The sequence below is a fragment of the Microtus pennsylvanicus genome, chromosome 6 (genome assembly GCF_037038515.1).
Source record: "Microtus pennsylvanicus isolate mMicPen1 chromosome 6, mMicPen1.hap1, whole genome shotgun sequence".
In the NCBI taxonomy this organism is placed as follows: Eukaryota; Metazoa; Chordata; class Mammalia; order Rodentia; family Cricetidae; genus Microtus; species Microtus pennsylvanicus.
The window spans coordinates 80,431,789-80,492,736 of record NC_134584.1 but is presented as its reverse complement, the minus strand read 5'-3'; the positions used below and the strand labels follow the sequence as shown (position 1 = coordinate 80,492,736).

The window sequence follows — 60,948 nt, the reverse complement described above, 5'->3', positions numbered from 1 at the left end:
TGCAAGAAAGTAAATAGGTTTCAAGTATTTCAGTATACCTGAAAACCTTATTTGTTTCCAATTTGTTCAGTCTTTCAAAAAAGACTGAACTGGGGTGAGGGGAGGGAGAGGATGGGCTAGGAGGGATGGACAAAAAAATAAAGAGGTCCATTAGCCTATGAATGTCGAGGTGTTCTGCACCCTGCTTCAATGCGCTAAAAGAGATGGTGGAACTCTAGCTGTAACACCATTTACCCTGGAAGTACAACTCCACTACTTACTAGCTCCATGACAGGGCCGAAGCTCTGCGATGCATAAAGTAAGAAAAATAGCACCTGTCCAATAGGTGTAAATCCCATTTCAGCTGTCCCTACTGTAACTATGTTCCAGCATGAAAAATACATGGAAATAATGTAATTTTCAAGAGTTTACTAAGACTTATCCTCAGAATTACATGTGATATATTGGGTTACCCAAAGACCAAAGAATCCCAAGCAGAATCGACAGACAGAATTTTAATATATGCACACGGTTGTATATATAATGCAGCATCACACCATGTAGGGCATTGACTTGGTTTATACATTCAGATCGTTTGAAACACTTCTTAAGGCTACGAAACAGAACATAGAAAAATAAACAGCAATATATTCAACACTTACAAAAGTGGTATGATAAAGAATATAAAGTACTATTCCTTTCAACACTTCAAAAGATATGTATAGATATGTATATATGTTTTTACAAGTAACATCACAAATGATCACATCTTCACATGCTTATAAGTATTATTGTACTCAGTGTAAGGCTAGGATCATTTTTCCATACATAAAATTTTTTCTAACTTTGTAACAATGCAATTTTTAAACCATTCAAGTAAATTCAACCCCAAAGCTGCTGCTTCTCAGCATTAAGACATGCACCCACCCTCTTACAGGATTTTTCTAAAACTTGTAATCTTAGGGAAAGTGGAAACTTTAAAAGAAAAAAAAAACCAATTAGTGGGGAAGCCAATGGCTAAGTAGGAAAATCTTAGCTCTTTCAAACTGACATACTCAAGTGAGCCATTATGAAGATTTTAAAAAAAATAAGACATAAAATAGGAAGCAAAATACAGTAAACAGAAATATAGCTTTCTCTTCAGCTACACTAAAATGGATCTTGCAAGTACCCTAAGTGAAAGACAAATTTCACCTCATCTAAAATTGAAGGTAAAATGAGGCAAAATAAATATTGCTAGTTTCCAGGATGGCTGAGTATTTTCTAAACCAGAAATGTTTAGAAATGAACTGTATTGCACCGAGTCAATCACAAGCAAGTTTGCAGTTCACAGGCATTTTAGTTCACCCTTGGGCCAAAGAAAATGCTACGCTCAAAGAATGGTTTGCAGCACATAAACTGTCTCAGCACTGTGCATTGTGGAAAACCTACTCCTGTCAGGTTGTAGCAGCTATGAAACAAACTTAGCGGAAACAACATGAAGGCTGCCAAGGAGTACACAGGGCAAGAATGGAGGATGTGCCTTGAGAGGAAGTAACTTGAGGAGACACAGTACTGGAAGGAAGAGGCGGGGTCTAGTACAACTAAAGCACCTAAACAAAACAGATGAGCTTTGGTCAGGGGAAGCATTTCTTCAATAGATCCCATCATAAGGTTTCATCGTTTCCCAATTACAATACAAAGAACTTTTAGTTGTCATTTCCCCCTTCCCTTGTGTAGAATACAGTATGTTCCAAAATACAGTATGACAGGTCAGTTCATGTGACGAAAAAAGGCTTGCTTGGCACTAGTCTGACCTTAGGATAAGGCAAAATCCCCTGGATGAATTACACCTAAACACATACCTAAAGAAAGAAAACTGACCTTCATACAAGATTGATCATTTTAAAACTACTGAAGTCAGAGGTCACAAAGAAAGTACCACAGGCTAGAGTTCTTTCACTGCTCATTCATCACATCCCAGAGGTCAGGTAAGCAAACAAGCTCATCAGCTTCCCTCAGGAGCTACTAACCACTGTTCTTCACTAAGGTGAGACAGAGCCACTGTAAGAAACCAAGCATTACTCTTTCCTGTCCAATTTTTAACCATTTGCCCAGTCAGAAAAACACAGGACATTGGAAACAGCTACTTCTTTTGGACTCCTGAGACCAAGCATGTATCAAACTTCTAAATCTACTTTATTATATCAAAAGGTGATTTTCATCTTGAAACTACGCAATAAAGCCAATTCTACATAAAAGCACGGACTAAGAAGCTCCTCTACAGTCCTTACCATAGTCCAGCCAGATACTGAAGCACCGCAACACAGAACCTTCACAACCATTCTAGCTTAGAAGACAACAAATTCCTTTAAAACAGGTTCTCAATTTTTTTCAGCACATCCCAGGCTATAAAATTTTTACCTAGCACCATCATTAATAAAATGTTATCTTTCAAAGTGCTCTCTAAAGTCCTATGTTACAAAATTTCTAAATGCTAATCACTACTCAAATCAGCAGTTACACAGACATGAGGGTATTTGGAACAACACAGAGGTAAACACCATCATTACAGTACAGTGGAGCTTCATTGAGCCTAGCTGACAGCCAAACATTCCCACAAGCATCAGAGGACCCATAAAACTGTCTGCTTCCATTTGTCATATTCAAGTTAACTGTATTCGCTTTTAAGTAATCTGCCCCCCAAAACAAAAGCCACATCTATTTCTGGTTAGGTATATTACACAGAACATGCAAAGAAAATCACCACCATACTACTAATTGCATAGCATTCAAGCTGCCTGATCACAAGGTAATTGCAACATTTAAAAAAAAAAGGTAGATTTTCACATTGATATATACGAATAAGAAATACAAAGTACAGTTAGTTTCACAAAGTAACACAGATAAGTGAATACTGTGTTAACTTGTCCGAGTCCAATCTCTAAATGAGAACAGAACACAACATGCAAAGGAGCCTCTAGTGAATACTGCAGACCAAAAAAGCAGATCAGACACAGCACTGATGGGGAAGAGCTACGAAAAGCAAAGCTAAGCCACCTCTAGCAGCATCCTCTAGAAAAACTAGAAGTCACAATCACGTTCTTTTTATACAGTAATTCCAGCTATGACAAGTTGAACATGCAACTGTAAAGTGATAAAAATAACCAATGAGCAGGGAGGAAAACACTATATAGAGAAGCCTATCAAGTTAAAAATTTCAACATTTCTCACAAAATATTTAGAATCTGTCAGTGCATTAGTGTTAAAGTGGCATTAAAAACCTCTGCAGTTTTAACAGATGCAGATTATTCTCAAAATGCATAGCATCTACATTCCTTTCGGGTAGGCACCATGATATTTACAGCAGTGCTAAGTTCTGGATGGAAACAGCGTCTCACAGGACTTCCTACTATTTCTTAAACATCTACTGTATGCAATCTCAAGGTCAACAAATACTCACCAAAATTCAAAAATATACCCTATGGATATTAAAAGAACTATATACAACAATTCTGAGACACAGGTTAATAGGCTGCCTCGTGTGTAATAGTAGAGAGAAGACGTTATTCAAGTTTGACAGATACTGAGATGAAAGGCCTTTGGGTTGGAAGCATATTAAAAGACAACAGTGTTTGAGGCTGAGAACTGTTGGAGCCCAGTTTATGACTAAGGCATTGCATAATAAAATATACATTTCTATTTGGTGCAATGTTACGTTTTGGAATCTATAGTGTGTTGAATGCTTTACTTTCTTGTCACTTCAGTAAACGCTAAAAGCACACATTTCCAATGTTTTAAAATCAAACTTACACCAGAGGAAAAGAAACAAACACTATGTCTATGTTTTATATTGAGTTGTTTATAAAAAAATACTTGAAGTCATATTTACTTTTTATGGGGGCAGTAACCCAATAAACAGATTCTGAGTAAGAAAAAACACAATGCCAAAAATTCATCTACCCCTTGAACTCATGTCCAAAGTTTCATCCTATTATGGAATAGGAATTAAGGGTAAATGGGGAAGGGAGGAGATAGTTCCAATTTGGGTTTTTATTTTAATGTTTTTAAAGCCTTCAGAAATACTCCACCTACGAAAAGGCTTCAGCTCTACAATACGAGCAACAACTAGCCATTAAGTGTGCTGTCCCCTGTGGCCATCTCCCATCCCTGATCTCCTCCTATCTCCCCTATATGGGCGTCCTCTAACATTTCGATGGTACTGAAAACCTTCATCCCGGCTTCTGTTAGGCTGCCCTTTCCAGGACTCCTCGCCTCTCACATGTTGATATCCACCTCTACCAGAAGAACCCCAATCACTTTTGTATTTCCTGCTTCCATAAGTTTGATTATAGAACTGCTTGGGTCTGCCACTTCTCAATATATTAGACACTTCATTCTCATCTTCTGAACTCTCTTCTTTTGGTCTTTGCAATCTATCCACAGAGTTGGCCCCAGGGCCAGCTACATCAGCAGCAGCCTTAGGATCTTTCACTTTCTCTGGTTTTTCTTTCACACTCTGAATGGTCCTCTTAGGCTCAAGTTCAGCAGGCATGGTTTCTCTCTCTCTGTTTAGAATCTGAGTGGGAGGATGAGCCTTTCCCTCTGTTCCAGGAGAACCTGAAGCCAAAACAATGTCTGCCTTTCGTGTCTGGGATGACTGTTCCACTCGGCCTTCATGCTTGCTGCTCACACTTGCTTCAACTCTGGGTTCCGGAAACTCACCCACTGCCGGGACAGAGTCACATTCTTTAGACAGATCTAGATTCTCCAAGGGCAAATCCAGTTCCCCTTTCTCATCAGAGGGCAAGACAATATTCTGCCTCATGACAGGATTTTCCACAAATCCCTGAAATGGATACCCATACCAAACATGAGGAAAGAAAGGAGGTGCAATAGGAACGGGACCTAAGAACGGGTTAGGTCCAAAGGACGGTTGTGGGTACATGTTCTTGCCACTTAGTGATTCTTCATATTCAGCATGAAGAAGTTGCCCGGGATTCTCAGACTCAAGTTCAGGTTGGTAAGACAATTGTCCATGACCTTCAGACACCTGAGACGGAGGGATAACCAGAGGTGAAGAGAATGCAGGAGGTCCAATCTCTGCCTGTGGCATCTGTCCATTAACACTGGCCTCGGGATGCATAGAGTAGTGGGCATCAGGACAAGGACAGTCACTTTCACTCTGAGCAGGAGGGGCTTCCTGGAACCAAGTATTCTGAGGATACACAGGAACAGGGACCTTTGGGTACATCCTACAGGCTGCCATGTAGGCCTGGTGCAGAGGATACAGGTAAGAATGTGGGGCCCACATAGGACAACTATATGCCTGAAAGACAAAAACAGTAAAATAAACAAATACTAGAGGTTAAAAAGCTGTCTTTCTGAAAGTATTTAGCTCAAGCCAAGTCTCTCATGCTTATAAAGATTATATACTCTAAGCACCAATACAAGATGATCGAAGTGATACACAACATGAAAAGAACTGGAATCACGTCACTTCATGACCCTGACTGATTCCTGGGGTTAATAGGAAGCATTAAGACAGCCACCAGGAGTTTAGTTAGGCCTACTCACATCTTAACTCTAACCTGCCAGGAAAATGCTAGAACAGGACATGTTCTCCAACAGGACTAATAATTCTAGAAGCCCTCAAATTAATCCAATAACCAAGAATTAACAAATCAGACCTATTAGCAGAGGATAAAAAAAGCTGGCTACTGGATTGGAGCACTTGATAGCTTATGTTTACAGAACCGCAGTAATGAAGTCAAGTCAAAGACAGCAAAACACTGACTGACATGGACAGTGAAGCTCTGTAGTCTCTTTCTAAGGAAAGCGATCCCCCCCAACCACCACCACCGCCAAGGCAAGTTCTGCTGTGATAGTGAGAGAAGTCCCCACCTTACAGAAAGACCAATGCTTTCTATATATATGTCATCACTTCCTCCAACCGTCCCAATGGTGGCTTCGGAGACACTAACTGGTTTGCAAAGGATGATACACCTAAACTGGCTAAAAGTACTACTTCAAACTAAGAGCTTTCAACTAACTCCCCATCAAGGACGTGCCCTTGAGCAGTCCCTTCAAGGCCAAACCGTCACGAATTAAAAGAACAAGCAAGTAAAAACTACAACCCGTTCCAAAGACAAACATAAAAGGTAGCATGTAGTAAACCTTAGATTATCAATCAATTAAGAATTAAATACTTTAAATTTTACTGTTGATAGTGATAAGAAGAAAATTAACTTTAAGGATAAAATATAAATACCTTTACACCAAGATTGAAGAAGAATCGAAGAATGTTCTTATCTGAAAATAAAAAATTTTTTTTTACTAAAACTACATAGTCAAAGCTTTTCTTTCCTTCATTATCAATCATTATAGCTCTAGTGACAAACTCTCCTGGCAGAGTGCCTGTAGAGTAAAACACAAAAATGGAAACAGCCAAAATCCAGACTGTTCCAAGGGTAACTCTGGATTCACTACACTTTTCTCTGCACTAAGATTTAGTCCCTGAATAGCTTAAATTTAGTCTACCTGACTAAAATTCAATCTGGGAGAAAACTCAGATGAACACTGTATTTTTCATATACTATAGGTGGTTTCAAAAAATTATGAAAACACTGGAAAAATAGTAAGATTTCTATAAAGCAAGACAGCTATTATTAGTGCATACTTATTACCCAGAGCCCAGGAGAGAAAGGGCAGAAAACAAGCCCCAGGCAGCCTGGGCTGCACAGTGACACACGACCTACAAAAGAAATTAAAGCCCAGAAATGATTTCAAAGCTGTAGAATTGTTTCTGGAACGGAAAAAGAAAAGGAAAAAGGTACAGGACAGGCTTCATTAAGCACAAAAACTCATTTTCTACTAAGACCAAGCTAACTAGAATAGGCCTGAACAATCACATGGTCCTGATTTAATAGCCAAATCTCTGCTCTTTGCTGAGTGAATCCCTTCTATGGCTTGGTAAAAACCAGAGCTCTGACTTCTACTTCTATCTTTCCACTCCTCACTAAATCTGTTGTGCTCAGGAAAAAACGCATGTTCAAAGTGGAGGCCTCACCTTTAGGCAGGTCCTCGCCGGTCTGGCACAGTGAGTAAGGTGGTGCAATGGCTCGGTCTCCCTTCTCACTACAAGGAAACCCAGGATAGAGTGGGTCTTGATAAAGGCTCATCGTCTGAGGCAAAGGCATCAAGGGCTGGTTAACTGCCTGAATTGACACAGGAACTGGAGAAGGTGTTAAATGCGCTTGTGACACAGCAGCATCGGGTCCAGTTGTCTGTGTCACTGACAAAATGGGAATCTGAGCAGGGACACCTAAGAAAGATGAGAACAAAATAAACCCACTTTCCTTTGGAATAAAGCTTGCATTAATTTCATACTACACAACTTGCGCACCCTGTAAAAAGCATGCAGTGAACAACCCACAGTACATTAGGACCAATCCAGGAACTATGTTGAGCCAGTGTCTTCCAACTACAGTTCCCCAAAACTCCATTTAAGGTAAAGGTCTGTGTAAAGAGTCCTAAAGGAGATGTAACAGTATGGCCTACACAGCAAACACAGACTGTGGCCAACAACAGAGGAACTGGCTCAGATATCACAAACCCAAGATTATAAAAAGCATATCCTAACGATCACGCATCACGCAGTGCGGTTGGTCCTCCAAAATCACGTCAGGAGCCCTAACAGGACCCACATTCACACTTCTGCTGTAGTCAAGTTCTCACTTAACAACTTGAAGCCTCTCATTTGAGAGGAATTTTTTTTAGCTGGCTGGAAATTTTTAAAAAATTCTCCACTAACCTGTTGGTCCGAAAGTTGTAGGTTCACTTGGCCAGGCTGGCACAGTGGCTGGTAAAGAAGGCACCGCAGGAGTGAGATGGACTTCTGGAGAGACTAAAAGGGGAGCTGGATTTGACAAAGATATGTGTTCTGCTGGCTTCTTCAAGAATGGGAGGGAAAAAAAGGAAAAAAAGATCATTTTTCTCTGACACAAATTTTAGTAACAAATTTATCTTGAGTGAAGTATAAAACACCCTACTATAACACTAAGCATTTAACTGTTCAGGTCAGTATCAGAGTTCACTCGCTGACAAATACCATGTGAACTCATTTCATGTTAACAGATTCCTAGTGCAAGTCACAGGAAGAAACAACAAAAGCTTTTAAGGCAAGTGAACAAAATCATAGAAATTCCCTTTAAAGTCGTAAGCTTCCTTTTAAAGAAAGATTCTTACACAAAAAATTTTTAAAAATATACTTAAGTACATTCATTTTATGAACACAAAGTATGTTGATACAACAGTAAGTATCTACTCTTACATAAGACCAAGAACCAAAATGTATGCAGAAACTGAAGTGTGTTTATTTGCTTGGCAAACTACTGGTATTTTTTAAATGTATATGGAGTAATTCATTGATAATGATGTAGATAACTTCTAGAAATATTAACAATAGAAATTTTATCTTCTTAATTTTCAAGCAGAACAAGCTCAAAATTAACAAGAGGTGCCAAACACAAAACTCAAATCAAGACACAAAATCAATGCCAGAGATTGGCTATAGAATGTAATTCCATAAACTTTTATAACATTTTAGACTAAACAGAATGGCCAAAAAAAAATTTAAGCACCTATATTTATCAGAAATGAATCCTTCCATTTACAATGTAGATGTTTTCACATACAGAGAAAAGAAGTCCAGAAAGAAAGGAGCTCTGCTTGCCTAGTGCAGTAATGCTGTGGATAATGCTTTTGTACTCTGTAAAGATTGTCACTTGTATTGGTTTAATAAAATGCTGATTGGCCAGTGTCAGGCAGGAAATATAGATGGGACAACAAAACTAAGAGAATTCTGGGAAAAAGAGAGTCAGTCTCCAGCCAGATGGAGAGGAGGCGAGATAAAAATGTCTCAATGAGAAAAGGTACCAAGCCACTATGGCTAAACATAGACAAGAATTATGGGTTAAGTTGTAAGAGCTAGTTAGTAATAAGCCTGAGCTAATAGGCCAAGCAGTTTATAATTATTATAATCCTCTGTGTGCTTCTTTGGGACTGAAGGGCTGGGGGACGAGGTGGGACAGAAACTTATATCTACACAGTAACTTACTTGTTCTACAGGAGATGGGCAGTCTACTTTCTTTGTCTTAGATGGTGATGAAACTCTTGTACATTTATCATCACTGACCTTTGGGAGTAAGAAAAAGTTACACTGTAATTAAAAAGAACTCCATTCTGGGTAACTGTGGTTGCCTTTCTAATTTGATCAGAGAACCTGATCTGGGAACCCACTCCCACTTAATTTTGTCTGCACATTGGTTTAATGTCACATTACTGGAGAGTTTTTATATGGGACTTCTAAGAACATAAGTGACTCCTTTACAACATCACTATATAGAGAATAAACACAGGCTGAGTGTGGTGGTGCATGTGTTTAATCCCAGCACTTGGGAGGAAAGGGCAAGAGGACACCTGTGAGTTCAAGGCCAGTCTAATCTACATAGGGAGTTCCAGGACAGACTGGGGCCACACAGAGAAATCCTGTCATGAAAAACAACAACAATAATAATAAACACTGTTTTGCAAGTTAAGATAGACTAACATTAAAACTTTTAAGGCCAGCCAGGTATGGTGGTGCCCTCCCAGCATCCAGAGGCAGAGGCAGGCACATCTCTGAGTTCAAGGATAGCCTGGTCTACAAAGCAAGTTCCAGGGCAGCTAAAAAATAAATAAAAATAAAAAAAAAGAAGAAAAATTTTTGGTGGGGATGGCTCAGCAGCTAAAGTAAGTGCCACCAAGCCTGGAGCCTTGAGCTCAATTCCTAAAACTAACAAAGGCTAACATAGCAGGAAGTAAGTGACTCCTGCAAATTGCCCTCTGCTCTCCACACATACAGCATGGTGTACAGACACGCATGCACGCACATTAAATAGATAAATGTTTTAAAAATATTTAAAAACCTTACCTCCAGTGTGCTTGACTCGATTTTTTTATCCACATGAGTATGGCCACGTAGGGAATCTGTAACAGATTAAGAATAAGAAAAATAAGGAGCATCAACCATCATTCAGATTTAAATAGAGAAAAACAAACACTGTCTTAGGTCAAATCGATGATTCTAATGTCAGATATAGCTTGACAATTTTAGTCTTTTCCCAGTAGTGATCCTTCTTATGCACAGTAGGTAATCCTCCAGCTGACGTCTGGAACTGTGAAAGGCAACACAGTTTCTTATACTATCATTTTTTTCCTGTATTTATAAAGACAGCCCAAACTAATATTGAAGTAAAACAAAACTACAAACAACTATTCTGTAACAGGTTATGTGAGTATAACCTCTTGCAAAGGCCTCTTCATTTAAAGTATTCTGACTTTTTTTGGCATACTCAAAATGATAACATCACTACTATGCATGACGGAAGCATTGCTGGAACACAAGCACTGCTACACCCAGTCAAAGTGGTATTCATGACAGCTACAAAGAAATGTGTGTGCCAGCAGCATACACAGTATGGTAACACTAGCCCTTCACACGTGAACAGGAAGAACCAGTGTATCAAAAGATACAGCACTCAATTTGACTCTTATAAATTTCTGGAATCCTTCGTTCATTTAGGATTTCCAGACCACAGTTTACTTATATACCTAAAACTGCAAAATAAACAAAACCACAAATAAGGCAGGAATTACTGTATGAAACTTGGCAAAAGTGTCTTCAGTAATGAAGTAGTATACCTTTGTCCTTCCGTTCTTCTGCATCTGTTCTCCGCATGCTTCCTTTTCTATCCCTTGCATGTGAAGACTTCCTCTGGACACATGAGTTGCTATTCTGAGGGGACTGACTGACTGATGGGCTCTTTAAAATAAAGTCACACTTTGCATTACAAACATGAATACAAGTTCTACAAATAACATTTATACTTCTAACCAAAAATCTCAAAATTCATAGCCATATATTCTTAATACTTTAGAATCTAGTTGATAGGTAGTTATGGATATCATCTAGCGTCCATATTCAAATATATGCTCTAAACTAGGTCTTTTACTGAACTAAAGTATCAGGTAATCAGATTTATCAACCTAAATTAATAATTCATGTATCATTTTAAGAATCACACTGATTAAATTGTCCTCTTGCACTTAATATTCTTTGCACAAAAATAATTTCTCTACCAACCTTCCCAGGGTCCCTTGGGAAGGGAAATATAACAATCAATTAGCAAGTATCACTGAAGTGATAAAGAGCAAATCCTCTGAGGCCTGAATGGCCCAACCATATCATTGGTAAAACAAAGAGAAAAGAGTTAATTTGTTGGTTTGGGGTTTGTTTGTTTGTTTTTTTTAACCCCATTTTTACAAAACAGGGTTTCTCTGAGTAGCCCTAGCTGTCCTGGAACTCACTTTGCAGACCAGGCTGGCCTCGAACTCACAGAGATATGCCTGCCTCTACCTCCCAAGTGCTGGCCATAACTGCCCAGCTAAAGTTGAATTTTAAAGATAAATTATCATTGAAGGTGCTAGATCCCTGTCATAACACTCCTAATCACACAGCAGGAAGGAGGCTTAGTGTTCTATTCCAGTAAACAAACCTAATCCACTATTAAATCCAACATCACACCAATCTAAATGTGAAGTATAGAAGGTTGAAAATAAAAATTTAACAATGAAATTTTATAATCTATGACCACATAACAAGAGCACTTTTTTCTCATTCACGAAGGACAGAACTTGATTAAGTAATTAAAATTAGCCTTACAGAATAGCTATGTAAAAACAACAAATAAGACATAAAAGGAATGTCTTTAGTACACAGAGAGCACCTATCATGCAGGCCCCTCTGACTTGGTAGGTTTTGCAACCCTCCCTAAGCTCCAGACTGAACTGGTCCATATAAGCTCTTTTAAACGGAGCTTCTTCCTCACTGAAGACAGAAGAATGAACTTGTGCAGCTTGGTTCTTGTCCCTGAACAGTGGAGCCTTCAACAGCATTCTTCCTTGTTTGTTCCATTCACTATTACCATTTTATATCATTTACCAAGACTTACAGACCACAAGCACAGTTCCTATGATAATCAATTAAGCCCTCCTATAATGTCAACGAAACCCTCACCTACACTGTAGGAAATTAAAGCTTACTAGGTTGAGAAGAGCCAACCTGTAGTCTGTCTGGTGCTGATCACGTCTAGACAATGAGGGGTGACCATGCAGTGTCAACGGATTGGAGCACCTGGGTGCTGGGAGGGTATGTAAGATTCTCCCGTTGTTAAATAAACGAGTCTGCTATATGCCTTCTACCTGACTTTGTCTAAGACGTTGACACTGCCTTCTCACTCCCCTACTCTAAGTAAGACGTATATATGGCAACTCTATATGGCAATGGCTTTCCTTTCTGATGGCCCCAAAGCTAAGGAAACTGAAGGCAGAGTCATCGCTTTCATCAGAAGTATCTAGCTCAGCCCACAGACTGAAAACGGAACAAAACAAATCCATGTGCTTCTTGCTTACACTAATATGGTACTAATGCACATGTCAATGAAGTTTATCTTGACTATTCAGAAAACCTTGTAAGAGAGGTCAACTGCATTCTAAGCCTTCTCCTGCAGGCTCTGCTTGCAAATACTACATCCTTGGTCTGAAAGGAAATACTCCTCACTATCAGGTGAACAGGTGAATCACCTACTTTTTCAACAGTATCTTTAGTCCCAGGGTTAACTACATAAAGGCTTTACTTGTACTGCCCGTCCCTCCTGTCTTTTTATCTTGACACAGAATTTCACCAAGATGGCCTTGAATTCAGGGATTCTTGCTTCTCAATTAGCCGGGATTATAAGCACATAACCACCATACCAAGGCTCCCATAACATTTAAAATACTTTCAGTTAAAAAAAAATTAAGTTCATCATCATTTTGATACTACAAACTGTGTATCAGGAAAGACTTCTTAAAGTTAACCTTTAAAATTTCTACATACGTACAGAAAGGGCAGGAAAAGCCTGTTCATCCCGGTTCTGAATCTCATACAATAAACGAGACTCTTCAATAGCTTGTTTTTCTCTGCGTTCTTCTGGGGAGAGGCCAAAATAGTTAGATTCACGACTCACGTGATCAAAATCCTCAGCTCTTTCACGATCAGGTTTTCTGTCAAATAAAACATTTTTTTTTTTCAGGAAAAAATAAGAGGCAAATATGCAGAATACAAAAATGCAATGATCTTTTCTGCTGTACAAATATTCAACTAAACAACCACACAACACTTTGAAACTTAGGACAGCTAGCAACAAAATCAGCACTTAAAGCTACTTTACAAAGTTAGATAAAAACTGACAGTGGTGCACAATAAATTGGAAGTTATTTTACTCACTTATTTAACTCACTTCCTTCTACATGATACAGAAGTAACTGAATTTTTTTCCCGAGTGCAGAAATATAAACACTGTACATATTCCAATACTATCATAAAAATTTACTCTGAAAAGATAAAGCTGAAAATGGCTTAAGGTTTGTCACCAAGCCTGGAAATCGGAGTTCAATACCCAGAATTCATATGAATAAAGGAGAACAATAACACCTACAAATTTTCTTCTGACATCAGCGAGTACAATGTAGCCCATATGCACCCAAACAATGAACGTTAATTAATTAAAATGTGAAGGAAAAATAGGTTTAAGAGAGGAAGAGAACGCATTCTGATTTCCTGTTCTAAAGGCAATAACCAGATGAGACACAAAGACATCCTAATTACTGGCTACAGCACCAAGAAAAGCAGAGAACTGACAGCAATGATAGGTGTCAGACTGGGATACTGTCTGCCACTGAAACCTCAAGGGAACTTAACTTTGGTAACAGAGAACGATCATAAGAGATGCAATAATGCATTTACTAACAACTCTAATATTCATATATGGCTTGCAGCAATTAAAAGTAGTATGAAGGGCTGAACATGGCTCAGCAGTTAAGATGGATGTCTTGCAAAGAAACTAGGTTTTGTTTCCTAATACCAACACAGCAGCTGACAACCAACTTAACTCCAGTTCTAGAAGATCTTATGTCCTCTCTTCTGATCTTTTCAGGTACTAAGTGTGCACAGACAGACACTGCACTTACTTATACATGTGCTTATACATAAAAACAAACATTTCTAAAAGAACAGTATGGATACTATTTCTATCGTTTCTATCACTTGTATAAACAAGAAATCATTCATAAAATTCAAAACTTAAAAAAAAAATTGAGATTGTGGATACTTTCCCTGCTGATGCCTGGTCAAATTACACATCTATTCAATGGAGCACTTGCAACAGTAACAAAATAAGGAATTTTATTATATCCTTTTATTTCAGGCCTTTTAGATCCAAACACCACCCAGATTACTTTGTATTTATGATTACTAAAACTTCACATTTTAAATTTGTAATTCTGTACAACGTAACAAGAAAGTTGAAAATAATGTTAAATGGTCTTGGGAGGGATTTAAACGGGAAAATGGGGACAAAGTGGAATCAAGAAAGATTTTTAGATAATACAGTAGCCAAGAAATTCCAAGAGAACATGCATGTTTCTAAATTCCCGTGAAGGCAGAAGTGCAATCAGCAGGACTTATTCTCAAGTTCTCACCTACAGTTGTCTCTAGTACCACAGACTATCACGTAGTGAGAACTGAAGTTTTCCAGCAAGTTCCTCCTCCATGGTTATACTGTGATACTATCCACCTTTTTGTTTTGTTTACAGTATCAGCTGGATAAGTACTTTCCTGCTTGCATGGGCTACTGGATTCTCTGTGGCTATTTCTTAAATATTTCTGGTTGTCCTGTTCCCTGATAGAATTACAATTGCTCAGAATTAAAACTGCCCTGAATTTTGAGGATTTCAAATCGTACGGAAATAGGGTTAGGTTTAAATTTTCAGAAATTAATGGCAACTGTTAATAAACTAGGTTGTTTTATATTATATACTTCTTTTACCCTTGGTCTAACATAAATGATCACTCTGTCAGGGGGAGAAGTTAGTAGAGGTTCACAAGAGCCTATCCTTTACTGAAGGTATATTTTACAGATTCCAAACTAAATAAACCAACGAGCATGCTTTAAAAACGTGTTAACTTCAGAATGAAAACCAGAATGTGTTAAATTGGGGAAGAGGTTTTGCTTTTGTTTTCACAGGAGAGAAGCTATAGATACCCTCAATATTCAATTCTAGCAAGAGAGATCTTTTGATTAGAAAAGGTGATAGACAATTCATCAACTGATGTTGCTATTCAACCTGATAAAAGGGAAAACTCAAATTAGGTGTTTTTGTCTTTCTAGGAAAATATAAACATCCAACTGAGGGACCTAAAAACCTTTGAACAAATAAAGCATTGAAAAAGTAAGGGAAAACCATCTGGGGGGAAAAATACCAAAAATAGGAGTAATCTGGCCTAATGTTACTTCCTACAGGATAAAATTTCATAAACCTTTCAAAATGTCTATTTTTGCTGGTCTCTACATAACAAATGGTCTTTAAGTAGTTCTGACTCAATTAAAAACTAAAGCTGGCTTTTGGAGTTGGGCTGTGGCTCTCTTCTTTTGAGGCCCAAGCATGTTTATTAAAAGAAAGTTCAAAGTCCCTGTCTTATATCAAGCGATACCTGGTATGGGACAGAAAAAAATATTATATTGTCACTAATCTCATATCCCTCAAATCATTATGATTCCTTAAAACTTTTTTAGATATAAGTATTATCTAAAAATTTAACTTCCTGTTTTAAATTAACAATATTATAAAGTACTAACTTAACTAATGCTAACCTTAGGTTTCATGTAGCTTCCTGTACATGATTTCAGGCTTGAGTCAGAAGCTGATATTTAGGAACTGAGCCTAGATATCACGGATGTATTTAACAGATCATGGTCCTCCTTTAACCACCATAAGATTTACAACTCATGACAGTATGAAGTGAATGATAAACACTTCTAACAATCTCTGAAGTCTCTAAAAGAATGATAGGGCCCCACAATAACGATTCTCCCCAGTTTGTGATAAGCCACTAAGCCCATAAACACCACCCAAAGATCAACTTTGGACTACAAATTGCTCAGGATAATTCTAAGCGTCCCCTAAAGATGCCAGTCACCCTCCAGACAAAAGGAAGTAATTTTGAAAACATGACACCCACATTCCCAAGACACGGGGTAGATGGTTTTTGGTCTTTCACTGGGTTATGGATATTTGTCATCACATAAGTGGGGTTAGTTACCAGTTGTCATTGGGTATGATCAAAAGGGGGGAAGACAGACAAGATAGGATAAAAAGGTACATTACTGAATCTACTTTGAAACTTAAAAAAAAAAAATCAACTAGTAGTTTTAAATAATTTACATTGCTATAGATTTTTGTATACTTATACAAATTTAAGGTTATTTTTGTTACACTGTATGTATGTTTCTACTTCTGTTTAAAATAGTTTTGTATATAGTTACAAATTTGACGTCATTGTCCTTATACTGTTTCTATTTTTTGCTTAAGGTATTACCTATACACCTTCTTGCCTCCTGTGGATCATTATTCTTCTGGCCTCAGTGGTTGAGAGGTCCCACAGAGCTAACATAAACATTTGCCACACTTTAAACAAAATATTCAAAAATAAAGGCTTATTCCTCTATAGTGTTATTTTGTACCATTTGGGAATTCTATCGATAATACTTTTAAGTTTTATGAGATAAGATTTTTCTGTATAGCCCTGGCTGTGCTGGAGGTCGCTTTGTAGACCAGGCTGGCCTTGAACTCAGAGATCTACCTGCCTCTGCTTCCTGTGTGCTAGCATTAAAAGTGTGCACAACCACCACCTGGCAATACTTTTCAATACTACATTATAAACAAATACCAACAAGAAAATGTAACCAAAAAAAATGACTATAATAAAACACATACAATGCCTCTCATGACTTCTACTTCTCTTGAATTCGGGAAGGTTACCTTATGATCTGTGAGGGTGTCCTACTTAGATTCTTATGCTCACTGGAGGATTTTTGAGACTGGGACCCTGAAGAATGACTAGAGAATGCATGCTGTCTTACACCTGAAGAAGGATGCTGTAGTCGAGGAGGTAGTGCTGATGGGGCTTTTATTGGCTTGCTTAGACTCTTTGGCCCTCTGTAATCCGTATCTGTGGAAAACACAAAACGATCTCACAATTTCCCAGGCGTAAATTAACAACTCCAAGTACTATCATCATAATCTTACAAAACTTTGTTATGAATTTACCTGAATTAGACTTTTTCATCTTCTTTCCTGACACTGTGTTCCAGCTTTCTGGGGGAGGTGGCTTGAGGTTCTTCGGTGTATGTCTTCAAAGTAAATGAAATCTTCATTAGTAATAATATTGCATATGAACACGGCTGGAGAGAGGGCTCAGTGGTTAAGAGCACTGGCTGCTCTTCTAGAACCAGGGTCCAACTCTCAGCACCCTGGCTCATAAAGGTCCTAACTCCAATGCGAGAGGACCCAATACCCTCTCCTAGCCTCCTCAAGCAGCAAACATGCATGCACTGCACTTAACATGCCGACAAAACACTACATCTTTAAGAATCAACATTAAAACACATATCCTGCATTGATATTAGAGATTTTCTATCTTCAATATTTCCCAATTTTAGCCAGGCATACTAGCACATGCCTGGTCTACAGTGAGCTAAAACAGTCAGGTTTATGTAGAACCAGTCCCAAAAAAATAAATATTTATATCTATTTTAGAGAGAGGAAAAAAAGAGAAAGGGTAAATTAGCAGATGCTACATATCCTTAATCCAAGCCTTCCTGGAGGCAGATGCAGGTCTATTTCTGTGAGGCCAACCTGAACTATACACAGCTTTCAAGACAGGCAGTGCAACAAAGTGAGATGTTACAAACAAACAAAACAAAACAAGGTTCATTAAAATTACTAAGTAAGGGCTAGCTGAGGTGACCTTTAATCCCAGCAATATGGAAGCAGAGGCAGGCAGATCCCTGAGTTTGAAGGTAGCCTGGTCTGCAGAGTAAGCTCCATAAAAGCCAGGGTAACAGAGAAACCCTGTCTCAAAAAAGCCAAAAGAAATTAAATATAGGAAAGTAGTGATATTTATATTGGAGTTTGCTGTACTATATACTTTACAGTCATATATATTTAAATTTGTTTTTTTTTAATAAAGGTTAAGGTGTAGTTTATTACCTTTTCCTATAGTAAAGGGAGCAGTAATTCAAACAATTTTTTTTTGGGGGGGGATATTACTGACACTCTTTAAAAAAAGGTTAAAAAAAGGTTTCACTATGCAGCCCTAGTTCACATCAAGTTTATCTACCACTTTGGCCCAGGAAATCTGCTTGACTCTACTTCCTGAGTGCTGGGTTAATGGCATACACCTCCACACCCAGCCACTGACAAACTACTGACTGTATATAATCCTGCACCTAAGAAAATAAAAAGGAATATGGTGCCTGTTCTATAACTCCATACTTTATAAACTCACCAACTTATGGTGTTCTTTAAATTTCTTTCTCAATTGATTTTGATGAAGAATATATTTTAAAACTGTAGCCATTAAAATTAACTAGCATTTCAGAAATGTACCAATGAGCAAAACATTAGATTTAAACTCGAACTACTGTGTGTGTTTGTATGCTGCCTATGTGTATGCTATATGTGTGCATGTTTCTATCAGGTTTTTCAAGGTACACCTCCAATAAACCTGAAGTTCATTTTACATGGCTAGCTGAGCACCAGAGATTCACCTACTTCTGATGTCCAATACTGGTGTTACAGGCATACACAGCTATGTCTGGCTTTTATTCAGAAGTTAGAGATTAAAATTGAGTTCCTGGTTTTGTTGCTGTTTATTCTCTTTTGTTTGGTTAGTTCTATTTTTAGTTTTGCGTTTTGCTTTTGTTTTTATTTTTATTTTTTTGAGATGGGGTATGTATACCCCTGGCTTCCCTAGACCTCTATGTAGACCAGACTGGCCTTGAACAAGCTGCATACCTAGCTTCCTCTGCAAGGAAACCAGTATTCATATTTGCAGTAGGCTAAATCAAAGAGTTTTAGCAAACACCTCGGCTGAAAAATACATACTTTTTTCCCGGTTCTTCTGATAAAACTGGTCCATTCTCAGAGTGAATGCCATGACTGTCTGCATTAGAAAATTTTCCATTATGATCCAATCTAACCTGTTGAACACCAAAAAGAAAAATCAGACACCCGATTCTTTTTAATACATACATCAGTAGCTCATTTTTAAATGAGTTATCAAGTCACCTACATATCATTTCAACTGCTTATGATTTCAAATAAATTGAATTCAAATAAAATGGATAAAGACCCAGCACTCGGGAGGCAGTGGCAGTAGGATCTCTGTGAACTTGAGGCCAGCTTGGCCTACAGAGTTCCAGACCAGCCAGGACTATATAGTGAAACACTGTCTCAAAAACAAGGACAACAAAAATTTTACAAACAAATTTCAACATTAGGATGATTCTACTTGTGTTTAGCATAAATGAACTGTAAAATCCAAATAATGAACAGTCAATTTTAGTTGATGGTTTCTTTAGAAAATAAGATAAAGTCACTTTCTCTTTTAGTAGAAATCACTTACATGGCATTTATCTCCAACTTCATATTGTAATCCAGCAGCAATGGAATAATCACGTTTCTGTTGAGCTGTTAGTTTAAAAAAAAAAATCAATAAAATACCAACTTTATCTTCTTATTTTCAAGTGCTACAAGGCAATTTTACACAACATTCAGTTTAACTTACCTTGTTTGGACTTCAGCCAAATTTCATACTCCACATTTCTATAGACTGCTGGGTTGAGCGACTTAAGAACCTTTCTGGACAGAGGAAGGTCAGCCACATTCCCATTGTTCTCTGGGTTCTAAATAAACAATGTCAGACTTCCAATCAACACAGAAATGCATTTAAAACATTGTTTCAAATATGCACAAAAGTAAAACAACAAAAAAAAACTTAAGAAAAAAGTAGGAAGCAGCAAATAAGTTCCTTCTTTTCTTTCCTTTTTTCTTCGTTGTTTAAAGGTAAAGCTTATTAGCACACTCCAGCACCAGGAACCACTGTGTGAAGTCATGGAGCCTCACGGAGAAAAGGATTAGGAAGGTGATCATCAAACAGAAGAGGCCAGAAGGGCATAGGAGGAGAGCTGTTGCTTGCGAGACAGTACAGCCAATCAAGCTACCAAACGCTGTTCCAATCCAAGTCCCTGGCCCAGTCACACCAACTGAGGCAGTGTCAGCACCAATAGCATGGTGGGCCGTGTCAATGCTGGAAAACAACACTGGTCCTGAATTCCCATCTGGCCACTTTGAGAGGGGAGCGGCTGCAGGAAAGCTGTCCAGACACAGGCCTGATTAGACCCTGGTCCAGAAGCAAACCAGAACAAGCAATGTCTTGGTGGTCTGCATTTTTCAATCTCCCAGCTTTAGCCCTTGGTCTCAGTGCTGAGCTCCCCCAAATAAGTTTCTTACTAACATAGCAACGCCAACTAAGGAAAATGACCATAAAATTTGGGGCTTCTTATATACTAAAGATTAAGTTAAAAAAATACCTCACTGCCTGAAGGCTTAAATCCATTCACATCAGTAGCAGCAGTACTCTTACTCCTATAAAGGAACAAAACACCAATTAGGAACCAAAGTTATATTTGCATACAATCAACCTTTCTTTTGTTTTGTTTTGAAACAAAGTTTCTCTGTTTAACAACTCTGGTTGTCCTGGAACTCACTTTGTACACCAGGCTGGACTCAACTCAGAGATCCCTGTCTCCTGAGTACTAAGATTTATAGGCATACATACTGTTATACTGTTAATGTAATCAACTTTTTTTTTTTTGAGACAGGGTTTCTCTGTGTAGCTCTAGCTATCCTAGAACTCTGTAGACCAGGCTGGCCTCAAACTCACAGGTGTGTACCACCACCTGACGTGTAATCAACTTTTAACCTCAAATAAAACACTGCAGTCAACTACATATCAAAATGTGAGGCTCCAGTAAGTTCTTAAGTTTTAGTATATGCAAATATATATTACACATATATAAAGTGGGTGTGTGTGCATATATAAAAATCAGATTTATTACTATTAATTCTTACTGGCTTAATAAAAAAAAATAGGGGTGGCAGGATACAGTATTTGAGTGAGTAGAATAACAATCTACAAAAGATTCAACATAAAACTTTCATAAGTATTAAAAACTTTTACAAAACTGTTATAACCAAATTATACCATTTAATAAAAATTTGTAACAGATGTCTAAAGAGTCATAACCATTTTCTAAAAAATACTTCCTGATCCTCAGTACAACCAAGGAACCATCATCAGCCCACTTTTCATTCATTTTCTCTACAAGTATGAAAGCCTACTATGTGCTGCTTACTACAAAACTGTGCCTATACAATCCAGGTACAAGTAAACACAAACTAGGTAAGCAGTCAGTACATAAGAGCTACTAAGTACTACAGCAAACGAAAGGCAGTGAGCACAGCAATGTAAGATAAAATACAAAGTGGGGGAGGAAGGTCTTGCTGAAATAGATGCCTTTGAATAAAGACAGGTAACAAGACAGTATATCATATCTAGTACTCCATTCAAAGGAAGAGCCCCAGCTGACAAGAGGCTGAAGAGGAAAAGGGCCTAAGTAGCCCCTACAGTATCAACTTTGCTGTCCTACTTCTCAAGAAATCAACCTCTAGGTTTCAAAATAACCTCCAAATATTCACAAAAGGGAGCAAGAGCCTGACGTCTAGACCAGAAATCACTCATCATTCCAAGTACACCTCAAGATCCAACAATACAAAGGTGAAAATAAACCTAGAGCATATTACACCTCTTTCCTCCTAGTTACCTGATGGAGGAGGGTCATCTTTCTATCTGTTGTTTCATTGGTTAAATAAAGAAACTGCCTTGGCCCTTTAATAGGACATAAAATTAGGTAGGCGGAGTAAACAGAACAAAATGCTGGGAGAAAGAAGCTGAGTCAAGGATTCTCCTACCGGACACAGATGCAGGTTAAGATCTTCCCTGGTAAGACACCTCGTGGTGTTACAGGGATATTAGAAATGGGTTAGATCGATATGTAAGAGCTAGCCAATAAGAGGCTGGAACTAATGGGCCAGGCAGTGTTTAAAAGAATACAGTTTCCGTGTAATTATTTCGTGTATAAAGCTAGCTGGGTGGCGGGAAGCAGCCCGCTGCTCCTATTACAACAGTTACCTCACTAAATGGATCTATACTTGACAAGATTATACATTATTCATCCTCTCAAAACCAATGTGACAAAAAAGGTATCCCCCCACTTCTAGTACAGGAACTCACATTCAGGGCCTCTCACAAGCTAGGCAAGCACTCAATCTCTAGATATATATATGTGCCATATGTAAGTATGTATATATACATGTATATAGCTAAAGCAATTTTAATGTGCATATATATTATATATATTGTATAGTGAATATATAGTTATACACACATACAGCAAAAGAACTTTAATATAATGAAAAGGTAAGCTAATTTCAAGGACAATATAAAAGGGAAGCCAAGCACAAAAAAAAACCCATACATCCTACCACATACCTGCTCCCCTTCCCAGATGTCTAGAGTCACATCCTGGATTTGCTTCTGTAACACTACAAACATCTACAGCATTCAAGAGACAAGTTTAAAGGTCTCCCACTCCAAGTATAGGTAGCAAGTTAAAACAATCTATCTAGCCGGGCGGTGGTGGCGCACGCCTTTAATCCCAGCACTAGGGAGGCAGAGGCAGGCGGATCTCTGTAAGTTCGAGGCCAGCCTGGTCTACAAGAGCTAGTTCCAGGACAGGAACCAAAAAGCTACAGAGAAACCCTGTCTCAAAAATCAAAAAAAAAAAATCTATCTAGCTATCTCCTAATTTCTCTAACACATCTGGATCAAGTTATGTGTCTGGAAAGGAGGGGCAATTTCTATTTGTACGCAATTAATCAGCATATGTTAGGACAAAACTGACAACAAACACTGTTCAAGTATAAATAATGGTCAAATCTTCAGTCCAAATCATAAAGTTTTAATTCAACAAATCCCTAGAAGCCAAGCATGATGACATACACCTGTAATGCAAGCACTTGGAGGTGAAGAGAGGACAATCAGGAGCTTAAGTCATTCTTAGCTACACAGCTCAAGGATACCTAGAGCCTGCCTCAGAAACAAAACAAAGGCCAGAGAGATGGTCCAGTGGGTTTAGGATCCTACAATGCTCTTGCAGAGGACCCAAGTTCAGTTCCCAGAACCTAGTCAAGAGGTTCACAAGGACCCAAAACTCTAGCAGCAAGGAATCTAATGCCTTGGCCTCTACAAATATCTGCGCTCACTCACCATAAACGCGCACACAGATACACAATTTACATACTTTTCAGAAAAGAAAACAAACAAAAACAAAAACAAAAACAAACATGGATCCACTAGAGAATGCAGCTCACTGGTATAGGCTTTGCCTAGATATGACTCTGAATTCACTCCCTAACACAGAAAAGGAAAAACTCTAGGGTCCAAATCAAAAGACATACATCCATTTTAAGGCATGTTTGAAAGAACCAGGGATCCCGCTAAACTCAAGGTGTACCTCTAGTGTCACATGTACAGCCATGTTCTCATGCTTCAGCAAGAATGTTACAGGACTTTCATAAAAGATAAACTTAACATTTATAAGACTTAACATCATAAGTTAATACACAATACATAATGAAACTATCTTACATTACATGCTCTCGTGTAACTCACAAACTGTCCTCTAGCAGAAAACACTGAAATACCCTCATTTTAAGCTACTGAGCTTAAAATTTTTAAAGAATTTAAATATGCACCTCATGTACCTAGCTAGCGAAAAACAGACATGTCGATGTCCAAAACTGTGTCTAGATGTTCAGGGCTGAGAATCCTAATCTGTCTAAGCCGCCTCAGTGACTATAAAAGGTGTTTGTTTATCTGTAACCTTGAGGGATTATCTCACATAACACCACACTGAAACACTCCTCATTCTAAAAAGAGGTGGCAGAAGTAATGGAAGAAAACTATAAAAAGTCATAAAGATCAAAAACATTTTTCCATCACAGGACATGTAAACAATAGTTAACTTTACAAATGTACAATGCACACACACAACACACAGGTGGATCAAATCTACTCCAAATATGTGTATAAATTACATACATACAAACTGTCATTAAATAAAACAACCTTCTAAGATGACCCTATGTAGAAACTAGGTCAAAGTGACGGCAGCAATAAAGAAACATCCCTGCAGGTGGTATTTTATGAGCACACCTCAGCACAGGGAATTTCCTTAGGTGACACTGGAAAGGAGCGGTAAGATTGAAATGATTCGCCCGGCAATGGTGGCGCACGCCTTTAATCCCAGCACTCGGGAGGCAGAGGCAGGCGGATCTCTGTGAGTTCGAGACCAGCCTGGTCTACAGAGCTAGTTTCAGGACAGGCTCCAAAGCCACAGAGAAACCCTGTCTCAAAAAAAATAAAAAAATAAAAAAGATTGAAATGATTCTTACTTGCAACTGTCATCCTCAGAATCTGATATTTCACTATTGCTTTCATCAACCACTTCAGACGTTTCTAGTCCCATCATGATTTTACTAACATCAGTTTTAAATACCTTCTCATACAGCAATTCATAAAGGAGAGCTGCAATAGAAAGAGGCATAGTATGCAACATTATACGCATGTTTTGAAAACAGGGAAAGTGTGACACAGTACCACTCAGGCTTCCAAAATTCTTAGTAAAATTCTATAAAACCTTAGAGTTAATAGCACCACTTAATCTGAAAGATACCTAGAAAGCAACAGGAAATTTTGTCTGTGCATATTATGTTTGAAACCTTTCTTTAGAGTACATATTTAAAATACAATTAAAAAGTATCAGATCTATGATGCGAATATGACAGGAAAGTGAGCAATGACTTGGTTCCACACACTCAAGCCCGCTGTGTCTCTGTTTACTCCCAGCACATGAAGCACTACCATTTTCAGTCTACCGCCTAGGGATGTCTCGCAAAAGGCCTAACCCAAAGGTTTCAGATAGGAAAGATTAAGCAAAATTAAGTTTGTAGATATGCAAAACATTAGAGTACACTAGCTGACAAGTCAGAAGATTGGAATATTAGATAAAGTACTCATCAGGTTCTGTAAAACATGAGGGAGAAGGCTCCCTGTAATCTGGCTTCATATTTTAACTTTGTACACAATGAACTAAAAAACAAAAAAAAAAAACAACTTAGAAAATATATTCTTAGGGACTTGGAAGATGGCTCAGTTGGTAAATACTTGGTTTATAAGCATTAAGAGCATGGTTTGGATCCCCAGCACGCACAGGCAGCTGGTCATTCCTTGTTATCTACTGTTACTGAATGGAATGAGCTGGAAAGTTAAAGAACATTCTGGAATTTTGATCACTAAGATCAATAAAAAGACATAATTTAAAAACTTGAAAAAAAAAAACCCAGGTGTGGTACCGTGCGCTTATTATCCTAGGGCCAAGGAGGTGGAGACAGGAGCTGCTCTAGTGGTTGCCAGTCAGCCAGACTAGACAAAAAGGTAAGCTCCAACCAGATTCGGTGAGAGATCTGGTCTCAAAATTTAAGCTGAAGAGGACATCCAATGTTGACCTCAAGCCATATCACTCACTGTCCACCCCCACATTTTAGACACACGCACACGTAAGACAAAATGGGGGGGGGCTGACCTTTGGCTCTCACATGCATATATACACCCACACTTACAAACATTGTAATAGGCACACTCATACAAAAAAAAAAATATTCTCAGTCATCCCTGAAGGAGAGAATATTGATTAATTTTGTCAAATTTAAAAAGTTGTAATAACAGGAAAAAAGTTTACCAAAAATTTAAAAAATATTCAAAACCATGTGAACTGTGATACTCATTTACTTATTACAGTGCACTTCCTGAAACTAAGTTCATGCTCACCATCTAAGTGGAGCCCCACAAACCATCTCACAGACCATCTATCTTCCAGATTAAGAGGTGATAAAGTCTCAGAATCACCCACATTCAGTACAGGGAAGGCACTCTAAAAAGGCTTCCTCTTTCGCAACACTGAAATGTCCTGACTTTAGCCAGGAAAGTGGGAGATGCAGCCCAAAAGATAGCTAATAAATATTCCCACCTCAAATATAAAACTTGTACTTTCAAAATGTTCACACTCATACTTTTAACTGGATACTTAAAGTAGAAAAAAAGTCGGGTGTGGTAGTGCATACCTAATTCCAGTAACTGGGAGACAGAGACAGGTGGTTAGTCAAGGCTACATAGCAAGACCCTGCCTCAGAGAACAAAAAGGAAAAATAAGAGATAGACTACATACAAAACTACTGCTCATGAAGAAAAGTCACTAAAGCAGGGAAGGTGGCCATTTCTCTTCTCCTAAAATAGTATTCTCACATGTGTGGGAGGGAAATTTCGTCAACCAGGAAATATTTAGGAAAACCTGTAGAAACTGAGTATCAATGGGGAACCAAATGTGACTCTCATCGACTGGATAAAGGCTAGCGTGCTAGTAAGCATCCTACAAAGCACAGGAAAACACCCCAAAAGAAGAATCTGGCTGAAAATCTCTACAGTGCCAAGGGTAGGAGATCCTCCCTTCAAATAAAATACAATCAAATGCCTCATTTGTTCACTCACCTGAATTTTTAAGCTATATAATAACTTGAAAAATCAATACAAATCCTAACTAAGGCTGTGTAGCTTAAGCTATAATTTCTATATGTTTGAACACAAGAGGATACTTACACTGACACACAGCAGAACTATCTTTATATGTTATAGGATAGACAATATCATAATGATTTCCATTCGAAAAACACAGTAACACCTGAGGAAAAGAAAATAAGCAACATTTCAGTCAATCACACATTCAACATTCACAAAAAAAAAAAAACTGTTTCCAAAGCCTCTGAATCACTCATTTTCAAAACCATATTTCAGAAACAACAAAGCTCCAATGTTGTCACACTACAATTCACCCTATCACGGTGAAAAGCCAGACTGCACTTACATCAAAAGTTTCAAGGCCAGTTTCCACTTTACAGTGAGTTTGAGGCCAGCCTGGGATACTTGAGACTCTGTCTTAAAAACAACAAACAAGTGCTATGATTATAGTTGTGCATCACTACATGTTTGAAACATGCCACAGACCAAAACACTGCAGATGGAACACTGAGATCAAGTCCCTTCTCTCCCCATCCTTAAACACTGCAGATGGAACACTGAGATCAAGTCCCTTCTCTCCCCATCCTTAAACACTGCAGATGGAACACTGAGATCAAGTCCCTTCTCTCCCCATCCTTAAACGATGGCATTTCATCACTTCCTCTCCCCCTCTTAAACACAATTAAGACACAGTATCCTTCACCTGGACCTGCATGATTCCACTAAACTAATATTCTCTTACAGTAAATCAGCTGGTTTCTTTTCTTTCTAGGCTTCATAAAACTTTTCCACTGTTCCTACCCTATGACCACACAATGCAGCGATACTGCTGCTACCAAAATGACCTTTCCAGTGGGAAACAGGCAAAAGCAGTCCTATGTCCACAAGTTGTCGGACTACTTAATATCAGGATGAAACAGAAATAACCTTGGTCACATAAACATCCATTTTTAAAAAATATGACTTGACTAACTTTAAAAAAACAGTATCATAACTTTCATATAGAAATATTTCAAGTCATTTAAAATTACAGCTTAGGAGGTCAAGATACCAATTAAGCAGCTTTTATTTAAATATTTTTTAAATATTTCAAAAGTCTTACCTTTTCAGGAAAATTATTTTCAGTTACTTGTGAAGGTGAAACATTTGGCTCCTGATATATAACAAAATCTTTCCTAAAAATAAAACTCAGATATTACTTTTCAAAAAATGTATTTCATTGACTTATTAATTTATCTGTGCATCGGGCAATATTCTAGGCACTGAAGACAGAGCAGGGGGAAAAAAGAAAATGAAATAACCTCACTATAAAATATCAAAAGTAGTGCTTCCAAAAACTGAAATCTCAAATTAATTCATACGTAAGCTATACAGCATAAATAACTGCAAAGATTAATTATAAAAGGAAATCTGGCACCCATATAAACTCGAGTCCTGTTCCTGAAGCCATTCATTCTACTGGCCCTGAGAGGAAGCCTTTTCTCTATAAAGTTGATAAACAATAGTTTTTAGAACACAGTAAGACATTTTTTTTTCTGTGCCTTTTATCAACAACCCCTCGAGAATTAAAACTTTTAAACACTGGTATCTGATGCAATTAAATAAACGGACAAAAAGCCTTAGAGAAGATCTTCCAGAACTAAGGTATAAAACAGCTTGAATTAAAAATTTTGGTTGAATGCACTATACTAATTTTCCAATTATTTTATTTTTACTATTTTATTTGAGAGTCCTACAGTTTACCTGTACATAAGAGAAAGGGCACTTATTTCCACTTGTCCTACCCATTCCTGTATCAAGGGAAGAAAAATTGGCATATAAGTATCTCACATTTTACAATATATATTATACACATTCACCATAAACAAGGCCCTCCCTCACCCCCAGGATTTCTCTATGCAGCCCAGGCTGGCCTTGGACTCACTCTTGAGACTAGGATGGCTTCCAACTCAAAGAAATTTATCTGTCTCTGCCTCTGCCTCTGGAGTGCTGAGATTAAAGGCATGTGCCACCACCACAGCTTCAGGAAGGAACTTTATGTTTCAATAGCTCTTCCAAATTCAAGACAAAATAGGTGTCACATACTAAAACAGACGTCTTGAACTACACCTTAGCCTAATTAATAATAAGGCCTCTCAAATAGTCCCAATGTGATATCCTCTAGAAGACTGTTTAGCTCACAAATACTACACTCTTCACTTATGCAATATGGGCCACATCACATCTAAAAATGTACATGTTGGGCTGGAGAGATGGCTCAGCAACTAGGAGCACTCGCTGCTCTTACAGAAGACCCAGACTGCAGTCCCCCGCACTCACACACACTAGCTTACAATATTGGTAATTCTAAATTCCAGAGGACTCATCATCTTCTAATGTCCACAAACACAATGTATGTGCAGTGCACATACATATGTGACATTAAAACATCATAAACATAAAACAAATCTTTTTAAAAGTAAAATAGCTAGACGTGGTCACAGTGGTGGTATACACTTTTAATTCTAGCACTAGAAAGGCAGAGGCAGGAGAATCTCTGGCCAGCCTGGTTTATAGGACAAGTTCCAGAATGGCCAAGGCTGTTACACAGAAAAACCCTGTTGGTGGGTGAGAGGGGCACTAGTAAATAATGTCTTCTTATGGTTAACCTTCCAAATAAGTTCTATTAAATGACCATCAACAAAATACCCTCATCTCCCTTAACCAAAGATCAGTCATCAGATATTTCTATTAATAAATATTAAAAAATAAATTTCTATTTCTTAAAAGAAAATGAGCAGTGGGTAGTGCACACCATTAATCCCAGCACCCAGGAGGCAGAGGCAGGAGGATCTCTGTGAGTTTGAGGCCAGACTGGTCTGCAGAGTGAGTTCCAGACAGCCAATGCTACATAAAGAAACCCTGTCTCAGAAAAAAATAACAAAATAAAAGGTTATTCCTTTTATAAACCTAAAAATGTCAAAACCTAAAAAGATTGATAATTTCCAGGAACCAGGTGGAAAGATTAAGCACAAAAAAATAAGGAAATTAATTTTTGGGGTTTTTTGTTTGTTTTGTTTTTCTAGACAGGGTTTCTCTGTGTAGCCCTCGCTGTCTTGGAGATCACTCTGTAGACCAAGAGTGACTGACTGACTGAAACCGCAATACTTGTGCTGGTGATCTGTGGAAAAACTAAGCTGTGGATAAATGGTAAATCCATACGGCACATTACATATAAGAGACAAAGTCAACTTGGCTTCAACAAAGTTCACAGAAACATTCTTAAAAAATTTGAAGTTTTTTTTTCAAAGTATTCTCCCAGAGAACTAGAGTAAGCAATGGAATTTACCAATCAACTGTAGTAGTTTCCCTTAAATATACACCCTGTATTAAAAGAGACATGGAAAAACAAGACAATCTATAAAAATATGTTGCCAGTAATGAAAAAAACTGTTTCAAAAGTATCTAAGGCATTGAGGTAACAGGGAAGTGTTTCTTCAGGACTAAACCTAGCTAGACAACCCATCCCAGGTGTTCAAGCCCCTTCCATACAGGTAGAGCCTACCCCCAACCAAATAAAACTGTTAGTTTATACAGCCTCATTTCTTCTGTCTTTCAGGGTTTTACAGATATTAGCCTGAAGATCTTATGAAACACTACAGTTTTCTAATTAAATTAATAAATGTCCTTTATAATTCTTGGTATTTTCTCTAAAGCCAGCAAAAATCACCTCTAGTTGCTGTCATTTAGACTACTACTGACATGACTCTGTTTATGTATCCATTTTACAATCAATTAATATATACTGGTCATCAGTTGGGCAACTAAATTAGGTTAATTACAAAAATAACAAAGCAATAAAAATATTTATCAATCTCTGTCTTCTAAGAGACTTGTAATGGGGGAGGAGATCCACATCCAGGAAAATGAGTCTGCTCATGTTTCTGAATTAATCAAAAACAGCCTGGGTTATGTATGTATTCAGTGAAAAGGCCTACTGAGGTATTTGTCTCAAAGATTAGACATTATAATTATTCTTTTTACACATAATCATCCATTTTTCTATATATAAAATACTTTTTTTTCTGCTTTTGTTTTGGAAGGGGTCACTATGTCATCCTGGCTATCCTGGAACTCTGTGGGTCTAGAGAGGCAGTCCAGTGATAACAGCACTCCAAGATCAGGGTTTAGTTCCCAATACCCACATGGCAGCTCACAATCATTTGTAGTTCCAGTTGCAAGGGATCCAATTTCCTCTTCAGACCTAAGCAGGCACCAGGCATACAGCAACACACTTTAAAAAAAATTCTTGGCGGATGGCAGCAGCACACGCCTTTATATATTATATATATCACATATATAATAATATATTTTTAAAAAAGACAATGAAAAAATTGTTTAAATGAGTCTTTATGACAAACACTAAGTCCTTACAACCACATGGGAACTAAAAGGCTGACCTCACAGATGCAGAAGAATGGTGGTTAGAGGCCAGGAAGCAGGAAAGGAGGATGATTAGCATGGGTAAAAGGAGCAGATTCTAGTACCTAACACACAAGTGCACTCTAACTGCCTATATCTAACTGTGCATTTCAAAATACTAATGAAGACAACTATAGACATTCCCAACACCAAATGCTGACAGAAGTGACAGATATGCTGACAGACCATATGATGACAAATCTGATTTGATTATTACACTTTATATACACCTACAAAAAGGTATAAACCATACCCCAAAAATATGGACAATTATTACAAGTCAAAAATGTTTTAGGGATTTTTAAAAATAAGAAATGGATGTCCAGTCTCATCCACTACTTGTTATTTTCAACCAGACATGGTGGTAGCATATCTATAATCCTAACACTCTGAAAGTGGGAAGAAAACCAATGAGTTCAAATTGGCCTGTTCTATATACAGTGAGTTCACTGCCTGCATGATCTACTTTAGTAAAGCCCATGTCAAAAGACCACGGCCTAGGAATACAGCTCATTGACAAAGCCCTGGTCTAATATGCACAGGTTCTGGATCAATCCTCAGGTCTACAAAATAGTAACATTTGATACAATACGCTTTTAATTTATCCATCCTGACTACAAAAATACGGGGCATTACTTTTGACTCTAGGTCATACCAATGAATACAACATAGAGAATTCTAAGTTCAAAGAGATGAATTCAGGTAGAAAATAAAATACACAAAACGATAGTTGAATGCAGAACATCACAGTAATGTTGAGCATAGTCACAATTCTCTCTTCCTAACTCAAAACCTTCAAATGTCTTTTCAATGGTCGATACCCAGACTTCAAGGCCTTAGGGATTTAGGATTTAGGATGGAAGCCAACTAATCTACATTTGCACACACATACCAGCAGGTGATGATAAAATCCACTTACTGGCCCCATCCTATCCTCCAGCTTATTTCTCACTACTTCTTACCCGCACACGCTCCATGCTCCGTACAAACGGCTAGCACTGCCTTACTCAGTTTTTACTGCCTTTTAGAATGCCCTTCAGCCAAAGCACTGCTTGTTTGGACCTACGCAGACTTCAAATGTGAACTCAAAGTCTTGTTGCAGCTGCGGCCTAACATCCACCCTCAGTCTTTCCTGACACATACACTTTCCTAATTTACATCCCACCTTCAGAGAAATTCTGGTTATCTGAGATATCGACATCTCTCCAGAGTGTCTCAAGCACTGAAACTGATACTACATATCCACCAAATGGATACCCCATCACTAAGACACCCCTCCTCGTGTTACTCCCTTAAACAGCTACCTCTCTCTTCACAGCTTTTTCCTTTGCCAATATTACTCTTTTTCTAGATTTATTGGTATTTTATATGTCTGAGTGTTTTGCCTACCCATATGTATGTGTACCACACACATGCATCGTGCCCAGAGAAATCACAAGAGGATGTCAGATCCCCTGCAACTAGAACCACCAGTGCTATGAACTAAACCTGGGTCCTCTACAAGAGCAGTAAGTGCTCTTAACTGCTGAGACGTCTCTCCAGTCCCTGCCATTGTTACCTTTACCTACAGAGTAGATGACGGGAACGTCTAAAACCATCCTATGGTGGTTATTCTTAGCTGTCAACCTGATTGAATTTGGAACAGCTAAGACATAATTCTCAGGGAAGACACAAGTCAAGTGGAAAAGAAGAACAAGGCAATGCATTCCCAAAACAGGCCTGTAATAAAGAAGTCTCAAGGCAAGGAAAAAAAAAGTCAGGGCTGCTTTTGTCTAATGCTGGTGTATGCATGTACCCTGCTGCTATCACCTTCCACTGATGTTAGAAGCAAGTTTAAGTTTCTTCTGTCTTCTGATGGGAAATGATGATTAGAATACCAGGAATCTCCCAGGCCTTCAGCACCAGACTGGGAATGCTGAGGCATTCAGCCTTGGACAGAGCAACAGCTACCAGGTTCTCAGCCTCTCCAGTATTCAGATAGCCACTGCTGGACTGCTGGACTCAGAGCATGAAGACCACCTAACAAATTCCTTTGATAATATGCATTCATTCCTTCAGTTCTATTCCTCTAGAGAACCTGAACTAATGTACATTCCATGACACTGGGGGGTTATGAGATGTGGTGGTTTGATAGAAAATGGCCCCGCAAAGGGAGTGGCATAAGAGGTCCGGCCTTGTTGGGAGAAAGTACATCACTGTGGGGCAGGCTTTCAGGTCTCTTTTACTCGACCTCCCTCAGTGTCAGTCCATTTTGTGTTGCCTCCAAGATGTAGGACTCTCAGATATTCCTCCAGTGCCACATCTGCCTGCTTGTCACCATGCTCCCCATCAAGATGAGTGGACTGTAAGCAAGCCCCTCAATTAAATGTTTCCTTTGTAAGAGCTGTCAGTCATGGTGTCTCTTCACAGCAACAGAAACCCTAAGACATGGGGACTGAAATACAACATGCTAAGAAATTGCTAAGCTGTATATCCTTAGCCTACATTCTACAACATGGATTTTCAGTGAGCCTTTTAAGCAGGGGAGGAAAAAGAAACAAAGGTAGTTAAGACAGAAGAACTTTCTGCTCTCATTTCCCTAAAGAAGAAATCAAGCTGTCTTGTCCAAATCATACACATACCCTAACAATTCATTCCAAAAATCACCCAAGTAATTGCAGATCTTATATGCTATATTCACGTCATAATGACAAATATAAAAGACAGAACTCTCTCCTCAGCAAGACAACTTCTAGGAAGAGCTCCAATTATCTTTATTTCTTTTAGACTGTGTAGCCCTGACTGTCCCAGAACTTATTCTGTAGACCAGGGTGACCTCGAACTCACAGAGATCCGCCTGCCTCTGCCTGCCAAGTGCTGGGATTAAAGGTGTGCGCCACCAAGGCCCAGCCCAATTATCTTTCAACTAAGCACTGCACAAAGGGTACAGTCACTTCAACTTTCATACAATGCACTACTGTCTTCCATCAATTAATTTTAATATATATTTGCACAAGCAGAAATACGACTAATACATACCTGTGGATTTTCCAAACGTTTTAAATATTCTTCAAATGACCCTTCTATAAACTGCAAGAAAAGAAATTCTATTAGGGACCTGTAGAGGTGGTTCAGCGGGTTAAAACACTTCTTGCTTTTGCAGAAGACCTGGGTTCAATCCCCAGCACTCAAATGCAGCAGCACACAACCACCTGTATCTCCAGCTCCCTCTTCTGGCTAAGGTACCTGAACACATGTTATACACATACATATAAGCACATATATATTAATTTTGTTTGTTTGTTTTGTTTTTCGAGACAGGTTTTTTTCTGTATAGTTTTGGAGTCTGTCCAGGAACTATCTCTGTAGACCAGGCTGGCATCGAACTCAGAGATCCGCCTGCCTCCACCTCCCGAGTGCTGGGATTAAAGGCATGTGCTACCACTGCCCTTTTTTGAGGAAGGGACCATTTTTTCTTTTCTGAGACAAGGTTTCTCTGTGTAACCTTGGCTGTGTTGAAACTCACTCTGCAGACCAGGCTGGTTTCAAACTCACAGAGATCCACCTGCCTCTGTCTCCCAAGTGCTGGGAGTAAAGGCATGAGCCACCACAGCCCAGCAAAAAATACTTTTAAGAAATATGCCAAACAACAGTGGGTTTACTATGTAAAGTTCACTGAGTCACAAGGTTCTTATACAAACCTAGACTTTATCAGCAATATTAAAAGATACTCATGGGTATCTGTACAAATCCTTAAGACAATAAATATGCAGAAGAATTTAAAGTAGGAAATGTTGCCAGGAAAGGTTTCCAGGAAGAGGATGCCTCAACATGAACTGGCCAGAACCTGGATTGACACAGGGGAGCAGCCACTACACAGAATACCAATGTAGCAAAGGAGGAAGACCTGACCAATCTAGCCAACTGAAGCAGGGCAATCTAGTAGGGAGCTGAATGAGAGGATAGGAAGTGGGGTCAGTTCATAGAGGGCCTAGTCTTTCAAACAAAACAGAAAAGGCAATTCTGGGCCACTACAGATGGCACTCTGAACTGAAAAATAGCAATGGTACTTTCAGAGTAACTTGGCAATGGTCAGTAGGTTCAGGCCAAAAGAAACAGAGAAAACAGATTATGCTAACCACAGAGACGAGTAGTAGGAAATCAGATCATTTCAATTAAGATTTTTGAAATACAGCTTGCTTTGTTTCTGTGCCATGAAATAATCTATAGTCAACCATTTTTTGTTTTCATTATAACAACTACACAAATGTGAAAAAGTGCTATGGTAGTTTGAATGTTTGGTCCAAAGATAACAGAAGTCTTTGGGAAGGATTAGGAGGTGTGGTCTTGGAGGAGGTATGTCACTAGGAGGGACCTCTGAGGTTTCAAAAAGTCCACACCATTCTCAATTAGCTCTCTCTGTCTTCCTGTCTGCAGATCAAATTTAAGCTCACTCCTACCCCCTCTCCCTCACCCTCCCCACCCCTGTCCGCCCTGCCTGCCACAATGCTCCCTAAACCATGATGGTCATGAACTCTTACTAGCCTATGCAACTGTGAGTCACAAATTAAATGCTTTCTTCTCTAAGTTGCCTTGGTTGTGGTACTTTATCAAAACAGTAGAAAAGTTACTAAGGCAAGTGCTAAAAAGTATTCTCTCTGACCATTAAGTCCAACTTTATTTAATTTGCAGTACTAGTTAACTTAGCAAGAGTGATTCACTTAGACATCCATGGAATCATTTGTGAATTCTTTTGTAAATTGTATACTATCAAATTTCAAAACTGTCCTAAATCCCAACGTGTCCTATTTATTAGTCAGGTGCTGCTTTTCCATGAGATGTTTATTTCCAAAACAAAAAGTCCTCAAAACCTTTCACGTCTGGAAGACCTTCATGGTATTCTAACACAACCTGCATCTGAGTCTCCTTTCTAAGTTTAAAGTTCTCACACAGGTCATATTCAAAACTGTTGGTACCAGGGACATCCCTTCCCACGCACCTATTCCCAACTGTGCCAAAAGAAACTAGAAGGTTCTGTTTTATCTTTGTTTTGTTTGCTTTTGAGACAGAGTTTCTCTGTGTAACCCTAAGTGTTCTGGAACTCAATCTGTAGATCACGCTGGCCTAAAATTCAAAGATCTACCTGCCTCTGCCTCCCTTGTGCTGGAATTAAAGGTATACACCACACCGGGCTGAAACTAGAAGGTTCTTATCATCAACAATGAACCTTTTTGCATTGGAAATTCCATCTTCTGCCCTTATCTCCAATAAATATATGTAAGGCACTTAAGACAATGCCTGACATACAGGGTTCAATGCTAACAATGTAAACTATTATCAATAGTTTGTCCCAAGGTTATAATGATTAAGTCATGGTAACTCCTCCAGATATTATAGACCACTTCACTTTCCCAGCCTACATTACCACTACCACCACCCTAATCCTTCCAAATCACTAGGTTCTGTATTATCAGCTTTTTAGTAAGTTTTCAAGCCATCTAATCAAGTAGGAAACACTTCCAGAATACATCACTACCCATCCTAAACCACACTGCTCTCCATTGGCTTAAATATAGGGATACAAACCAGTAACACACTCAAATTGAGAACTTTTTTGCATATATGTGAACATTAAAGTTTTATTTATTCATAAAATGTCAATATTCATTATCAGTAAGTAGGGGGAAATAGTAGTTAAAGTTGTCAATTTATAGAAATCTAGTCTTAAAATCAGTAACTCAGAAATGCTAGAAGGCTTTGAACTAGGGCATTTTATTCCACTGACTACAACTACATACTGAGAAAATTTCACTACTTTGCTATACAGTATTTTATTAATTATAGTATTCTGATATATAATTTCACAATGCACTCTGAAAATTAAAGATTTATAAATGCCTTCTGATAAAAACTACACAAAACATTTGGTTTTATTCTCTGCGTCTCAATTTGTTTCTAACTCACTGTTAATAACAACCACAGATACCATTATTCCTCTCAACACCTAACTCCCTTATCAAGTCAGAGAAACTCACAAGCTTAGGTCATCCTCCCATGCCCCATAGTTCACAGTGCCTTAGCCATCATTCTCCAAATGAACGGCTAGAAAAATCACAACTAACATCCATCTTGTAGCTAAGTGTTTAACTCTGGGCGTCTGTCAAGGTCAGGGCATTAGACCGGACCCATGAAGTAGGGAAGGAAAAAAACCCTTAAGGGAAAGAAATTGTAGGACAAATGATTTCAAAGAAGAGATGGGGAATGGAGATAAAGGGTTTATGTGCAAATAGAGAACAGGATGACAAAGAGGTGGGGGGCAGATTAACCAAAACTACTGTTATTTTAAAGCCCTAAGGAAAGACGGGCATAGTGGCACATGCCTTTAATCCCAGCACTCCCAGAGGCAGGTGGATCTCTGTGAGTTTAAGACCAACACAGTCTACAAAGAGAGGTTCAGGACAGCCAGGCTGTTACATAAAGAATCCCTGTCTTGAAAAACAAACAAACGAACAAAAGCCTTAAGGAAGCCCTACTTTGTTAGACAATTTTTTAAGTTTATTTTAAAAGAAGCTATTATGCATGGTGGACAAGTCCAGTTCCAGAAGATACAGGTTATTAAATGAAATTCTCAGTACCAAGGATGGGGTATCTATAAGCTATTGGTCAGGGAGGCTTCAGAGGGCCCCAAAAGAACACAGGCTATTACCACTGCTCTTCACTGCACACCAGAACTAGATGGCAAGACCCTACTGTGGAAGGCACCACAAATTTTGATTGGAACACACAGAGAAATTAAGCTGGAACAGAGGGGAAACTTCCTCCCTGCTGGCTAACTTTCATAATGCAAGAAGGTGTTATGTAGGCTGCTGAGGGAGGAAATACAATGGCCTTATCTAGCCCTGAACCCTGCATGCTATGATACTGACCTGCCAGGCAAGATGTACCCACGGGTCCAATAGAGGCTTAACTGTTTAGGGGGATAACCAATTGCTTTCTGATGAGACCAGCTCCATCCCTTATGACCAAAAGCTCATGGCTAGGGAGGTTACAAGTCCTATGAATGAACCTAACAGTTTCTGGTTTTGCTAAATCAACAATCAAACTGTCTTATAAATTCTTAATGGTTTTGTTTTTGGGTTTTTTTGTTGTTGTTTTGAGACAGGGTTTCTCTGTGTAGCCCTAGCAGCCCTGGAACCCACTTGGCAGACCAGGCTGGCCTCTAACTCAGACACCCTCCTGACTCTGTGTCCCAAGTGCCGGGGATAAATACTTGTTTATACCCATATATCTGAGCTGTCAACCTGGCACCCATAAGCTTCTTTAGGCAGTGGACAGAGATCAATACAGAAACCTAACTTGTAAAAGTTTGAGTATGTGACTATGAGGGACTCGCCCTAAATGAGACACCTACACCAACCTGGCCAGCACCCTTCAGAATGTGGTCTGAAGGATGGAGAGAAGTGCTGCTGTCTTCCATACACAGCACAGATCTGTGCACTCAAACTCATGGCAGCTGTGGCTACTCACACACAGAACTAGTGAAATTTCATCACGGATAGGGGAAGAGCTCACAAGACCCTCCCCACACTCCAGCTAAGGAGCTTCTCGGTGGGTTATGAGGTTGACAAAGCAATGTATTGGGGTGAGGCTAAGGGGAGTAGATGAGCAAATTACAATGTATACATTTATGAAATTCTCAATGAAAAAAATACTTAAAAAGGTGTATACTGTGGAGTATCCACTAGGACATTTCCAATGGTCATAATGCAAATGCAAGTCAAGACACAATCATATTTGAATTTAAAAATTACCGCTTCAAACTTCTCTCTGTTCTCTCGAAGGTAGTGAATACAAGCCATTCTAACTTCCACATGGCGAGCCTGAGAGTGCAATACCTAAAACAAAAAAGGAACACCAAACTCAAGTTAAAGTTAATGACCTTTATCATACTCCAAATGATGTGTGAACACCTTTTAATCTTTATTCTAATCTCCTCCTCTGAGCACAATGACATGACACAGTATGATGGTCTAAATGAGAATGGCCCCTCAGGCTCATTTATTTGAATGCTTGATCACCAGGGAGTAGAACTGTTTGAAAGGATTAGAAGATGCGACCTTGTTGGAGAAAGTGTGTCAATGAAGATGGGTTTTGAGGTCTCGAAAGCCCATGCCAGGCTCAGCATTGCATGCTCCCCCATGTAGATGTAGTTTCAGCTACTGGCTACTGCTCTAGAGCCCTCCTGCACAGCACCATGCTCCCCACCATAATAATGTACTAGCCTCTGAAACTGTAAGCAAGTCCCCAATTAAATGCTTTCTTTCCTAAGATTTGCCTTTGCCATGATGTCTCTTCATAGCAATAGAGCAGTGACTAAAACATAAAAATAATACTCTTTAAGCCTAATGTCAAGGGGGAGAGGGGTGGGGAAAGGGCACGCATTTCAAGACAGGGTTTGTGTAGCCCTGGCTGTCCTGGAACTCACTGAACCCAGAGATGATCCACTGCCTCTGCCTCCTGAGTGTTGGGATTAAAGGTGTGCCCCACCACAGCCAGTCTCTAATGTCATTCTATAGAGAATTTGTCACCATTTCTAGGGAGGTCACTATAAAAAAAAAAATCACTCCTTTGAGGACATTGTACTAAGAGGCTTTCCTCTACTGCCAGCCAACCTTCTACAGTAACTTTGTTCCTCACAATGCAGGAAAGAATCCCCCTGAGAGGGAATGCTAGGGCTCACCCTATGCTCGTTATAAAAAAGAACCAGAGCCAAACCTAGAGGTACAAATTTAGAATTCAGTTACTAGGAAGTTACCTGCAGTGGATGTCTCCATGTTCAAGCCCTGCCTGGTCTACTACGTTGCTAGTGTAGGCAACTGAGGAAGAATAAAGAACCAAAATGCAGGCTGCAGAGATGGCTCAGTGGTTAAGAATACTGGCTACTCTTCCAGAGGACCCAGGATCTATTCCCAGTACCCACATGGCAGCTCACAACTGTCTATAATTCCTGTTTCAGACATATATGCAAGCAAAGCACCAACACACCTAAAATACAAATAAATTTTATTTTTAAAAAATTGAAAACAAGACTTGATGTGGTTGCAAACTCCTTTAGTGTCAGCACTCAGGAGGAGAGGCAGGCTGATCTCTGGGCTTAAGGTCAACCTGGTCTAGAGAAGAGTTCCAGGACAGCCAGGGCTATGGACAGAATCCCTATCTCAAAAAACCAACAAGGGAGAAAAAGAAGAACAGGATTGGGAGAAAGAGAGAGAAGGAAAGAAGGAAGGAAGGACGGACGGACAGTCGGGAGGACGAACAGACTGACAGGGATATCTATCACTCAATGGTATATAGCCCAGCACATACAAAGTCCTAGTTCAATCCCCAATACCCCAAGGAAAAAAGTTCTCATCTGTAACAGTAAGTTACATAGTAGGGCTACTATGGTTTCAGAATTATTATGTGTAACTTTGTTTATCAAGCTTACGAAATTCAAAAATACCCAATGGGCAGCCATGCTAAACTGAATGATGTCATCCTAAGAGGTTGTAGATTTGTTCTTAAATCTAAATCTATCTAGGGCTAGCAAGATGGATCAGCTGTTAAAAAAGCTTTGCTGAATTTGGGCCCCAGGACCTGGTGAAAAGAGAAGCAACTCCCACAAATATTTGACTTTTATGCTCAAAACATACAAAAAATTAACAAGTAAACACAAATACCAACCAAAATGTATGATCTTTCATCTGTTGCCTCCCTAAATAATCAGTTCAACAACAAAAGAAAAAAATTCACTGGAATTTTATCTTTTTATCAAAATATGAGCTCTGAAATAAAACAAACTAAATTTCTTATATGCTAATCCCCAATACTTTTACCATGACTAAAGAGAATAAAGTAAAATTACTTTCTATTAATACATATCTCAAATGAAGGTATTCCCAGTACTCCAAAAGTTCACACATCCCATATCACCACCCATACGCACAGGAAATAGCACATCACCTCAAACTATCAAGACCTCTTGCAATTTTAAGGGTTACGCACAAGACCTCTTGCAGTTTTAAGGGTTACGCACACCTCCAACTGAGTCACCCTAATGGTAAACGGGAAAATTCAAGAGAGGCCCCAGCTGCACATTTTTACACCTCTCTTGGATAACAGTCAGGGCTCATTTATACAAGGACCAGAGATGCAATGTTCCCTGATTGCCAGTATGTTCTAACAAGCCAAGAGACTGAAGATGTACTCCTTGAGGTTAGCTTTTTAATTTACCACCTGGCTGTTAGCCTAACCTTACTGTTTTAGGACGTTATTAAAAAGTAGCCTTATACAGACAGGCTAAGCTTCCTTCATCTCAAGGATCATTCACATATTTTTAAAAGCACCAACTGTTTGCCATTTCAACAAGTTACATATGGCAATACCTTTCCTAGAAGCTACATGAGACACTGTTATGAATCAAGTATTATTAATATGAGTGAGCCACAATGTCATCTGATAGGGCTTTCCTGCCATCAGCAAAGCGCCTTCTGTGTTAAAGTCATTCACCTACAACAGGTGGCAGACAGAAGTTGCTCCAGCTTGCTTCTCATCAGTAACAATATCAGGAATATCTATTTTTTTTCTCCTTTTAACAAAGGTTTCAGAACACGGCATCAATGTGAACCTGCTGCTCAGATGCAAAACTCTCATCAACAACCATAAGTGTGGGATATTACTAATTTACTCAGTCAAACAATACGAGAAAGCAAGACTAAAATGACAACTCTTCAAATAGCCAATTACTTCTCAAGGCCCTGAACACTCAAAATTCTAATGGTCTGCTATGTTGCTTCATGAAAACAGGCTAAAGGTAGAGGCTTTGAGACAAGGTAGTGATAACACTGGGAAAGGCTGAGACACTGTTTTAGCAAGTCCTCTAAGAGTGCCCTATTTTTAGCTCCATGGCTAGGACTGATTCAGGTCAGGCTTCCTGCAGGCCCAAATCCACAAGTGAAAAAAAAAAAGAAAGAAAGAAAAAGGAAAGAGCCTAAATCAGGTAATCTGAAGAGGAACCACAACTCCCAAGAACTATCATCCCTTCTTTTAAGACTATTTTAGCTTATTGACTCTTTAATTGTAATTTTTACCAGAAAACAAATTCCCCCAAAACAAATCCTTTCTACAATAAAAAGGTAGCAAAGGCTGACAATGTACTCTTTTCCCACCATTATTTAGTCCACATCTACCAAATCGCGCCTCCCCATACATAAGGCTCAATATACTCAAAATAAGTCCCCAAATTTGTAAAGGGTAGTTCCTTGTGTCTTACCTAATCCTATGACAAAAAACGGGGCTTACCTCTATCAATGAGTCCATAGCAACTAGCTCTTGCTAGTTATGCAGAAATGAGTCTCTCCCAAGCTTCTACTCTATCCCCAAGGACCTGTGCCATACATTATGGACAGAAACACACCCTCCCGCTTCAACTTAACTAGGACCTGGATAATTCATTCAACTTCAAACTTCAAGCATTAGCCTCTACCTCCTTCCTACAGGAATCTGCTAAAGCCAACACTATAAAAACAGACTTCATTGGGCTTCTTCTGCTTCCAGAGGTGTTAAGGAGTCCAAAAAGAATGAGACACGGAAGCAGAATCTTCTCCATCTGGAAAATTCACAAATGTAAGCCGACCTACTAAGAGTAAGGGCTGCGGTGGATGTTTATACACCCACCCACATTGGAGCTTCCTATGTTCTGAAAATCAGAGATGTCTTAATGAACTGAAAATGGTAGGTTGGTTTGGGAACACAGAGAATGCTTCAATGAATATACCTGTAATACAATGCAAGGGTTTCTGGTTTTGTGTTCCTGAGACAGGGTTTCTCAGTGTAGCCCTGGCTGTCCCGGAACTTACTCTGTAGACCAGGCTGGCCTCGTACAGATTTGTCTGCCTCTGCAGGGATTGAAGGCTTGTACCACGATGATCAGTATGCAAGGGGTTTCTCTTGTTTTAAAATGTTCTATACTTACCAATCTTTGGGAAATATATGGCCTGGTGATTTTAAAATAGAAACCTTAAAAGCTAGTTAACACAAAAAAAAAAAAAGACAAAAAGAGAAAAACGAAACTAAATCCTAAAAACCCCAGTGTAAGGCAAAGGAAGCAAGTGTGGAATGTAGGACACAGCAGCGTGCGCAGGGAAACGCTTCTGATCCAGCAGCTAGTCTCACAGACAGGATGGGTTCTGGTGACCCCACACCTACAATATGGTTATATAACATGGAGAAAAGAACTCTCTCAAAGCAACAGAAAAAATCCTGAGTATTCTTCCCTGGAACTCCTCCCACTCGCAGAAGTTCTATCTGACTTCTCTTTAATAAATAGGCCTTTTGGGGAATAATTTTAACCATTAACGAAGGGGAGAGGGGAAGAGTGATGAGCCTAGACAGAGTCTCCAGTTAATACCGCAGTATTAGTAGAAGACTTGCACAAGAGTAAACTCTTTACTACATTGTCCCTGATTCCCAGATAACGCAGCGTGGGCCCTACTCAAACAGTCCCTGAGACGACCCTATACAGAGGTTGCCTTCCTTAAACTTCAAAGTTGGCCTCCTGCTTTGCGTGACACCGGGGAGACACATTCCAAAGTCCAATAGCAGAAAAAATGTGGTCCACCGGTAACACGGGGTGCAGCAGCTCCTCTAGTAAACATGCGCTTAGCCGCTGCGAGCGAGGGGCTGCTAAAAGCTGGGCGCAGGTGAACTCGGAAGGAGCGCGTCGCCGGTCCCGGCCGCACGCTGCGAGCAGGCCGCCCGAGATGTCCTCAACCCCGTCCCGTGCCGACGTTACAATGGGCCGCTGTGACGACAGCGAGCCACGCGCGGCCCCGCCGTGGGCGGCCAGGCTTGCGGATGGCGTGTCGCACCTAGCCCCGAGCCCGTCCCGCTCGGGCCCCGTCCCTTTACCTGCTCGGCCACAGCCCGGAACAAGCACGACCCGTCCTTGGCGACCAATTTCCGATACAAGCCCAGTTTGCGCAAATAGGCGTCCATGGGCGTCGCATCCTCGAGCGGCCCCACGCCGCCCTGCTCGGCGCCGTCGGGCGCGCCGACGGCTGCCTCCATGTTGCCGGTCCGCTGCAGGGTGAGCGGCGCGGACTAGCCCCACATGGCCGCGCCGCTGGCGGCTCGACGCCCCGGCCTGGAGCGGGCTGAGGCTCGGGCTCTGGCGCCGGCGTGGACGAAGCGAGCGGCGGCAGGAAGCGGCGGCCCGAGGCGGCGGCCCGCGCTCTCCGGGCGCATAGGGAGCCTAGCCTAGTACATGGCCATCCGCACGCGGCCGCCTCGGCGGAGGGACACGCGCCCGCGGGCGGCCCGGGGGTCGCCGCCCCCACAAGTTTCCGGGTCCCGACCGGTGTGTGGCGAGGCAGAGCCCCGCCGGCGCGCGCCACCGGGCCGGCAGAGGTTCAGCAAGGCCTGCGTCTCCCGCCGGCGCGCGTCCCACGCCGAGAGCGGAGGAAAGCCGGAGAGAAAGCCGCGGCCTCTCGCTTCCCTACCTCGCGGGAGGGCGCCTGAGGGGCGGGGAGCGGGAAGGGGCGCCTGGCGGAGGGCAGCAACCTCGCAGCCTAGAATTTGTTTTCGCTTTCAGCCCGCAGCGCGGAGGATGACGGGAGTGGTAGTTTGAGCAGCGGCAGGAAGTTGGCGTGCAGAGGGCGGGGACGCCTGGACCGGCCTACCCGGAGGGGAGGGGCCCCACAGGCTCCCGGACTACAAATCCCGACAACCGCGGTGGCGCCATCCCTAGAGCCGACTTCGCGCTTCCCAGGCCGCGTCCACGAGCAGGCCCGAGGGTGCCTGCGGCCAACGAGGGCGACCTGCGCTCGCCGCCCCGCCCTCCCTGCCCGTCTCCCGCCCTGAGCGCGGCCGGGAGGGCGGAAAGGGGCGCGTGCGTGGAGTTGCTAGGGACACAGTGGCGGTGCCACCGGCCCTTTGTGTATTCCAAACAGTGGCTCACCTGTCTGCCCGCCAACCCAGCCTTCCCTCCCCGCGTTTCCTTAGAGGTGGCTTAACGCCTTGGGCGCAAGAGCCGGCTAAGGGGCGGAGGCTCTTGGACCCCAGCCTGAGGCCGACGTGCTGACTCTCAGTCGAGTGCCGACAGCAGAGTCCCTTTAGAAATTGGGACAGCTCACGCTCTGTGACCAGATTTGCCTTTGCCTAAGGCACGTCTGTTTTCCGGTCACCGCAGCTGCGCACCGCCACACAAAGGGTTGTCACTGTTGGTAGAAATTTAGTTTTTATAAGTTCGGTGACTCGCTGCGTGGAATCCGAGCTGAGCAGGAGGCTTCAAACTCAAATTGCTACCCTCCAAAGTTGCATGACGGGAAACGAGCAGTCCAGTTGGGTTTTAGAATCTGGTACTTAACGTCCTTTGGGGACACCAATATTTTATTTTACTAGCATGTGGCATCTATTAAAATTTTAAAACTTCGGTCTTGAGATCACGCTGGAGGAAGAAAAGTGGTAAATTACTTTGGATTTAAAGGTGTAGTCAGTCTTGGGAATGGGGCCAAGACAGGACAGATGGTAAGAATCCAACAAGTTACTGAAAATGTAAGTTATTAATATTTAAGTGTTCATATAATTGGGCTATTTTTAGAAAATATATTGTGACCTAAAATGAAAAAAAAATCCTTGTCCCAATTTAAAATGTTCACTTGTAGAGGGAAAGCACTGAGAACGTTTAAGGGTTTTGCTTTGTTTGTTTGACATTATTTTTGAGGCATACTCCGTATAGCCCAGGCTGGCTTTGAACTAGCCATACAAAGATGATCAGGAATTCCTGATCGTCTTCGCTTCCACCCACCCTCCCCAAATACTAGCATTACTGGTATGCTGTGCGGCCACATCCTGGTTTATATGGTACTGGGAATAAAGCTCAGAGCTTGATGCATGCTGAACAAGCATTCTACCAACAGCTTCCACTTTAGGTGGGAAAATGTAGCTTGCATTAAAGACCCAGTTTCTAAAATGAGATGCTATAGCATCAATTCATTAACGGGAAGTACATGCCTTTTGACTTTCATTTTGATAGTCCTTCAATAAGTTCTGGGACTAACTTTTTATTCCATACGTATTGTAGGAAATATATATATATATATATATATATATACACACACACACATATATATGTTAAACTCATAGTTTGATATTTTTTCAAAATTTATCAGTCTTAGTGATTGAAATGTGCAAAATTGCATTGCATTCTTTAATCATTCAAATAAAAAGTTTTGCTCAATTTATATCCCCTAGGTGGGGGAGTCAGTGTTTCCATATATTTTCCACCTTAAGGCATATTCATATTTTCATAACTTAAATGTGCTTCCATTTTTAAATGAAATAATACCAACTTCTGAAGCCCAAGGGTTACTTTGACATACTTAAGGGGAACTAAAATGTCTTTCATTCTAAAATATCTTTATTTCCATCACAGTAATTTAACTCATTAGTAATAGAATAATTAAGATATTAATGGACATAATAATTAATTTTAATTATTCTACTATAAAGCCTGGCAGTTAGGTCTGTTTTCTTGTTTTTTTTTTAAATTCATTATTAAATGCTTAAAAACAGAAGCCCTTATCAGAATGCATTAATCCCTTTTTGTCACACTGATAGGCATGAGAAGTGGTAGAAGAACAGCAAATTTCTGGGTTTTCACATTGGATGTCGCCTGACAGTTTCTTAGCATTCCTGTCGGATGAGTGTGCAATGGCCCCAAGCTGCTTCCAGTTCCAAAGTTAGAGGAGATAACACCTGTCATGACGTCTGACCCCTGGTCCTCACCAGGAAATCCCCTAGGTATTCTGAGCCCTAATCCAAGACAGACCCCTCTGTACGTCAACTCCCCAAATATAGTTCAGTGCCGAGTCAGCATCAGAGGATCCTGTGTCTTCAAAATAGGCCAAAACATGCAGAAACTCACTTCCGAAGAGCCTTCAGCTAGCATTAATCTCTAAAACTCTTCAAGAAACCAAACCAGTACTGATTGAAAATGTTCATTTCTAAGAGAGCCACTTCTGACCAGTAAAAGTAAAGATGCCTTACAATTTTTTTTCAGATAAAACCTGAAAAGATCAAGGCTTCTGAGAACCTAATGAAATTACTAAAACTTAATCTTCTGTGAATGTGCCCCCCAACTTCTTTCCCCTATGTATAGTCAATACCTCAATTTGTTGTTTTTTTTTTTTTTTACAAACTTTAGAGTTAATTATGATAGGTAGAATTAAGGACATTTATTTATTTTGGAGGGGAAGTCTTAATATTTACTGTTGACCTGGAGCTCACTATGTAGATTAGGCTAGCCTCGAACTCAGAGAGACCTGCCTCTGCCTTCTACCTTTCAAGTGCTCAGATTAAAGGTTTACTCCACCTCCACAGTCTGACAACCTTTTTCTACAATATTTCAACACAGGGCCTTGCAAGTCCTACGCAATGCACTCTACCGCCAACTACACCCCCAGCTCCAGAATTTCTTAAACAGTTTTTTTTTTTTAAATGAGTGGTTGGTACATTATAGGCCAGTATGGGAGAGTTTTCCCAACATTGGGTTAGCTAATATGCTAAATAGCCTTTAAGATAACCCACAGGGATTCTAGGCCATATTTTCACACATTCTTATAATGGCGTTCACCTTATGTGAAGGTTAGTCTAAGTGCCTAAAAGAATAGTTCAAAAGGAATGTCTCTTCTGAGGTCAGGTGATCAGTGGGTTTGCATTCTGCACCCTTGACTTGTTCTCCCTCCCCCACTCTCCCTCTTACCCTCCCCTCCACTTGTGCAAGCTGTCCGCTCTGTAGCTGGCCGATTGAGCCCCCTTTAGTGCAGACCTGGTAACTCTCCACTCGGAGGCTAAGCCACGCAGGTTAAAGTACACAGCAACTACAGAAACACCCCACTCACCCACCCGCCCGCCCACCCACCCCACCTCTGCCACCTCAACAAGGTGAGGACCAACTTGCCAAAGTTGTCCTCTGGTCTGCAAATGCACCCTGTTCTGTTGTTTTTCTATTGGTTTAATAACCGCATCTGAATGTACTGATATTTTAAGTCCCATCTGTGCCTCAGGGTCTGGCAGGATTTCTGGTCCCACTAGCACCAGCTCGGCCATGGCTGTCAAATGTAGGTTTTAACACAACTATCATTCTGTTTAGCAATAAAGATTTGTGAGTCAGATGTTGGGGTGAACACCTACTAGATCCAACAAGGGAGCATCTCTCCACTTGTTCCAAACCAAAAAGACAGCGAGTCTGTAAGTCCCTCCCTACTCCTTCCTGTGCGTCTTTCTATCCATTTTCCTGGTTCCTCTGTCCTCCCTATGGCTAATCCCTGTCAACTAGTCACTAGCTCCACCCCTGACCCAAGGCTAATTTTATTTTATTTATTTTTTTATTTTTTGGTTTTTCGAGACAGGGTTTCCCTGTGGCTTTGGAGCCTGTCCTGGAACTAGCTCTGTAGACCAGGCTGGTCTCGAACTCACAGAGATCCGCCTGCCTCTGCCTCCCGAGTGTTGGGATTAAAGGCGTGCGCCACCATCGCCCGGCAGGCTAATTTTATTAATATAGCCTCAAAATTTCACAGTGCCATCAAATGTCCTGCAATATTGTCCACCTATGAACATGTGTGTGTGTTCATACACACACACACACACACACACACACACACATTTGTGATATATTTTAGGAAGACCTGTTTTGCCCAGATCAACAATGTTAAAGATTGTCCTTTCCTGTTCACATTTCATCTCCTTGGAATGTTAATGTTTCTGGGATCTATGTCCTCCCCTGGGCATCTATGTTTCTGGGATCTATGTCCTCCCTGGGCTCCCAGTCCTCATGATCCCCATCAGGTTAATCCAAATGATCGACACAGAGTGTATTACAGACAATGTGAGGCATTCTCAAGGGGAGAATGGGTAAGGAGTAGAGAGAAGAAATCTCCCAACAATGGGCAGTGAGGCCATTGCGTAGGGCCGAGCTCAAGAATGAGAGCCAAGGGGCTGGAGAGATGGCTCAGTGGTTAAGAGCATTGCCTGCTCTTCCAAAGGTCTTGAGTTCAATTCCTAGCAACCACATGGTGGCTCACAACCATCTGTAATAAGGTCTGGTGCCCTTTTCTGGCCTGCAGACATACACACAGACAGAACACTGTATACATACATAAATAAAAAAAGAATGGGACCATTGTGTTGACCGACGTGGTTAAATAGCTTTTTCTTTTAGATTTTAGATTTTATTTTTAATTATGCATGTGTGTGTGTTTATCCACTTAAGTGCAGTGCCCACAAGTGAGTAACGTTTTGTTGTTTCTATCAAAGGTAGTTTAGCCAGACAAGTACTCGTTTCCTGAGCCTTCCCATTCCCCTTTTTATTGATTAGCCAATCACAATCAACCAGCCTTATGAGAGTGTGCAGTCAAGATTCTACCAATGGGATGAGATATAGTCACGCCTAGGTCAGATCAAAGAGAGCACTGTAAAGGCCCAGTGTTTTGCTTTTTACATTAGCTTTGTGTCTTCCACAGAATGCCAGAAGAGGTTATCAGGTCCCTTGGAGCTGTAATTCCAAACAGTTGGTGGTCACTTGACTGGTGTTAGGAGCCAAACCCAGGACCTTTGGAAGAGCAGTTCACATACTTAACCTCTGAGCCATCTCTCCAGCTTCAAGTTTTTTACTATAAAATTTTATAAGCACTTCAAAACTTTAGGATTTTTTTTTTCATTTTATTTTTTATGTGCTGTTTTGCCTGCACGTATGTTTGTGTGAGGGCGTCAAATCCTAGAACTGGATGTGTAGTGTGATGCTTTACTCTTTTGGCTTCTTGAGGGGCCCACCACCCAGCTCCCAAATAAGCCACACACAAAGGCTCTTCTTAGTTTTGAATGCCTGACCTTAGCTTGGCTTGTTTCTAGTCAGCTTTTCTTAATCTAAATTAACCGGACTACCTTTTGCCTCTGGGCTTTTATCTTTCTCGTTTCTGTACACCGTTCTTTGCTTCTTTTCTGTGGCTTACTGTGTAGCTGGGTGGCTGGCCCCTGATGTTTTCTTGCTTTTTGTTCTCTCCTCCTTCTTGGTTCTCCTGTTTATTCTCTCTGCCTGCCAGCCCCACCTATCCTTGCTACTGCCTTTATTAGGATAATCAGATGTTTGAGACAGGTAAAGTAACACAGCTTCACAGAGTTAAACAAATGCAACTTAAACAAAGTCACATAACTGAAAATAATATTCCCCAGTATGGATGAAGTTACGGACAGAGCTGCCATGTGGGTGCTGGGAATTGAAATGTTCTGTATTGTGGGATATTTGATCACACTGTGTGAAGATATGTCTGTTTTACCTCACCTGCCTAAGGCAACTTCTGATTGGTTTGATAAAGAGCTGAAAGGCCAATAGCTAGGCAGGAGAAGATAGGTGGGACTTCTGGGCAAAGAGAGGAACTCAGGGGAAGAATCTGAGGAAGGAAATTCACCAGCCAGACACGGAGGAAGTCAGAGATATGGTACTGAGGAGAGAGAACAAGCCCTGTGGCAGAATGTAGATTAAAATAAAATAAAGTTTTAAGAGCTAGTTGAGAATAAGCCTAAGGTAAGGCCAAGCTTTTATGATAAAAAGTCTCTGTGCCATTATTCGGGAGCTGGCAGTCCAAAGAAAGACCTGCTATAGTTCTTCATTTATATTTTATAGTTTTTTACTTCACAAATTAGAATGTTACCAAGGACAAAACGGATCCATCCTCAATAACCTTCAAGGCTGTTCATTTCTAAGTTAAATTGAGCGGGTTGCATTCAGCTCTGGACTACATTTCCCAAGTACCTTGGAAACAAATGTAGCCATGTGGTTATAGGACTATGAGAAGATAGCTGGTAATTTCTGACTTAAAGACGAACCCTCATCAGGCAGATCTGGTCTACAGACTGGCTTCCAGGACAGCCAGAGAGGAATACACAAGGAAACCCTGTCTCAAAACCTGAAAACAAACAGAAAAGACAAAGCCTCCTGATTTTTACTTTCCTACTGCCCATGAACTACTTAAAAAACAAACAAACAGGGGCTGGAGAGATGGCTCAGTGGTTAAGAGCATTGCCTGCTCTTCCAAAGGTCCCGAGTTTAATTTCCGGCAACCACATGGTGGCTCACAACCATCTGTAATGAGGTCTGGTGCCCTCTTCTGGCCTGCAGGCATACACACAGACAGAATATTGTATACATAATAAACAAATAAATATTAAACAAACAAACAAACGTATCTGAGGACTAACCATATAGTAAGGATTCAGTAATAGAGTTTTCTTAGTGCAAGATTCTGGGCTCAATCCCCAGCACTAAAGAATAAAAATGGAAAGGAACTGTTGAGAGAATAACCCAATAATAATGTTGCCAGTCAATATTATGCAACTACAGACAACCCTCCAAGAAATCACAGAGCAATGGGATGGAGGAAGCAAGGTCACTTGGAAACATCCCCATCCTCAGAAGGCCACTTCTGCTATGCTGGCCCATCGTCATGTCTATGTTAAGTGTCTATTGCTGTAGTAAAACACCAGGATCAAAAAAGGAAAGGGTTTATTTGACTTCCGTGTCCCAGTCCCAGTTCATCATTGAGACTGTCAGGGCAGGAGCTTGGATGGGGTGGGAGGCAGCAGTAAAGAAGTTGCCAACATGACTGCTCCACCAGGGAGGATTTTCATTGTGGGTAAGAGAGAGAATATCTGGAAGCATCTGCAAGAGTCCAGAGCAGAGAGAAAAGAAAACAGACTGGACATGACCAGGGCCAGGGAAGAGGGAGAGCAGGAGAGGTGAAGATATCAAAGAGAAGAGGGGTGTGGGGAGGGGAGCAGAGCATAGAAAGTGTTAGGAATAGAGTCTGCACTTGCAAGAGCATGCGGTGTAGACAAATCATGCCGGTTACAAGGAAGATGAGTAGTTTAGGTGGGGGAGGAGCACATGGAAAACCCATTTCACAAATTCCTGAGAAATGCTGGCTTTTCACTATCCACCAGAAACCCTACAGCTTAGTTTTAGACCTATGGAGGGCCTGAGACCTAACAGAGCTCAGAGCAGGAACCTGGAGGCAGGAACTGAAGCTGAGACCATGGAGGAGTGCTGGCTGCTTACCACCTTGCTCCCCCTGCCTTGTTCAGTGAGCTTTCTTACTTGTTCCAGGATTATCAGTCCAGCGGTGTCTCCACCCACAATGGGCTGGACCCTGTCACATCACCCACTAGTGAAGACAATGCCCTACAGGGTAATCTTATGGAGGCACTTTCCAATTGAGGTTCCCCTTTCTCATATGGCTCTAGCTTTTGTCCCGTCAACAACAAAAACTACAAGCTAACCAACAGGGCTGGACAGTGGCTTAGGCTTTTAATTCCAGCACAAGAGAGGCAGAGGCAGTCAGGGCTGCATAGTTAAACCCAGTCTCAAGACGAAACAACCAACACAGTCTGTTCTTGATCCTGGGGCCAGAAATCCTCAAGCCCCCACCATGCCGCTGCCTGTCTGTTTGTCCATGGCGTTAATAACTTTTCTGACAAACTCCTTATTCCCTCTTAATCCATCTCAGTGTCCCTCTTGAATTCCCCCCAGCCTAACAGTTTATATATTCTACCATAATATTTCATCCAAAATTAAGAATTTGGAAGATGCTCAAGTAAGAAATGAAATGATAGAGATTTACATTAATACGAAAACAGAAGCTGAGCAGGATACACTTTAAAGAAGTACCATTCTTAGTGCTGTGCTCTATAGCATGAACTATGACGTCTAAGATACATTGTATTTTTTTAATGGATGGTGTGGTGGTTTAAATGAAAACAGCCCCCAGGCCCATAGGGAGTGGCACTATCAGGAGGAAGTGCGACACTGCGGGTGGGCTTTGAGGCTTCAAATGCTCAAGCCAAGCCTAGGGTCTCTCTTCCTGATGCTCGCTGACCCAAGTGTAGAACTCTCAGCTACCTTTCCAGTACCACATCTGCCTGTGTGCTGTCACGCTTCCTACCGCTACGATAATGGGCTAACCCTCTGCTCGTGGTGTCTCTTCACTGCAATAAACCCAAACTAAAACAGTTGGACAGGATGGTGGTGGCACGTGCCTTTAATCCCAGCACTTGGGAGGCAGAGGCAGGTGGATCTCTGTGAGTTCAAGATCAGCCCGGTCTACTACAGAGGGAGTTCCAGAACAGGACCCAAAGCTACAGAGAAACCCTGTCTTGAAAAAAACAAAACCAATCCCCCCCCCCCCCCCCCCCCGCCAAATCAGTTGGCAAAAGGAATACAGTATTACTCAGTTTTCAGTTTCTGTAACAGATACCTAAGAAAATTAGCTTTTTTATTAAACAAAAAAATACTTTTTTTTTCTAAACTAGGGTTTCTCTGCGTAGCCCTGACTGTCCTAGAACTAGCTCTGTAGATCAGGCTGGCCTCAAACTTATAGAGATCTGCCTGTCTCTGCTTCCCAAGTGCTAAGATTAAGAAACATGTGTCACCAACACCCAGCAGAAAATCAACTTAAAAAGATTTAGATCTTTATTAACTTTTATTATATGAATATTTTGTCTTCCATGTATGTCTGTTCACCACGTGTATGCCTGGTCCCCACTGAGGTGAGAGGAGGCTATCAAATCCCCTGGAACAGGAGTTACAGGTAGCTGTGAGCCACTGGGTAAGGCTGGGAATCAAACCTACATCCTTTGTAAAAGCAATCAGTGCTCTTAACTGCTGAGCCATTTTTCCAGTCTCTTGAGAAAGTCCACTTGTCAAGAGAAGGGATTTTTTGAGGAAGTGGCCCTTGGAGAGTGTACATGGTACCCATACACATATCAGCAGCATTAACTGGACTTAGAGGGTTATTTCAAAAAATATCAGGTTGAGAGGGAATAATGGGGGGCATGGCAGGTGTTAGAAGAAGCAAATGGAGGGTATACTTGATCATATTTAATTAATGTTTGAATAATTATGAGTATATATTTAATTATTAGTAGTACATATCTAATACATGTTTAAAGTTCTCAAAAATAAGGATTAAAAAGACAAAAGATTAAGTTTGGTTTGCCAAGTCAGAGGTTTCAGTCTATGGTAGACTGGCTCCAGTAGCTTGAGCCATGTGGTAAGATCACATCAGGGAGCATGTCACAGAATGAGCTGCTCACCTCATGGTAGCCAGTAATCAAAAGAGGAAGAGGAAGGAAGACACTACTGTCCCAGAACGCCCTTTGAAGGTGTGTCCTGGGGCCTGACTTCCTCCGCCAGGTCCTACCTCTCAAAGTTTCCACCATCTCCCTATATGCACAACTGATTAAGCAACAAGTTTTAAATACATGGGTCCATGGTGGATATTTCAAATCAAGTTTTAGAATATACTAATAATTAAATGTTAAAAACAAAATAAGGCATTGTTATAAAACTATGCCAAAATGTAGCATAAAAATCCAAACCAGAATAATTGTGGAAAACAATACTTTTAAGAAAGATTTTAAACTTACATAAAATAATGTTTACAAATTTTATGATATAATTGACATTGATTAAACTATAATATTAAACAACACAATTTGATGTTTTGATATAACTGTCTAGAAAACCAACAACAATCAAGATAATGAATATATCATGTTGATGTATACTAAATTGTTTCCTAATTGTTAAGAAGGTAGGAGGGTGGCTCAACATACAAAAATCTGTCAATGTAATTCATCATATAAACAAACTGAAAGAAAAAACCTACATGATCAGCTCACTAAATGCTGAAAAACCTTTGACAAAATCCAACACCCCTTCATGATAAAGGTTTTAAAGAAAACAGGGATGCAAGGAACATACCTAAATATAATAAAGCAATATACAGCAAGCCAACAGCCAACAGCAAATTCAATGAAGAGAAACTCAGATTTCACTAAAATCAGGGACAAGACAAGGCTGTCCACTCTCTCTGTAGTGGTATATTATTTGTGTTTTAATAAATGAAGCTTGCCTAAAGATCAGAGTGCAGAGCTATGCCACTAGAGTCCAGGAGATGGGGGCACACACCTTTAATCCCAGGACTCAATGCCACCCTGGGCTACTCGAGAGTGAATCAGTCTAACAGAGAAATAGAGCTCACACCTTCGATCCCAGCACTTGGGCTGACACGTTCTAATCCCAGCACTAGAGAGGAATGTATGGCAGCAGTTCAGTGCAGTCTGGGTACAGTCTGAGGTCTGGTGGCGAGCACGGCACTCTACAGTCACACTAGGACAGGATCGCCCCTTTGTATGTCTGGGCCTTGGTAGAGGTCAGAATCTCTAGCGGCTTGGCTGTTTTGCTTTTCTGGTCTTCAGCTTGAACCCTAATATCTGTCTCTGGGTTTCTATTATTTGTACTACATCTCCATATCTATTCACTATAGTATTTAAGGTTCTAGCTAGATCAATAAGGCAATAAAAGGAGATCAAGGGGATGAAAATTGGAAAGGAAGAAGTCAAATTTCCATTATTTGCAGATGATATGATAGTATCCATAAGTGACCCCAAAAGCTCTACCAGGAAACTCCTACAGCTGATAAACACTTTCAGTAATGTGGCTAGATACAAGATTAACTCAAAAAAAAAATCAGTAATCCTCCTATATACAAATGATAAATGGACTGAGAAAGAAATCAGAGAAACAACCCTTTACAATGGTCATAAATATATAAAACATCTTGTGGTAACGCTAATCAAACAAATGAAAGACCTTTATGACAATAATTTATAAAGTCTTTGAAGAAAGAAATTGAGGAAGATAACAGAAAATAGAAATATCTCCATGCTCATGGATTGGTAGGATTAACATAGTAAAAGCAATCTACAGATTCAATGCAATTTCCATCAAAATCCCAACACAACTCTTCACAGACCTTGAAAGAACAATACTCAACTTTATAGGGAAAAACAAAAACCCAGGATAGCTAAAAATACTGCACAATAAAGGAACTTCTGGAGGCATCGCCATCCCTGACATCAAGCTCTCCTGTAGAGCTACAGTAATAACAACAGCTTGATATTGGCATAAAAATCAATGTGGATCAATGGAATAAAACTGAAGATCCTAACATAAGTTCACACACCTATGAACACCTGGTTTTTGACAAAGAAACCAAAAAATATACAATGGAAAATAGAAAGCATCTTCAATAAATGGTGGTGGCATAACTGGATGGTGGCATATAGAATGAAAATAGATTCATATTTATTGCTCTGCACAAAACTCACATCCAAGTTGATCAAAGACCTCAACATAAATCCAGTTACACTGAAGCTAATAGAAGAGAAAGTAGGAAGTAGCCTTGAATGCATTGGCACAGGAGACTTCTTCCTGAATATAACACCAGTAGCATAGACACTGAGAGCAACAATTAATAAATGGGACCTCCTGAAATGCAAAAGCTTCTATAAGGCAAAGGATACTGACAATAAGACAAAACCGCAGCCTTCAGAATGGGAAAAGATCTTTACCAACCCCACATCTCACAGCGGACTGATATTCAAAATATATAAAGAACTCAAGAAACTAGACATCAAAATACTAAATAATCCCATTAAAAATATGATACAGATTTAAACAGAGATTTCTCAACAGAAGAATCTCCAATAGCCAAAATACATTTAAAGAATTGCTCGACATCCTTAGCCATCAGAGAAATGCAAATCAAAATGATTCTGAGATACCATCTTATACCTGACAGAATGGCTAAGATCAAAATGGCTAATGATGTCCCATGTTGGAGAGGATGTGAAGTCAACGAGACACTTTTCCACTGTTAGTGGGAGTACAAACTTGTCAGTATGGCAGTTCCTCAGAAAACTGAGAATCAATTTACTCAAGACCCAGCGATACCACCCTTGGGTATATACCCAAAGGATGCTTAATCATACCACAAGGGCACTTGTTCAACTACGTTCATAGCAGTATTATTTGTATCAGCCAGAACCTGGAAACAACCTAGATGCCCCTCAACCGAAGACTGGATAAAGAAAATGTTGTGCAGATGATAAATGGGCTGAGGACGAAATCAGAGAAACATCACCCTTCACAATAGCCACAAATAACATAAAATATCTTGGAGTAACCTTAATCAAACAAGTGAAAGACCTGTATAACAAGAACTTTAAATCTTTGAAGAAAGAAAGTGAAGAAGACATTAGAAAATAGATATCCCATGCTCTTGGGTAGGTAGAATTAACATAGTAAAAATGGCAATCTTACCAAAAGCAATTCATAGATTCAATGCGATGCCCAGCAAAATCCCAGCAAAGTTCTTCACAGACCTTGAAAGAACAATACACAACTTCATATGGAAAAGCAAAAAACCTAAGATAGCCAAAACAATCCTGTAGAATAAAGGAAATTCTGGAGGCATCACAAACTCTACTACAGAGCTGCAGTACTGAAAACAGCCTGGTACTGCCATAAAAACAGACAAGAGGACCAATGGAACCGAATCAAAGACCCAGATATCAATCTACATACCTGCGAACACCTGATTTTTAACAAAGATGCAAAAAATATAAAATGGAAAAAAGAAAGCATATTCAACAAATGGTGCTGGCATGGATATTAACATGTTTAAGAATGAAAATAGACTCATATCTATCGCCATACACAAAACTCAAGTCCAACTGGATCAAGGACCTCAACATACAGCCAGCCACACTGAACCTCACAGAAGAAAAACTGGGAACTACACTTGAATACACTGGCACAGGAGACCACATCCTAAATATAATCCCAGAAGCACAGACACTGAGAGAAACAATTAATAAATGGGACCTCCTGAAACTAAGAAACTTCTGTAAAGCAAAGGGCACGGTCAACACAGACAAAACGGCAGCCTACAGAATGGGAAAAGATCTTCACCAACCCCACATTGGCTAGAGGGCTGATCTCCAAAATATACAAAGAACTCAAGAAATTGGTCATCAAAAGATCACATAATCCAATAAAAAAAATGGGCACACACCTAAACAGAGACATTTCAACAGATGAATCTAAAATGGCTGAAAGACACTTAAGGAAATGCTCAACATCCTTAGCCATCAGAGAAATGCAAATCAAAACAACTCTGAGATTCCATCTTACACCTGTAAGAATGGCCAAGATCAAAAACACTGATGACAGCTTATGCTGGAGAGGTTGTGAGGTAAAGGGAACACTTCTGCATTGCTGGTGGGAGTGCAAGCTGGTACAACCCCTTTGGGTGTCAGTGTGGCGATTTCTCAGAAAATTAGGAAACAACCTTCCTAATGACTCAGAAATACAACTTTTGGGTATATATCCAAAGGATGCTCAATTGTGCCACAAGGACATGTGCTCAACTATGTTCATAGCAGCTTTGTTTGTCATAGCCATAACCTGGAAACAACCTAAATGCCCTTCAACTAAAGAATGGATAAGAAAAATGTGGTACATTTACACAATAGAGTACTACATAGAAAATAATAATAATAATAATAATGACATCTTGAAATTTGCGGGCAAACATCATATTGAGTGAGGTAACCCAGACCCAGAAAGACAAGTGTCCTATGTACTCACTCACAAGTGGCTTTTAGACATAAAGCAAAGAAAAACCAGCCTACAATTCACAGTCCCAGGGAACCCAGACAATAATGAGGACCCTAAGTGAGACATACATGGATCTAATCTACATGGGAAGTAAAAAGACAAGATCTCCTGAGTAAATTGGGAGCATGGGGACCATGGGAGAGGGTAGAAGGGGAGGGGACAGGAAGGAAGGGGAGCAGAGAAAAATATATAGATCAATAAAAACAAATTTTTTTTTAAAAAAGAAAGAAAATGTAGTACACTTACACAATGGAGTATTAATCAGGGGGGAGGGGGACAACGACATCACGAAATTTGCATGCAAATGAATGGAAATAGAAAAAAAAATCATTCTGAGTGAGGTAACCCAGACCCAGAAAGACAAACATGGTATGTACTTACTCATAAGTGGATATTAGATGTAAAGCAAAGGATAACCAGGCTACAGTCCACAGCCAAAAGAAACTAGGAAACGAGGACCCTAAGAGGGATGCATGGACCTCCCTGGGAAGAGGAAATAAACAAGAGGTCCTAGGCAAACTGGGGGTGGGGTAGAGGGGGGTGTTGGGGGAATGGAAACTTGAGGGATCAGGATGATCAAGTGGGGGCAGGATGGAGGGGGAGAGTAACGAAAGGAATTTGTTTTTGTTTTTTGTTTTGTTTTGTTTTGCTGTTTTTCCAAGACAGGGTTTCTCTGTAGCTTTGGAGCCTGTCCTGGGCTACTTGCTTTGTAGCCCAGGTTGATCTTGAACTCTCGGGAGATATTTTGATAGAGGGGGCCATTACAGGATTAAGGAGAAACCTGGTGCTAGGGAAGCTCCCAGGAACCCACAAAGAAGATCCCAGCTAAGACTCCTAGCAATAGTGGAGAGGGTGCCTGAACTAGCCTTCCCCTGTAATCAGATTGGTGACTACCCTAATTGTCATCATAGAGCCTCCATCCAGTAACTGATGGAAGCAGATGCCGAGATCCACAGCCCAGCACTGGGCCAAGCTGCAGGAGGACAATTGGAGAGAGGGAGGAGGGATTCTATGGGCAAGGGGTTGGGGGTCAAGAACATGACGGGAAGACCCACAGAGACAGCTGACCTGAGCCTGTGGGAGCTCATGGACTGGACTGACAGCTAAGGAGCGGACATGGGACAGACCTAGGCACTCTGCATCTAGGTGACAGTTGTGCAGCTTGGTCTTTTGTGGGGCCCCTGAAAAGTTTCTGCAGCCCGATAAACCTTCCCACCGACGTAATAATTCAAGTCAAACCAAATCAAATTAAACAAGAGAAAGCCCAGGTTTAATGGATAGCAGTACTCCCTGGTGGCCTTCTAGGCCCTCAGAGAAGAGATGGGGAAAGAAGACTGCCACGTGTTTGTTCTCGGGGGGACAGTTTAAATACCCCATGGGAGTGGTCTTGGGCATCTCTGAGGAGGGGGTCATAGTTTTGGTAGGCTTTCTCAGACATGGAGTCTGGACTGAGGCAACTCCCAGGGGAGGAGGCTTGGAATGGAACTTTTTACCCAAACATGCCAGACTCTTTGGATATAGGGATGCCAGGGGCTGGGGTGAAGCTTCCATCCTAACAGCCTCTAGCACTGGAACCAGAACCTGTCCTTGACCCATGAGTTGGCTCGCTGGAACCTATTCTCTATGGTGGGATGCCCAGCCTTGATGCAAGCAGGAGAAGCTTGGTCCTGCCTCAACTTGATAGGCCATGCTTTGTTGACTCCCATGGAGGCCTGACCCTTTCTGAACGGAGATGGAGGAGGAGAGGATGGAGCAGTGGGTAGAAAGGAGGTGGGGGGAAGGAATGGGAGGAGTGGAGGGAAGAGAAACTGTGATTGGTATGTAAAATAAATAAATAAGTTAATTAAAATTAATTTAAAAAAAGTAGGTAGGAGCATCCCAATATCCATTAGCTGGTGGACGGGTAAACAAACATGATATGGATACATGATGAAATACTTTTAGCAGTAGAAGAAATACTAACAAGATAGGATGAAAGGGATGAGCCTTGCAAACACTGCAAAAGGAGCCCAGCCTGGCCCAGAAGGCTGCATGTAGGAGTCCACAGCACGCAGATGTGTAGACAGAAAGGCTGGGAAGGAAAAGGAGGGGCAGGAGGTTTTTGCTGCTGGTTGGTAGATTTTAAATAACTATTTGTTAGGTGTGGGGAGGGCGCACATGTGCCTGCCGCTCTGCGTGGAGGCCAGAGGGTCTA

General features: G+C 40.4%; 1 protein-coding gene across 1 annotated transcript; it reads right to left on the bottom strand.

Annotated features, from left to right (window-relative positions):
* Nucleotides 1-393: 393 nt before the first annotated feature.
* Otud4 (OTU deubiquitinase 4) lies at nt 394-44,776 on the bottom strand. Its single transcript, XM_075976538.1, has 21 exons — nt 44,087-44,776; nt 38,950-39,033; nt 34,178-34,228; nt 28,442-28,488; nt 27,801-27,873; nt 26,780-26,861; nt 24,520-24,652; nt 20,535-20,589; nt 19,730-19,847; nt 19,568-19,632; nt 19,048-19,142; nt 17,209-17,291; nt 16,921-17,110; nt 12,942-13,104; nt 10,702-10,822; nt 9,932-9,987; nt 9,077-9,154; nt 7,772-7,910; nt 7,028-7,282; nt 6,230-6,270; nt 394-5,287 (listed from the first exon to the last, which is right to left on the bottom strand). The coding sequence occupies exons 1-21, from the start codon at nt 44,243-44,245 to the stop codon at nt 4,094-4,096; spliced, it is 3,282 nt and encodes a 1,093-aa protein (XP_075832653.1). The 5' UTR covers nt 44,246-44,776; the 3' UTR covers nt 394-4,093.
* Between the last annotated feature and the right edge of the window lie 16,172 nt (nt 44,777-60,948).

Coding starts and splice junctions, on each gene's coding strand:
- Otud4 (XM_075976538.1), bottom strand. CDS start 44,245: ATGGAGGCAGCCGTCGGCGCGCCCGACGGCGCCGAGCAGGGCGGCGTG. Junction 27,874..28,441: donor GCCCTTTCTCTTATGTACAG/GTAAACTGTAGG, acceptor TTTTATTTTTAG/GAAAGATTTTGTTATATATC. Junction 13,105..16,920: donor ACACCCTCACAGATCATAAG/GTAACCTTCCCG, acceptor TTTATTTGACAG/AAAACCTGATCGTGAAAGAG.